The sequence below is a fragment of the Macrotis lagotis genome, chromosome 1 (assembly GCF_037893015.1).
Source record: "Macrotis lagotis isolate mMagLag1 chromosome 1, bilby.v1.9.chrom.fasta, whole genome shotgun sequence".
NCBI lineage: Eukaryota > Metazoa > Chordata > Mammalia > Peramelemorphia > Peramelidae > Macrotis > Macrotis lagotis.
In genome coordinates, this window is record NC_133658.1 from 839,452,022 (window position 1) to 839,524,110 (window position 72,089).

Consider the following 72,089-nt stretch of genomic DNA (forward strand, 5'->3'; position numbering starts at 1 on the left):
GATCATTTTCCCTTTTTGTCATCTTAGCTAATCTGAGGGGAGAAGGAAGTGAGAGCTGTAGGAAAAAAATGTGGAACTCAAAAGCTAGCAAAAATATGAATGGTAAAGCTATTTTTGTATGTATTTGGGAAAAAAATAAGTAAAAAGGAAAGGGGGAGAAGAAACCTATCTCCCTTTAGGATAAAACACTTCCCTAACCATTCTCTTTGAAACTAATTTATTTTTCTCATGCCTAACAAACTGGGCAGGGAGAAAGAGGAGACACCATCTTTTCTTTCTCTTTTGCCACTTTCAGACTTTGCCATTACTCAGTATCCTTCTCTTCTGATAAGACATGATCAATTTATAACATTTTGTCCAGATAGTTGTTATCATCTTCCAGCCTCAAGGCAAGATCATTCACCTATATTTCACAAAATCAGTACGTTAGTCATAATCCTCCTCTCTGTTCCAAACCTTTCAGTTCCTATGTTCTATATCACCATCTATAACAGCCATAAACTTCACCATTAATCATAGTTGTGCTACCTCCACAATTCTGAATTCTGGAATGTCTCTTATTTCTATTCTGTATCTTTACCTCTGTCTCATTTTTCTCATTTTTTTCATTACTACAATTTATTACTACAATTACTACGATTACTACAAATGCCCCTCCTATTCTTTCAATTTATCATTCCTGCTCAGATTTACCTTTTTTCTACTTTTGATATAATTAACCGCTTTTGTTATATTCTTATAGTCCAGCCTTCTTCCTTGTTCTCTCTTACTCTTTAAAACTATCAATATCATTACCTAGCTGTGTGGCCTTGGGCAAGCCATTTAACCCCATTTGCCTTGCAAAAACCTAAAAAAACCCTAAAAAAAAAAATCCTATCAACATCAGCCATCCCATTTTTCTCCCTTTCTACTCATTCAAAGAGTTGTCTTTCTTTTTTTTTTTCATTAAAATGTTTTAATAGATCATAATGGAAAATACATAGTATGGTCTCAAACATTTTATCATCTTAAATTTACATAACTGCTGAGCAAGAAAATAAAGCATGATTAACAATGGCTCATGGGAATGCCCAAACTCAAGGCATGATGTGTTATACTTGATTTTTAAGTTATTAAAATTCCTTTCCTAATAAACATTCATTATCAAAACTAAAAACAAAAACCTTAATTGTATATAAAGTAATAAACTTTTACAAAATGAGTCTTTGAGGATGTGCCGAAGTTAAGTTACATACATTACAGATGACAGATAAACAAACGCAAAGCAAAATGCAAACAGAAATGTTGATCATGTCCACCATCTTCTTCCTTGGATTTAGACACTCATCACATATTGTATGAAATCATCATATGGGAAATTCACAACACCTACTTGAGCTGTATCTCTTCTTGGAAAACTGTCAGTGAGAGCTCTTGAGTTTTACACAACAAGCAATGTAGTCATCAAAAGTTATCTTTCCATTGGTGCTGTATCTTTTTGCAATTGAAGTCACAGCTTGGAGGTTCAATCTAAATCCCATAGCCCCAAAAGCTTTCTGCAGCTCTTGAGGGTCCACTATCCCACTTCAGTCACTGTCAAAGCTAATGAAGTGTTGTCTCTAGCCATTCAACACGGCCCAAAGCTTCTTAAATTCACTAAAACCCATGGTGCCAGACATATCCCTCTCTAACACTGAGACCATAAGTCTGCAAGTCTTCTGGTTGAAAGGTTTGTAGCCTCCAGCAATGCCCGACTGGGTCAGACATCTCTGCAATTCATCAGCATCTATCTGCCCATCCTGGCCGGCGACGGCCGCGAAGTATCCGTACAGTGGGTCCTGGGTCTATCCGGGGAAGGCCGGGCCTCCGGGGGTGCCCCCATACCTGCCTTGGAAGTAGCCTCCTCCACCTGCGCCAGGGTGCCCCAGGTAGGCCATGACCGCGACCGTGACCGGAGCCTCGTCCCGGAACCACCGCCGCCAGAGTTGTCTTTCTAGTGCAAATCAATCCTCCTCTTACAATTTTGATCCAAATCTTTTTTATCCCTTCCAGTTGCTTATGCTATTTATCATTTTATCTTTTTTCTATTTATATCCTCTTGATGCCTGGGTCTCCCCCACAGTCAGATAATTTGTACTTCACCTTGCATTCTCTTTCTACAATCCTCAATTCTTCTGTCTGTCATAGTCAAACTACTAGGAAAAAGTCATTTATAGTCAACTTCTATGATAGCTCACCTTTTATTTACTTTTCCACTTCCCTTTTTCCATCTTCCAGATGTCAACAAAACACAAAATATACACTCCCCAAAGATTGTTAATAGCTTTTAAAGCTGCCAATCACCCTCTATTCCTAGATACCCTCTGCTTCCTTGAAGAAATTACCTTCTACGTTTTCATCCATTCTTAACATCTTTTGTTAGATCACCATCTATATCAGGGCTGTCCAACCTTACTTTTAATAATTTTAATTGAAACAATAGACAGTATATTTCGATATGCTATTTTTGTGAGAGTTCTGTGTTAGCTCGACTTCATTTACTAAAGTATTTAGCAGACTCACAGGTGGGCTGCATGCAGTCTCACTTCATGTTGCATGCTTTGGACAGCCTTGATTTTTATTATGCTAAGTATGGCTATTTCCCAAGACTCTGTCTTATATCATCTTTTCCTATTCCTTCATGATCTCATCAGATGCTATTATCATCTTTACATAGAGGACTCTAAAATCCATAAATTTTATTCTAACATCTCTTCTGAACTCTAGGACAGGAAATATACAACTGCCTGCTAAAAATATCCACAGGGATATTCCATTGACATCTTAAACTCACCAAGTCCAAGACAGAGTATATTATCTTGTTACCTAAAACTATCATTTCATTAAAAATGTTTTTTTAATATATTGAAGGTACCAATGATCTTTCTAATAGGCAAGGACCTCAATTAGAATCTTCCTTGGAATTTTCCTTTCTGAGGCATCAACTGTCAAAAAGTGACTCTTCTACCTCCATAATAAATCAAAAGATCAGACTTTTTCCTCTACTCACATTGCTACTACCATATGTAAAGCCTTTATTGCCTATGTAATGCTTTTCCCTTACTTTTGAAATGGCCTCCAAATTGGCCTTTTTGCTTCCAGTCATCTTTCTTTCATCCATTTTCTACACAATTGATAAAATAGTCTCCCTTCTCAAAATTCTACAGCAGTTCTCCATTACCTCTTACAAAGTCAGGCTAGAATATAAATTTGCCCACATTCTTTCTTCTACTTCTGCTATTTTCTTTATTGCATCTTTTTTCCCTTCACAAATTCTACTTTCCAGATAAACTAAACTATTTGCTATTTCTTGAACTTGAAACATCATTTCTGGCTTCTATACATTTTCAGAAGTCAGTTTCCATGCTATTTTCACTGATAATAACATGAGTCATCATAAAAAAAACAGAAATAACACTTTCAAAGTTTTCAAAGTGCTTTACATTTATTATTTCTTTTGATTCTCACAACAAATTTATAGTGTAAATACATCTATCATTCCCACTTTAAAATTGATTAAATTGAAACTCAAAGTAACTATAACTTACCTAGAGTCAAATAGATAATAAGCGACAGAAGTGAGATTCTAATCAATTCCCTTCTATATAAATATCATTTAGAATTATCATTTTTGTCTGGACCTGTACTTTTATTTGTGCAAAGAAAGCTTCTAACAAAGAAAATAACTCTGCCAAGGCAAATTGGTTTAAATGTTGACTTCCAATATCACGTAGCTACATAGAGCACTGAAAAGTTATGGGACTTGCCAGGCATCATAGAATCAATATATGTCAGAAGCAGGACCTGAATCTAAATCTATCACAATATGAGCCAATCTCTCTATTTATTATTCTATACTGTCTTTCTACCTAATAATTGTCCTCTTTCTCCTACTTTCCAAATCATTTAATTCTTTCATCCTTTCAGTTTAATTCAAATAGATATAGTCAAGGGAAAAATAATGAATCTACTATTATTATTTAATGTTCTTTAGGATATTGTGTAGGGGAATAAAACAGACATTTTTGTAGTTGAATAAAGATATTAGAATGCAAACTGACTGCAGTTTAAATGAAAACATACTTGATATAATGTCAGTATTCCCACATGACTTTGAACTCTTCTGCTGGGGCTGTTGTTTTTGTGGTTACTTTTGTCCTAATGTAATCATTATTATTGTTACCTCTCAGAATACTTAACTTTCTTCAAGTTTATTTCCACTGTTACCTATTTTGTAAAACCTTTCCTAATACTCAAATTTGTTTCTGTATTAAAATTCACATAAGAGTAAAATAGATCTTGAGATGGAATAGTGGCAAAAAGGAACACTTTCCAGAGAAAGTGGCAGAATTTTATGCCAGGGAGCCCATTTTCCTGGGGGAGGGAGAGAGATAAAGTGAATTAAATTCATTATGTTTTTCCACAGGGAATTTACACAAAGACTGGAGGGAATTTGCTCTGTAAAGTAAATCACAGGGGTCCAAAGCTTCTAAGAGCATTCACATGAATAACCATCTTCCCAAGGAACATTATCTCCTCTGAAAAAAATGATCCCCATTAGACTGGAAAATAGTACCTTATAAATGCTTCCTATCCTCTCCAGGAATTTTACAACATCTCCAGACACCAGGTCAGTGCATTTAGCTCTGAAAGTACAGGGACATCACATTAGAGATGATGTGGGGTCTTTTTTTGGTGGGTGGTTTACCATAGCTTTATTCTTCAAGCTTTGAATATAATATAGAATTGAGCATGGATGTTTTGCTATAAAATACTGGTTGACTTGGTAAGGGGAGCAATAATTAGAAAGGAGGAAACCCTTTAAACTAAGGTATGTGTGTGTCTGTTTCTTTGTGTATGTGTGTGTGTGTGTGTGTGTGTGTGTGTGTGTGTAAGATTGACAAGAGTATGGAGATATGTAGGGGCTCATTCTCTGAATAATAAGTTTAGATATGCAAAATAATATTCAAAGAAGATCAATTATTTTGAAATAAAGTTATCAATTTAGAGGTGGGTGAAAAGGTTGAAGAGTTCAAATTAAGAACCATTGCCTTATAATGCATTCAGAGTAAGGAAGACTCAGAAGCTACTGCAATGGTTTCAGGTTGCCTTCTAGGGTTTGATTCTTTTTTTATAAGTCTGAATATAGTTCATAGCTTTAAGAAAATTTATCAAATGTCATTGAAAAATTTCCAGATGAGTTATATGAGATCTTCAGAAGTCATCAAATTTAAAACAATACAAATTGTGTTTCCAAACATAGACATATATAACATTCTAAAGTTGATTTCATCTTGCAAAATGATGAGTTTCTGGGAACATAAAATGTTGGAGAACACCTGGAGGGAAAAAAGAGGAAATGAACACCCCCTACCCACCCACCCCGGATCCATTACAATGTGAAATAGGGTACTAGGATTTTTGATCAGTGATCATCCTCAAGGAGTCTACAAGGAGACAGCTGCATCAGGTTAGAATTGTTGGAGGTCCTTTTCTGCTCTATCATCCTGTGATTAGCATAGAACATCTGGAGAAATTTGTATGTAAAAATGGAGAGACATTTGATAGAATCAGTCACAAAGATTAGTACTGGCTTGAGAATTAACCTGTGTACCCACAGAAATTTAAGTAAGGAATTAAACAGATTAAGGGAATGACAAATCTGACCATTCCAGAACTGGGAATTGATCATTTTTGTTACATATTGTCAGATAATTAAATACTGTCAGACAAATTATACAGTAATTGTATCTATTAAAAGATATATAATTATGTTATAAAGGGATATGATTATGGTCCATCAAATTGGGAGGAACAAAAAAAATTCTTCATGGATCTGAGTTTTGGTAGGTGGATTAGGGAGAAAATGATGGGCATGCTGGAATACAAAGATCATTATTAAGTAAAAGTTTTATCTGAACAAAAAAATATCAAAATTATATGAATGACCCAGAATTTATTCCTTCCATCATGTTCACTGTGTTCAAAGAGTTAACATAAATTAATTAGAAGAACTAGGTGGCCTCATAGACTGAGTGCTGGATCTTCAGTCAGAATAATCTGAATTCCAATCTGGTCTCAGACACTCACTAGCTATATGACTTTGGTTGAGTCATTAAGTGAGTCTGTTTACCTTAGTTTTCTCAGATGCAAAATGGGGATGATGATAATAGCACCTACCTCTCAAAGAGACAATTGAGATGATCATTTGTGAATGTTAACATGATGTTTGAAACATATGAGGTGCTATGTAAAAATCAATTATCATTATCATTATCACCATCATCATCACCACCATTATTATCGTCACTATTTCCATTTAGTTTTGATTTGAGAAAGAATGATAAAATTTTAAAAATGAGGAATTTGATTGTACCTTCTATTCTACCCCCCTTTCTTTGAGATATTCTGCTTTTTAGACCTCTAAAAAATCACTATAGAGTGGTTAAAAAAAATGGGATTAGAATACATATTTACATAAAAGATGCATAGAATGATTCTACTTTTCTTTTTTTTATTTTTTATTTAAGGCAATGGGTTAAGTGACTTGCCCAAGGTCACACAGATAGGCAATTATTAAGTGTCTGAGGATAGATTTGAACTCAGGCACTCCTGACTTCAGGGTTGGTGCTTTATCCACCGCACCACCTAGCTGCCCCAAATGATTTTGCTTTTCAATAGCTATTGATTTCTGTCAGGGAACCTTAAGAGGGAGTTTGGGACTGGAGAATTTTGGATTCAAATCCTTGACAGAGCACTTACTCATTGTATGTCAAAGAGCACATAACCTCTCAACCTCTCTGAGTATTACTTTTCTTCATCTATAAAATGGGAATCATAATTCTTACACTGCCTACCTCAGAAGGTTTTAAGGAAAGTTCTTTGAAATCCTTTAGTACCCAATAGAAATGAAAGCTATAATTATTAGAATTATGACACTTTTAGATTAAAAGAAAATAATAATACTGCACATCTTCAGTATACAGAAAAAAGGGAAATGTGTAAGACCATTAAAAGGAGGAGGAATTCCTGATTTTGACAACTTTTAGGCTATGATATCAAGATAAATATAAAATCAAAATGAGGGACAATCTTGATTCATCCCCTTTATAGAATTACTTTATCTGCAGTCTTTTTCTGACACATATGACAATAGAAATGTATAGATTTTCTATTTCCTTAAATTAGTCATTTTTTCAAGAAGCAGTAAAGTAAGGTTACTTAGCTTCAACTTTATCTTCATGTTAATGCCACAATCAAGAGATTTTCAGGAGGAATTTTTCTCACCTCTTTTTTTGTATTTTGTTTCTAAATTTTTATCTCTTTCTTTGTTGAGGATGAATTTTTTTGGGGGGAGGGGTTCTATTACCTTGTATATTCCTAGCTCTTTTTTTTTAGGTTTTTGCAAGGCAAATGGGGTTAAGTGGCTTGCCCAAGGCCACATAGCTAGGCAATTATTAAGTATCTGAGGCTGGATTTGAACTCAGGTACTCCTGACTCCAGGGCCAGTGTTCTATCCACTGCACCAACTAGCTGCCCCATTCCTAGTTCTTCATATTAATTGCTATCACTGCTGCCACTATGACTACCATGAAAACGTAATAATCATAATAACAATAACAATAATAATAATAATAATAATAACAATAATGCTTCAACAGGAGACTGGAAATTATAGCTTTTATTATTACATCAACCATTATTGACAAGTTACTGAAGTGGATGGTGTTGGCTTCCTACTTGCATATAAGATGAACCTAATTGCTGTTCAGCAAGTAAAAAGCAACATGGAAATATAATTATAAAATATCGTAGCTGTAAGGGATGTTAGAGATCATCTAAGTGATGAAAACTTATCCTGACTGCTTAGTTACTAGAAGGATCTTCCCTGCATAAATTACTTTGTATCTACTTTGAAATGCATATTGTTTTTTCTCAAATAAAATGTAAACTCCTTGAAGTCAGACACAGTTTAATTTTTTTATATCCCTAATGTCTAGCACAATGCACACTTCATTGCTCTTAATGTTGTTTGTTTTTAATCAATCAATTCATCTGATCTCATGATTTCTTTTTGAAACTGAGAAAAACCACATCCAGGAAGAGGAAATGAGTTTTCCAAGATCACATAGGAAGTTAATGAAAGACTAGAATCTAGGTTCTCTTCATTCTTGCATTTTCTCCTTCACTACTCTTTGATAGAATCCTGCCTGCATTTGACAGAACCTGATTGGGTTCAATAATGCCCTGCAATGATCATAAGATCAAAGATGTACAACAGGTAGTGATATTTGAAATCTTTTAGCTCCAGGCTTTATTTTGCAGATGAGAAAACTGAGGCAAGGCTTATCTAAAGTGGTACTTCAAATGAGAAGACTTTCATAATTCCCCCCATGCAACTATATTAATATTTTGTGTTTTATTAGTGTACATGTTGATTTTTCCCAGTAGAACATTCTGTATACATAACGTTAGGGACTGTTTTGTCTTTATATTTTATCTCTAGTACCTAGACCAATGTCTGGCCCATAACAGGAAGTAATAAATGATTGCTTAATTAAAGTAAATTTAATTCAATTTGAATAAAGTCAAACAGATAGTGGCATTAACAGAATTTAATCCTAGGTCTTCCTCATTTAAAATCTAGACCTTTGTTCACTGTGCCTCCCCATTCCCCCAGTTGAATTAAATGACATATTAAAAGATGTATTGGAGAAATTACCTCAGTCTTATTTATGAACCTTTAAAAATATTGACATTATAGTAAGGATTCAATGACAAAATGTTAATCAAGAGATTCTTGGGGAGAGGGGAGAAGTATGAACAACAAATTTTTCAATTTAATTTGAATCATTAACACTTTCTTCATCACTTTCTCATATGTAAAGAGTCAAGTCCTGATTTGTAACTTAGTGATTTCAAATGCTGACTTTGAAAATATAAGTTCCAGCTCCTGTGAGATGGTTCAATCAGCCTCCAGTGACTTTGTGTTCATGGACAAATCACTTATTCTCTTTGAACTCTAAGTAATGCTCCAATACTCTAAATCACGGAGGAAGTTTTGGACTAAATTACTAGAAGGAGTTTCCCTACTTGGGAGTTCCATATAACAATGAAGTCATGTATCTGATATCTATCCTTAACTCCTACCAATAAAAAAATTCCATATAAGTAACATTTTCTTTTCTTATGAGTTTTATTAAAAAGTCTTTAACTGAGTTTTTGGGAGAAAGTTCAGTATTAACAAAATTAAAAAAAAATTTCTTGGGAAATTTTAATTGTAGACCCAAGAGGTTCTCTTTCCTATAATACCCACAACAGTGTTTGGCAAATATCATTTCCTTTTTGTAAGTTCTGGGTTTTCTTTAATTCAATGATATAAAATCTAGCATCAGTAAAACAAACTGTTAAAGCAAACTGAATCTTACTCCAGATATTTACTAAATTCCTTTTCATATTATCATAAAGAGGAGATCTGATATTTCACTATCAATCACTTGGAAAGAAAGACATAGCAATCATAATATATCCAATTTTTTAGCACTTCTGTCTTTCTTCATGATAATCCTCTGAAATAAGTTATTTAGTTATTATTTCCCAATTTTGCAGATAAAGAAACTCATCTGGATCATATGACTATGAACAATTGAAACTAGAATCTAAATTCAATTCTGACTTTATAATATACTCTATTGTATTGCATCTCAGAATCGAGAATGTCAGCAAACTTAAAAGAAAAGTTGCAGGGTAGTTGACCCAAAGGCAACTGGAAAAATATAAAATTGCTCTATGTGGGGTACAGGAAATTATCAATGAAGTAGAAAGAAAGCATTGTAAAGAATTTTTAAGCAGAACAAGAGTAATCCAGTATGAAATGAAATTGACAAGACAAAACAAATCCTAATCATCCAGGAGAAGAGCTGCCAAAGCTGAGAAGAAGGGAGGTTAGCATAGTCAAAGACTAGAATAACTGTCCTTTGTAGAGATACCTTATTACTGTTTCTCAAACAGCAATCTAGAAATATTGATCACCCATGGAAAGGCTCTTCATGAACTCTGTAAAAGACAAAAAGAAGCCTCCCTCAAAAAATGAAATGGGAATAGCAGATACACAGGGAAAAGTCACCAAATTTCTCTTTGCCTGGACTGTTCATTTTCTATTATCTTAATTTCATTGGAAGTCAGAATTTTTTGTTTCTGTTTCCTTTTCTTCATACTAACATGTAAACTTATTGAATGCAGGGAATTTGTTGTCTATCTTTCTATTTATTATCCAGGAGAGAGGCAGATATAGATGTTTTTAATGCTAGAAATTCTCTGAGAAGTGAGGTGTTTGAACATGCAAACATGAAATGACTTCCTGGCTAGATACTCCATTATTGGATCAAAAGAATTAAGGTCATTGAAAGGGTGACAGAGTAGTGAGATATGTTTGCATCATGGGATTTACTTATAATACCATAAAAATGTGAAAGCCTCAAGTCTTGAAAGTTATGATTCTTTATTTTTTAAGTAAAGTCTGGGTTTAGGAATGAAATTGAGAATCTGCAGAAGATGTAAGAAAGCATTTCTTGATCATCTGGCAAATTAGGAAGAGGAATTAGGAATGGCAGAGAATTATTTTAAGGTCATTGTAATATCTTCTCTGGCAATATTTTGGATTTACCTAGATATTAATAATATTACTTTATTTCTCTTTAAGATGATGCCCCATTTTAGTTGTATCATACATATTAATGCCCACCTAGGGCATTGGGAGCTTAGGCAATTTGGAGTTGCCTCTACAATCTAATACAGATAGCATATTAGTAATTGTACCTCAGACAGGAAACTGACATGCTTTCTTACATCTTATGCAGATCCTCAGATTTTACTTTTTAAAAAAAGAGTCATGACTTTCAAGACTTGAGGTCAGGGAAACTAGGTATAAATCCCCGAAACATTTATTATTCTGGTGACCCTGAATTGTTACCTAACTTCAATTTATTCAGTTATAAAATAGGAATAATAATAATAATACCTGTAGTATTTAAATTGATGTGAGCATTAAGAGAGATAACTTAGCATGTCCCAAAAGGATAAATGTAAGTTTAAACTATTAGCATCATGAAATAACAAAATGACATCTATAAAACATTTAAAAATATATGATGTTTTACATATATAAGGTATCCCCAAAGCCTTTGCATAGTAGTTTAAACCTGCACTAAGACTTTTGAAACATCTGTATACATAAAGCATATTATACATTTTTAAATTTTTTAAAATCCATACTATTATTAAAACTACTACTACTATTACAATTACAACTGTTGCTACCACCACCACCACTACTACTACTACTACTACTACTACTACTACTACTACTACTGCTACTACTACTGCTACTATTTCTGCTGCTGCTACTACTACTACTACTACTACTACTACTACTACTACTACTACTACTACTACTACTACTACAAATTTTATTCCCCTAGTCTGCAAATTTTTTAGGTGATTTTGACTTCAGTCATCTGCTTTTCCAGGATACTGCCCAATGTAATATATGAAGTTTCCATAGAAAGCTAATGCTCAGGTGTGAGGACTAGCGAAGATCTTTCTTAACTAGTTTCTGTCCTGACTGGGCCACACCAGGTCACAAAGCTGTCTTCTTGACAGTTAGACTACACTAAGAACTAATAATTCTAACTAAGTTCTCATAATGGGTTGTTCTCAGAGCATTTTTGTATCTTCACCTGCTTACAACTTGAAAGAATTTTCTTTTAGGGGGGATGGTATGGTTTCCAAACATTCCAGTTTTCTTTGTAGGCCAATATAACTAGTAGGTAGAAAAATTTCTCAACCCTTTACATCTATTTTATGAATTTTTGCCAACTTTTACCATTAGTTCATCATCCTAGGATGTATCAGTTTCTCAGTTCAATTTGCCTAAACTCATCCCAAATAGATATCATAGCTAAGAAAAACATAAAATCTTTATGGTCAAAACTCTATGTGCTATGGAGAATTTGCTTTAAAAACTTCACCTTGGTCCTAAAGAAGTAGACAGGACCAGTTAGTTAGGTATTCTCAATGGCACTGCCACAACCAATATGTAAAAGAATCATTTTTTTCCATTCCAGGATATGACTCTTTCACCAAGATAATTAATGTCACCTCCATTCAACATGGCAACCTTCAACAACACCATCTTCCATATTCAATCTTTCTTCCTCACGGGCATCCCTGGTTTGGAAAACTTTCATGTGTGGCTCTCTATCCCCTTCTGCTTCCTCTATGGCATTGCGCTCTCTGGAAACAGTATGATCCTCTTTGTCATCATCACAGAGACAAGCCTTCATGAGCCAATGTACTATTTCCTCTCCATGCTGTCTTTCACTGACCTGGGCCTCACTCTGTCCACCTTGACCACTATGTTGGGCCTCTTCTGGTTTGATGCCCGAGAGATCAGTTTTGATGCCTGTATTGGCCAAATGTTCTTCATTCATGGCTTTACCTTCATGGAGTCCTCAGTACTACTGGCTATGGCCTTTGACCGCTTCATTGCAATCTGTAATCCCCTAAGATATACTACTATTTTAACTAATTCCAGGATTGCTAAGGTAGGCATGGTGATAGTCATCAGAGGCACAGCAGCTTTGGTGCCCTTGCTCCTGCTCCTAAAGCGTCTGTCTTTCTGTCATAGCCATGTTCTCCATCATTCATATTGTTTCCACCCTGATGTGATGAAGCTATCATGTTCAGACACTAAAGTCAACAGTGTATTTGGATTGGCAATTGTCATCTCCACTGCTGGGATAGATTCAGTTTTCATCCTACTCTCCTATGTCCTCATCATCCACTCCATTCTCAGCATTGCATCACCTGAAGAGCGCAAGAAGGCCTTTAGCACCTGCATCTCCCACATCAGTGCTGTAGCCATTTTCTATATCCCAATGATCAGCCTGTCCCTTGTGCACAGATTTGGGAAACATGCCCCTGCTTATGTGCATACACTTATAGCCAATGTCTATCTACTCATTCCTCCAGTGATGAATCCCATCATCTATAGTGTAAAGACCAAACAAATCCGCAGAGCAATCATCAAAATATTCTGTCCCAAGAGAATTTAGGAAGGTTATTGGAAGTACAGCAGAAATTGTAGAGTGATTAGATGTCATCAGTGACCATCTATTTGCATGCCTATTGTCTCCCTGGGACTAAAGGATGGAAAATCCCTGATCAAACAATAAAAGATGCAATTAGAGATACCAGGGGTCATGGCATTACTCTAGATGAGTATTTCACAGAATCATGGATTCATGGCAAAGTTGGAATTTATTGTATGAAGGTATAATATTTTTTCTTGAAAAAAAGAGGATGCCAAGTTATTTGACTAATTTATGAATCAGGAAACTAGCAAAGCATGGAACAGAGAATTTTAAACAGTGATAATCTACAGAAAGGTCTTATACTCATTAGAAGATAACAATGGATATTTTTGCGGTGAATTCCTCACTTTTGAAAGATTAATAGAGTCGATTCAGACCTATAAGAAATATCTAGGAATTAAAGGCTTTTAGGGAAAAATTCAGAATTAAATTCTTTTAGAAAGTCAAGTGGGAAAAAAAAGAATTTAAGGGCTTGCATAGTTCACTTAACTCACAACTTCAAGGAAAACTGAAAGACTGTTCCTTGTAGTCATTATTCTCCATTCAAAGTTGCAAGTCTCAACTAAGAACTCTTACTCCAAATGTGCCTTTGGGGCTCTATACCCTCTGTTTCCAGTCATTCATAATCTCAATTCAGAAATTGTTTTATTACTGAACCTCCAGAATGCTTCTATTACCTGAGGCTGTGGCTATCCTCTGTCTCTCAAGAAAATCTCTCATTCAAATTTAGATGGTCAGAGACAACAGGGACCTGGACTATATGATACATTGTCAACCCATTCTATCAATCTCATTTTGGGTCATCTCTGGTATAATTAGCTGAAGTCCTACTTATATTAAACAGATCAATTATCCTGAAAGATTGTCACATAAAAGGATCTCTCAGGTAGCCATGAAGAAATTCAGGCTTTCCTCCTCTCAGCTAACACTTGCCTTCTCATTATTATATGTTATTGATTCAGTTTTATTCATTTTATTCTAAGTCAGATAGTTTGTCTACTCACCTGGTTTGTATCATCTGCTAGTTTCTTTGAGACTAGGAAAAGTCCTTTATTCTTTTTCAATTTGCTTTCAATTCTACTTAAAATTCTACTCCCCCAATTGCTCAGTTCCTTTTGTGCCAGACAAAGCAAAATACTAAGAAATTCAGGGGTAAATAACATAGCAGAAATCACCAAGAAAGACCGACACTTTCAAGAACAAAGTGATACTGAAGATTATCCTTGAAGGATGGTCTAGATGTGAAAATTTTGGGTGAAAGTCTTCTGTCTATGGCCTAGACTTGAAAATATTCCATAATGAGAACTGTAAGACCAGAAAATGCAAAGGAGAGAATATTTAGGGCATTTTGGAGAAGATGGTGAAGTAGATTAGTTGGAACAAAGGGCATATATTATTCAAGGATGGAATGTGAAACCAGAAAGGTAGATTAGGTTCAAATGATCATGAGTTATAGAAAAGTTAAGATTTCTATGGTTTGGAGTCAGAGGAATCAGAAAATTCAGAAGGATCAAAGACAAATTAAACTAAACATGAAAATATGGATAGCATTTGAGATTGGAAATTCTGAGTGAGGGAATAATATTTGAGCACAGGTACAGGAAAATAATAGAGCTCATAACACTGGGGATAATGAGCAGGTTTGACAAGCACAGGGTTCATGTAGGGAAAAGTGAGAAATAGCATCTTTTAACATTTTATCATTTCTATAGTATTTTAGAAGTGCAATCCCAATGTGCATTTTACAATGCACATAATAACCACAAGAGGTAGGGAGGACAAGTATTATCATAAGCAGCACATAGGGAGGCTGAGTAGTGCTAGACATTTGATTTGCATCAATCTTATAACTCAAAGTCCAACTATACTATGTTGCCATTTCAGAGATGTTTGGCAGAAATTGGGGATCCTCAAGACCCTTCAATGGAAAGATAATATATGTGAACTCTTGTAGCCAGTTAGGAACTATAGGAGATTATTGAACAGGATAATAAGAGGGCTAAAGAAAACCTTCCTTCTCCTCATATAAATGTCATGATCTATTTTATATTATGTTTTTGTGTATGCATTTTATCACCAGTAGCAAGGTGCCTCAGTGATTGAAACCAGGATTTAGAATCATGAAAAGTTCTAACTCAGAGGTAAGACATTTAGAATTGGCCAAGTATCCTTCATTCATGGTTTCCCCTTTAGACAGTATTCAGGGCTCCTGGCTATGGCCTTTGACCATTTTGTTATTCTCTATCTTAATAAATTCAAGGACTACCAAGGCAGAGATGGTAATTTCATCAGGGGCATAGTAGCTTGATACCCTTGATCCTACTCCTAAAAGACTATGCTTTATAACCATGGGAAAGTAGCCAATTTTCTCTTCCATAAAATAGGTGCAATTATGGTACCTTTTAGCAGAGTTCTTGTGAAGATCAAATGGAAAGAGCTTTGCAAAACTTAAAATGCTATAAATTCTCATATTGTTATTATTACTTACCACCTCTTTATATTTTTTGAGATCACAGATTGTATATTATTTTTTAATCTCCACAAATCTAACAGAGCCCAGTTATATATAGTTGATTATTTTATTGAACATTTTTTCAGTACTCCATAGAAACAAATTTCAACCCCTCAGTGACTCGTCATCCTATGAAATTTATAGCCATCTCTTTCTCATAAATAATGATAACTCCTCCTCCAAGGAACCACTCAATACAATGTTGTTGTTTTTGTCATTTCAGTCATGTCAGACTTTTCATGGCCCCACTTGGGATTTTCTTGGCAAAAATACTGAAGTGGTTTGCCATTTCTTTCTCCAATTCATATTACAGATGAGAAAACAAAGACAAACAAGCTTAAATGCTCTGCACAGTGTCACACAGCTTGTAAGTGTATGGTGTCAGATTTGAATTCATGAAGATGAGTCTTCCTAAGTACAAATTCAAAGATTTATTTACTGTGCCCCAAACTACCTTTATCTAATCCATTGGAACTTATTAAATTATTTTGATATCTTCAAAATCCGTTCAGATCCACACAGATTTTCCATAGTTTGTCTTTCACTCTTAGTACTTAATTGACCTTTTTATGTACTTGATCATCTTTTCTGTCACTTCTAGCAAAATTCTATAGGTACCATTGAGAAAATACTTGGTTTTGGTCACTGTAAGGTCCCTATTGGAGAAAGTCATAATGTAGACCTTCTGTAAGCAGTAAAAGCCATGAATAATGTGGATTTCCTAACAAAAGTTTTTATTGGTGTAAGACAGAATATTAATGATGACAATAATAATGTAGAGTCCCTCTCCAAGAAACAATGTAAATCAAGATTAATGCAAGATAAAAGAAAACACAGTGACCAGGACATGACTAGGATATGACCAGTATATGTTCAGTTCATAACCTTGTATGACCAGGTCTCCAGTCCAAACAGCACTGACAGGGCACTCAGGTATCTCAGATTCTGGTCCAATGTTGAACAGAGTAAACCCCAAAATATCAGCCAATTCACAGGAATAGACTCTGTAACTCCTCATCCCTTTGTGTATGTTCTGTACTTAACATGGGGGCTTTGGAGGAGTTTTGGTGGGAGATCTGATGTTTTTCTGTCACCCCAAACTGCCCTGACATGCATATCCCACTTTGATCATTAAATTACTTTTATAATCAATCTGGATCTCCCTGTATCTCCTTCTGCATCACAGTTTGTGTGAGCCATGGATATCTCACTGGAGGAGAATTTTTAGCCAAGACACTTGGCATAATCAGCAGGACTCTGGATAAATGCCAAGGAAAGATAGGGTGATACAGGGAGAAATTTTAGGATGGTCTAGGACTCCCATATCAGGTGGAGTGGTCTGTGTGTTGGACATGTGTTGGACCACCACCTGAGTACATACTCCCAAATATCTCCCAAATGCTTATAGGCCTGGAGACCCTATTTATAGAGATTTGTTCCATTACATCAGGTCTTGAAAAGTGAAGGTCAGTAGAAGCATGTAAAACTCTGGCTTTTTAGAAAGATTTTTTTCTTTTATTTGCATTTTAGAACTGGGTATGGTTCTTTCCACTACCCCTCACTGGTACCCCTTGAATGACTGAGATATTGTTTCATAGCTAGAGAAGGAGATCATGTCACTAACTATAGAGAGGCTTGGCTAATCTGCCAGTGAAAGTTTCAGTGCTTCAAAATTATTCTTTTACTGGCTCATGAAAAAAAGGCAAAGTTCTTTTTTGCTGTTTACAACTGAATCGTAATTGAGTTTGACTTGGTATCTAAGTTTGGCAGTTAGGGATCATACAGGATAAAAGTAAACTTCTATCAATGTAAATGCATCTTTTTGAATTGGAATGTATACTGCGGAATTGGTAATATTGCTATAAATAATATGAAACTCCTATTCATTTTATGATAGATTTCTGTCTTTAAATCTTAAGAAACAACCTGCTTCTTACCATTCAAGATGAGGTTAGTAGATGAAGTTTTATAAGCTGTTAAATCATCTTCAAAAGATTTTTTTATCCTTGTCTTTTTAAGAAATACCTGAACTTTGACAAATCAAAAGAAAAATTATGGTGTGATGAGTAAATTCTTGAGCAAAGAAAAGGTGACATTTCAAAAATTACTTTGCTGCTAGGAAAGTATGGTTTTAATAATTCAATGATTATATTTAACTTCAATATGCACTAAAATTATAAATGGAAATATTTAATGGAATGATTACAGTCTGAAATATCATTGAACAAGTAAAGGAGAGTTATTTAGTCTGAGTAATTGATTTGAAAGTTTGAAAAGAGAAACAACAAACAGAGGCAGGGAAAATATAAAAGGTGTAAGAAGGTTGAGATTTTGAACCATAAGAAAGGTTGGTTGGTTGGTTCTTGTTCTTCATTTAAATGGAATCTTTGTTTGAGACAAATTACAATGTGTCCAACTATGGTTGTGATCTACAAGGTAGGGATTTCATTGCTCATCCAAAAGCTGATCAAAATTTTCCAGGTTATATAACATAAAGAATTTATTCCCCCAAAATTCAAGGATGCCACCATTGTACATTTCTCTATAAAGGTAAAGGGATTAGAAATGTAAGTTCTTTGAAGTTATTGTCATAATTCTGGAATATGAAATTGATCATTGATTATTGTGTGTGGAAAGGAAGGAATAAAATGAAAGCCTTATTTGATTAGTTTTGTTCATTCAGAGCAGCTCACATTAAAGTATGAATGTTTACAGTGGGGTTAGTCAATTCCATCCAGCACAGGGGGAGGGAGGTTTCAAAGAACACAGGCAGCAGTAGGGTAGAGGGGTGGATAGGAAGGGGAACAAACCCAGTTCTTTCTCTGGGGATTATGTCAATTCTCCTTATTTTGTTAATTTGCCAGGTTTATGGAAATTATTTATCTGGATAAGAGGATTGATTTAGTTTGGGTTATAAAATTCTTAAAAAATGAACTTGACTTGATGAATATTTGTAACTTTATGTATAATATAGAAATTATTTCTAATGATTGGCTTTTACACTGGGACAAATTTAATCTTAAAAAGAAAAGGAAGAAAACTGAAGAATGCTACATGAAATCCCTTATATATGTTTCAGTCCCAGTAAATTTTTATTCCTCATTGGAACTCCATGAGAGGACAAATAACATAAGTTATGATTGGTGAAACTTTACATTTATGGTTTAAGGTCTTGGAACTGTAACTGTTTTTACCTTGAGATTTGAATTCAAGTATAGTTTTCCAGTGCATCATTAAGTTAGTAATCTACCATTTAAGAGAACTGACACAAATATTTGGAGGGAATTTGATCATGAATTGCTACATATGGCGATCTCTATCTGGGAAAAAAACTGAGAATATGCCTTTTTGACCTAATTCTAAGATAGAATCCTGTCTGTTTCCCCATTGTGTTCCTTTTTGAACAGAAATGACCTGACCTTTCCTGAATCTGACTGTGAGGTGAAATTGTTGCTTGTCAACAAATTGTTGGTTGTCAACATGACTCTTACCTGAAGTCAAAAAGACATGTTTGACATTTTATCCTGCTGTATTTATGTTGAGTCATCAAGGACCAATATGATGCTATATAATTTCCTAGCTTTTTCTTTTTTTTAGCAAATTTCTACAAAATGACTAAGTGATCAATAGGATATATGGGTGCAAACATACCCTGGTACTAATAGTGTTCCTCAAAGAATGGTATTACCTTCTTTGGAGGTCTGCCATGAGATGTATGAGATGGACTCATCCAATCATTAACTAGCTTTGGACTTTGCTGGGGTCCTGAGCATGATTTTATTATCTATACTTCTTTGTCTTCTTGCTCTCCTTTTTTACTATTGTTTTTTGTAGTTATACTTACAAATGGGACCTGGCTTTCTAGTTATGTCAAAAAGAACTTAAAACCTCAATAGAGAGTCATGCATTTGAACATGCAGAAGATCTTTGGAAAGAATGTATGGGTAGCTTTCAGGGGAGGAATGTCCAGTCCTTGTTGGTATAATCCATAATTAAGTAGTAAAAGCCATGAATAATGTGGGTTTCCTAACAAAAGTTTCTATTGGTGAAATTCATAATGATTATTAAAGAGACAAAGATTTAGAGTATGGAGTCCTTATCAATGGAATCCATAATCAAGATTTAGGTAAGGCAAAAGAAAGCACAGTGATTAGGGCATGATTGAGATATGACTGGTATATATGTTCAATCCCTAGCCTTACATGCCAGGAACTCCAGCTCAAGCAGCACTGACAGAGCACCCAATTGTATGAAACCCCATCCAGTGTTGAGCAGACCCAAAATGTTAGCCAATCTTTACTAATATACTCTATAATTCCTCTTCTCTTTGTCTTATTCATATAATTATCATGGGGATCTTTGATGGGAAATTCAATATGTTGTTATCTGGCAGTGGACAGACACCCCCAAGTGAATATCACACTTTGATTATTAAACTGCTGATACAATAATTCTAGAGTTCCCTGACCTCTTTCTTCTGTATCAAGTTGTATCCTTGTTTGGGGGCATCTTGAATAACCCAGTGAAGAGGATATTTGCAAGCAATGATCTTTTGATCTTTTCTTTATGAGACTGACAGCTTCACACCAAAAATTATATAGTAAGTACTCAGTAAAATTGATTGATTGATATGAAATTAATAAATGTATAGTATGGACAATGGCAGTGGTTAGAATATTATGTGATAAGTCTGGAAGCCTGATCCTCCTGAGTTCAAAATCTGGTCTCAGATATTTACTGGCTGTGTAAACTTAAATAAATCATTTAACTCTATTTTCCCCAGTTCGGTCATGTGTAAAATGAGCTAGAGAATGATAGGGCAAACCACTCCAATCTCTTTGCCAAGAAACCTCCAAATTGAGTCAGGAAGAGTTGACCATGATTGATTAATGACTGAACAACAAATGACATTTTCTCCCCTCAAAGAGCTCATAATCTAGTTAAGGAGCCAAATTATTCTCAAGATCATGTTTGGATATGGGTCTCTGATGTAGTCAGAATGCTCCCTTCCTTGACCCTAAAGATAGGGTCAGAAACAATTATTCTGAGAGAGAGGGTACTATCCAACCTGTCCACCAGGTGGTGGTCTTTTTTCACAAGTAGGTTTATCAATTTCTATTGCATGTGCCTTCCTAAAGGTTGCAATATTCCAAATGACCTACAGATTGTTCTCATTCAGCATATACCTAGAACTGCTCATACCACATTCTTCAGTATAGTGCTAAACAGATTGAACAAATTTTGGATTTGGTGCCAGAAAACCAAGTTCACACACCAGCTATATCATGGATGCACACTGATTTCACTACATTATCCTATTTTCTTTGGACCATTGTTTATTCATTTATAAAATTAGTGGACTATTGGAAATATATTATATGATCTCTTCTGATTTTAATGTGTCTAAGTATAGAATGTACAAAATAGAAATTATGACTGAAATGATCAAAGAGATAAATACAAACACAATGTGGAGAAAAATTCTCTAATGACTAATTCTATTTATAAGTTGTGTAAACTCCTTTAGGAAGTAGTACTCTCTTATCTCCCTTCATTGGAGCTTCTTCAAGCAAAGTCTGAATGATTTAAGTCAAGAATTTCAGTGTGACAGCTCTTATTCAAGTATGGAGTTGAACTGAATGATCACTGAGGTTTCTGCAATTTTGTGAGGATTTCTGCTCTCTGTTGTAAACATTGCCAAGAAGAATCTCCTTGGAATGGGTTTGCTGCCATATGGAAATACTAAAGCAAAGAAGTCTCAGACTCCGCAGCAGTTGTGACCATTTCACCTTTGATGGAAGTTCAGTAATGAATATTCTAGAAGAAGCACCATAATTATCGTCTTTGGAGAAATTAGTAAATATCTTGTAGATACCCTAAATATCCTGTTTCCTTGGAATCTCTGCTTTCCTTTAATACTTGCTTTTGGAAGAAACAAAAATGTCTCAATTCAATTAAAAAATACAAATGAACACAATGTGTTCCTAGGTAAATTTAAGGAAGGAGAAATGAGTAAAATAAGCTAAAGGATAATTAAGTACAGATACTTAAAATCTTTAAAATAACCTGGGTCTATGCTGAACTCCATTCACAATTCTCAAAATCATTCTTACTACAAGAAAATTACAAGTTGTGCTTATCATAAACCATCAGTATAGTGCTATTTTTAAAAAATTATTTGAAAGTAACAACAAAAATTTTAAGAAAATAATAATTTTCTAAAGAAAATAGTAAAATTGAAATTTTAATGAAATAGTTTATTTTAATAGAGTTTGCTTGGGTTTAAGTATTAAAATGTGAGCTCCTTAAAGAGAGGGATTTTCTTGTGTGTTTCTTCATATATCCAGTGATTAGCACAGTGACAAGCATATAGTAAGTACTCAAAAAATTGTTGAAAACCTGGTTAACTGATGATGCTTGTCCTTTATTCTCAAAGAGGATCATGACATCAAGGAGATGATGCCATGACAGACACATGAATTGGATTTGAGTATAGAGGTGATATGCTAAGTCACAAGCCTCACTTCTCCAGAGCCAACCGGATCAAATGGCTAGCTATAGATCAAGACAACAGAAGATGGCCCTGAATGTGAGGTAAGCAGGGTTAAGTGACTTTCCCAGGGTCACATAGTGTCAGGTATCTGAGACTTGATTCAAACTCCCATTCTCCTGATTGCAAGGCAGTGCTCTATCCACTGCACCATACCACCACCTTGATTAACTAGGAATACAATGAAAAGAAGGACCTAAAATACCACCACTCTCACAACAAATGGAGATGTTTAAAAATGGAATGAGTCAACTCAATGAGTTATACAATTTCCCTCAGTTGAGAATTTTCAAAAAATAATCAAAACAAGCTCAGATTTGGAAGAGATCTTATCTGCTATCCTAATCCAACGCATGGATACAACAAGAATTTCCCCTACTGCATAGGTGACAAATGGTTGACCAGTCTCTATTCAAAGACATCCAAGGATAAGGAGAAAGGCCTCTCTCAAGAAGGGTCATTTTACTTTCAGACATCTCTTTTATAAATGTTCTACCTTCATCCCTAATGTCCCAGTTTAAATTTTGTGCTTTGTTACTTGAATCCATTGTCTTGTTGTCTGCACTCTGGATCAAATGCCATTAAGTCTAATCTTCTCTTTACAATATGTCCTAAAAAGTAAGAAGACAGCTACTATGCTGCCCTAAGGTTCCTTCAAGTATAAAAAATATCAAATTACTTCAACAGATCTCCATATATCATTGCATCCAGGAAATTCCTCTTTTAAACTCATTTTAATTTACTGATAGCCTTCTTAAATTTTGGAAAACACCATTAAAACTTTTTTTTTTTGTCAAAGGAGAATCTAGTTGTGTGATGATGTGAACTTCATACCTTGTAGATTGGCAATATCTTCCTATGCTAAGTGTATTTTAAGTTATCTTTCCCTACTCCTTATCTCCTTGGGGAAAAGTTTTGGGGGCAGATTTTAAAGGGTTTAAAAGCTACTTCCTTTTCTGAATAATAGGAATTCCCCAGATTCTGTCTTAGCAAGAATACAGACATTTAAGAGGAATTGAGTTAAATAATGACTGTTTTAGGAGTAATAAAATATAATATTCTCAAATGCTCCAGGATATCATTGGCTTTGTACTTGGAATTCCAAAATATCACCTTTAAACTTTATTTCTCTGGATGCCTGATTCATTTTACTGAAATCCTTTTTCCTCTGGTCTTTCTATCTCATCAGGATTTCAGATGCATTTGGACTAAATGACCACTGAGGTTTCTCTCAAATATTAATTTTTATTTGATTCTACAAGGATTTCTCTTCTGTCTTCAATATAACAGTAGAGGCTGACCTCTGCTCCCTTAGTTGAACTCTCAAAGTTCAACAAAGCAACATGTCTCTCCTTATTCCAGATTCTTTTAAAACTATTGTTTCTCATAGAGTGGTAAATCAGTGGAAGTGACTAAGTGCAAAAGAAACAGAACTAAAAGACTATAGTAATCTGCTGTTTGAAATACCCAAAGATTCCAGCTTTTAGGATAAGAATTCACTCTTTGATAAAAAAAATACTGTTGGGAAAACTAGAAAACAGTATGGCAGAAACTAGACTTAGAGAAACATGTCACACCTTATACCAAAATGAGGTAAAAAATGGGTAAGGATTCAGTCATAAGCTAATTTGAACTAAATGACCAATGATCTGTGGAAAGAGGAGCAATTTATATTCCGATCTATGAAAAAGGAAGCAATTTATGTTGCAAAATAGAGAATTATAAAAGACAAAATGTAATTTTGATCATGGCGGTTAGGTGGTGCAGTGGATAAAGCACTGGCCCTGCAGTCAGGAGTATCTGGGTTCAAATCCGGTCTCAGACACTTAATAATAACCTAGCTACGTGGCCTTGGGCAAGCCACTTAACCCCATTTGCCTTGCAAAAAACCCTAAAAAAATGTAGTTTTGATTATATTAAACTGAAAACTTCTGCACAAATAAAACCAATGCAACCAAGATAAAAAGGAATGTAAAACAATTAGAAAATTTTTTATAACTACTGTTTCTGACAATGTATTTATTTCTAAAATATATAGAGAACTGAGTCAAATTTATGAGAACAAGCCATTGTTCAATTGATAAATGATCAAAGGATATGGAAAGGCAAGTTTCAATTGAAGAAATTAAAGCTGTCTATAATCTTATGAAAAATTGCTCTATATCATTATTGATTAGAGAAATGCAAATTAAACAGTTCTGAGATGGCACCTCACATCTCTCAAATTAGCCAAATATGACTTAAAAGGAAAATGATCAATGTTGGAGGGGATGTGGGAAAACTAGGACACTAACGCATTGCTGGTGGAGTTGTGAACTGATCCAGGCTTTCTGGAGAGCAAATTCGAATTATGTCCAAAGGGTAATAAAGCTGTGCATACCCTTTGATCTAGCAACACCACTACTAGGTCTGTATCCTCAAGAAATCACAAAACAGGATAAAAAAACACATATAAAATATTCATAGCAGCTCTTTTCTAGTTTAATAATTAGAAATTGAGGGGATGTCCATCAATATGGGAATCACTGAACAAATTTTGGAAAATAAATGTGATGAAATACTTTTGTCTAATAAAAGATCATGAGGGATGGAAATTCCCAAAAGATTGGGAAAAACTTATATGAACTAAAACTGAATGATATGAGCAGAAAAATTATTCACATTAACAAAAAAATTGAATGATTATCAACCATGTTGGAATGAACTTGTTCACTTCAGAAGTTCAATAGTCACAGAAAATTCTAAAAGACTTTTGATGGAAAATACCATCTATATCCAGAGAGGAAGCTATGGAATTTAATGCAAACCAAAACTTACTATCTTCAATCTTTAAAGGTTGTTTTTTGTATTATGCCATTTTCCTCTCATGTTTTTCTTCAATTTAGATTAGATTCTTCTTTCACAACATGATTAATGAGTCTATGCTAACATAATTACCCATGTAGAAACAATATTAGATTACTTTTTGTAATGGGGAAGAGGGATGGAAAAGGGGGGGAAGGTAAAACTCAAAGCCTTGCGAAAAAATGAGTGGTGAAAACTACCATTGCATGTTGTTGTTGGAAAAACAAATAAATTATTTTTAAAAGCAACAAAAAAGCCCTAATGTTTCTCCTCTGTCCTTCTTCCCTCTTTTATGTCTAAATGTTTGTCTTCTTATGGCCACTTATCTTTCTAATATTGATTGTATCTTTAGTTATTACAGCAACATTCAATTTACTTAGAGATTAGATTCTAATAGCCTTTAACTCTTCAGAATGTCCAGAAATCAGAAATGAGGAAATAAAGATTTCTGCACTGTTAAAGGATATATCCAAAACTCCTCATATTAAGACTTTCACATTTCAATCATAGGAAACACTCTTGTTCAGATTATGGTTTTTGTTATGTTACACAACTTAAAGATCTTGTATATTTGGCAAAAGTCTTATTTGGCTTTATCATGTTAATTTGACATTTAGAAAGTTCTATTGGTCTTATTGTATTCCTTTGTCAATTGGGAATCACCACCACTTGGTTGCTCAATGGTACATCTTAAATGTTTCTTCCCTAGTGAATATTGCTGAGAACATTCCATCTCAAGAGATATGTTGTCAAGGGTAAGCTACAGATAACAGGGGAGATTGTTCTGTATAAAATTCCATTTAGAAAATAAATTCAGATTTTCTCCATGCCTACTCAGTGATCTGAATACCTCAACTTCTCTTCCCAGAAATTCCTTCAACAAAGACTATAGTGAATAGAAGTGGGAGTCTCACTTCCTTCAGGATAGTTTCTCCCATTGGGAGTCACTTTCAATTATTCTCTGCTATAGGACTTTGTGAATGCAAGCAAGATTTTTCTTCATGAAGAAACCAGGTAAGTATTAGGCTGAGATCTTTAGGGGGGTCAGAGAGAGAGAGAGAGAGAGAGAGAGAGAGAGGCCTAACTTCATTGGAAGGATGCAGAGGGGCCATAGATGCCTTCCTTGTATTCTGTGGCTGTTTACTAGAAAAACAGGGAGGTATTTAAGAAATATCTGATGCATGGAATATGAGCTTAATACCAGAACATTTTCCACTCTTTATTAGCAACATAGATGAGTCACCCTTAGTAACCCATGTTCACTTTTTTTTTTGCAAGGCAATGGGGTTAAGTAGCTTGCCCAAGGCCACACAGCTAAGTAATTATTAAGTGTCTGAGGCTGGATTTGAACTCAGGTTCTCCTGACTCCAAGTCTATCCACTGTGCCACCTAGCTGCCCCCAATGTTCACTTTCCATTAGTGACACAGGGCTCGGAACATCATATTGGCTTAGCAAATACTCTTTTATTTATCCCAATTTCTTAGTTGGGTCAGGAGAGTTTTTCTTATTGACAATACATTTTTCTTCCAATAATCCTTTGAGGTAGGTAATTTAATTATGATTTGCCTATTTCATATAGAGGAGAATTTAAGCTTTAATATTTAAAATTACTGCTCCAAATCTTGCAATACTAAAATGGTAATTGAATGATTTAAATAAATCCTTACTGTCTGTATCTAAAGTTAGTACTGACTACTATGACCCTACTATGCTTGTTTTCTTTTCTTTCTTATTTATAAGGGTGAGGATACTTTCTTGTATTATTTTTTCAGTGTCTACCACAGTACTTGTTATATATTTAATAAATGCTTGTAAATTAATGGAGTGGTCATAGAAAATGAATTAAGATTCATCCCCATTGTTTGATCTGTGAGAGAAATTGCTATCTTTAATTAGAATGGTGTTAAAATCACTTCTGATGGATTCCTGAATTTTCAGGATTGGTGAAGTCATTAGTGGAGACATAGGACAATTTGGGGATCAAGTGTTTTGACTTCATTTACTCCTGGTATCTTTAAAAGGGGAATGCTGCAAATCCCTTTACTTGGCTCAATTTAATCTCAGACTTTGACTTCCAGTGGGTTTTCAATAACTTCAATTTTTATTCAATTAAATTCAAATTTTTATTTTCCTTTCATGTGGTAAAAATCACCTTGGAGAAAGTACTTGACCTCTGTAAAATTGAACTTTTTAGCATAATGAAGAATTCTACTCCATCTAATGATATATTAAGCTGCTTCTAGATCTGTCAATATCTGCTTCTAAAAAATATTGTGCTTTTTCTTTCCTCCTTCCTTCTTTCCTTTCTTTGTTTTCTTCTTTCTTTGATTATCTCTATCTTTCTCTCTCTTTCTCCCCCTTCCCTTTGTCCTTTTAAAGGTAATATTTAACAAAAATATTTGGGTTTTTTTTAAATCATTCTAAGGTTTTATCATTGTTCCATGTTGTCATATACACTTATTGGCATTACTTCTTTTACATTAATTCATCTCCTAAATACTATTTTTTTTTAAAATTCTAGTTTTTTTATCTAAATATTTTTGCATTCTCATTATTGGAGTTTCAATCATTTATCATGATTACCAAGGAAATTTTCTTTATCAGAATCCCTCTCTTCTTTCTCCCATTTTATTTTCTGTTTTGAATTGTTATGAAATTTGAAGCAAGATAACAAGCAAAATTTTCTGTCCTGTGTAGGGGGTCTTTATTGATCTCTAATACTGAAGTTTAAGAGTGATAATGCAACCAATTTATTTTGACATTTACTTTTAGGATCCATACTTTTTCCTTCCTATTTTCTTCTTTTATCTATTCTCTAGAAATTTGAAATTTTAGGATGTGAATCTGAATAATATAAATGTTGCTGCAATAAAAACATAGACTATAAATAATGATGATTTTTAATCAAACTTTCTATCCAGGATAAAATATTTTATTTTAATTATTATTGTTATTATTTTTTCCCTGTATTATCAGCTGCTGTCTTTCCAGAAGTTCCTACTGGACACATCGTTTTTAGGTTCTTCCTTTTCTTTGGATGAAAATAAATGCATAATTTTGTCCTTTTTCTGTCCTAATTATCTTTTTTAAAGTCACACAACATATTTTTTTGTTTCATATAATACATTTTCAGATATCTGAAGATTAATTTCTTTGATTCTTCAGTTTTCTCTTCTTCAGACCACATGACCCTTAGTTGAACAACTATTCACTGTATAGCATTATTTCTGAACTTCATTTCATCCTTGCTAAACCTCTGAAAATTATCTAGCTTGACAATGTCCCTCTTCAAAGTATGTTCCCAGAATCAGACACAATAGTGGATAAAATAGTATTAAGAACAACAATAAAACAATAGTGTGGTAGAGTGGATAGAAGAATATCCTTTGAATCAGAAAGACAAGGATTCTAGTCCTTCCTTGAATACAAATTGACCTATTAGTGTCTCAAACAACACATGAAAATGAAAATATTTATAAACTTACTAATTTGTAATATCAGAATAAGTGTCCACATTTATTGTAGTAGCCTATAATGAAATCAAAGTTTAGATAATGTTAACCAAGTATTACATAGTAGTCTCTAACCTGGGTCTGACAAAGCAGGCCAGAGACACAGTGCCAGGAATCAGATAGTGGTTTATTAATTACTTATTTCTCAAGGAATGAACTTATAAATTATGAGATTACTCCATTCCTTGGAGCTCTCCCTTGGTGGAGTTCAAGCAAAGAGTATATATATTTTATATAATGAAATATATTTATATAATATGTAATGTATATATTATATATGACATAATATAATATATTTTATATAAAATGTATTATATCATTATTTAATATATAATATATACATATAATGAATGTATAAAATATAGAATAATATAACAACTAAATTTGGGGATTGAGTATATATATGTATGTTATATATATATATGTGAGGCTTGAGTAATCTGCCCAAGAAAGACCCACAGTGTCTTCATGTTCTGTGTGAATGGCTAGGTAGTCTTCATTATTCTGCTTCAGTAAAATATAGTACAATTTATATTGATATACTTAATTCAGGCAAGTGCAGGTCAGGGAAAAAATGCAGGATCTTTCATGACTGAGAGATGACATCTGCTATTTTGGTTTCATGGTTTTCTCAGGCTCAGAACCAAACTTTGAAAGAGTTTCTAGAAACTAAATTGTTATTATTATCACATTCATTATATATAGGTATATAATATATATATCCAAATGAAAACATAACTTTTAACAATAAAAAAGAAAGAAATTCTTTCACAACAACAAATTTCAGTGAGCTGTTATATTAAGGAGTATAAAATGTAATGATAGAATAAAAGTTCTCCCTGATTCTTTCTCCAACTGCTTCTGATGCTTCCATTTGGAAGCAAACAGGATGAATCTTTTTCTTTGTTGAAATGACAGTTTTTAAATATTTGAAGAAAGCTAGATTAGTTCACCTACATTTTACTTCCCACCTTAAAATTCCTTTAGTTGTCTTAACTCTCTTGCATATGACCTAATCTCCAGACTGTTACATCCTCATTTTCATTGTCTAGCTCTTTCTTCATGATCAGCAATACTATCAACCATAGCCCTGTATCTAATGTGGATGAATAATATTCATTGATTTGTCTTTTACTCCTTTTAACTGTCAAAGGTATTGAGTAAAAAAACTACTCATTTGCAATGTAAAAAGAAAGCGCTATCTTAGTATTATCCTTTGTGCAATCATCAGGATTTTGGCAGCCTTATCCCTATATTACTATCATCCTCTTTACTATTACAGGTTGAAAGCTTTTCCATTGTTTGATGCCTCCACAACTCATCATGTCAATTTTGCCAAATACGACAATCATATCTCTGACATTTCTGCTAACAGGCATCCCGGGTCTGGAAGCTTATCACACCTGGTTCTCTATTCCCTTTTGTTTCCTCTATGCCATTGCCATCTCTGGAAATAGCATGATCCTATACATCATCATCACCAATCAAAACCTTCATGAGCCCATGTACTATTTGCTGTCTATGCTATCAGCCACTGACATGTGTCTGTCTCTCTCTACTATACCAACTACTCTGGGTGTCCTTTGTCTTAATATTCAAAAGATTGGTTGGAATATTTGCATTAGCCAAATGTTCTTCATTCATTTCCTTACTGTCATGGAGTCTTCAGTGCTCTTGGCCATGGCCTTTGACCGCTACATTGCCATCTGTAACCCACTCAGGTATGCAACCATTCTCACTCCAAGCAGGATCATCCAGATTGGACTGATGATAGTGGGAAGAGGGACTCTGATCATGATTCCACTCCTCCTGCTTCTTAAACGTCTGTCATTCTGTAGGGATAATATTCTTTCTCACTCTTACTGCTACCACCCTGATATAATCAAATGTTCTTGTTCTAATATCAGGGTCAACAGCATCTATGGACTTTTTGCACTCCTCTCTACATCTGGTTTGGATGCTCCTTTGATTGGTCTCTCCTATATGTTTATCATTCATGCTGTGTTCAACATTGCCTCCCCAGAGGAGCGGTACAAAGCTTTTAACACCTGCATTTCCCATATTGGTGCAGTGGCTATCTTCTACATCCCCCTCATTGGACTGTCTGCTGTTCATAGATGGGGAAAGAAGGCACCCCCATTTGTTCACACCTTGATGTCCAATGCTTTCCTCCTTCTTCCTCCAGTACTAAATCCAGTCATTTATAGTGTGAAAACCAAGCAGATCCGTAAGGCCATCATCAAGGTTTTCCTGAGAAAAGATTACTGAAGGTGAAATAGAACAACCATAAGTGAGGTCATATCAGAAAAAAGGACAAATGTCAGTTATCTAGGGTGGAAACTAATAACTTTCTGCAACTGAATCACTTCAAAAAATTCTTGGGGGCAGGTAGGTGGCACAATGAGTCAGGAGGATCTGTGTTCAAATCTGGTCTCAGACATTTAATGATTTCCTAGCTGTGTGATCTTGGGCAAGTCCCTTAACCCCATTACCTTGCAAAAATCTAAAAAAAAAGTCTCTCCTTCCAAAACCCCCATCTGCCTTGGATCCCAGTCTGATGGGTAGTGATATAGAATTATGTAATCTATCTAAGATAACTTCTGCTATCAAGAAGTATGTGTTTAAAAGAGACCAAGATTAGCAGAAAAACAAGAGAAAATTAAACATGAATGTAATGAGAAGCTTAAGTCTTTCAACTATTTGATCAATCAGGTTCCAAAAAAAAGGAAGTGAGTGAATTTAGTGATGAGTGATTCATTCAGAAGGCAGAAATTTAATAAGCATTAGTTCAAAACTTATTTTGTGCATCAACAAAAATTAAATGCCTGGCATTCCCAAAGGAGCAATTATCCTTAAAGACTACTAGAGAGTTTTCAAGTTGCCATTGTTATTAAGGTTGTTAAATAATTCAAAGTGTCACTTACCTTGAAGAATTGTACTAAAAATAAAGGTGAGTGCTATGTTATACTGTAAGGTTATTTGGAAAATGAAGTGAGAAAAAACAGGAGAACAATATACACAGTAATCATGATATTACACAGATAATCAACTTTGAAAGGCAATAATTCTGATCAATAGAATTATGCAAAACATTTTCAAAAGATTATGGTGAAAAATGAATCACCTCCAGAAAGAAGATTGATAGACTGGAGTTCATATTGAAATATTTTTTCTCTTTATTTTTCATGACTTTTTTGGCACATGGATAATGGGGGGGAAGTGATATGTGATATCATATGTGTAATGATATCATATTTCTTGCCTTTTCATTGGGTGGGTGATAAGAAAGGAGATAATTTAAAACTAAATATAAAAGTTTTAAAAATTAAAAAAAATATTAAGACAATTAGCTTTTAAGAGAGCCATGCAACAGGAATTGAAGAAAATGAGGATAAGATCATTTAGAAAAGAAGATGTCTATCAAAATTTTGAATAGGTTTCACAATAACAGTAGGGAGAAAGAATTATGATTGCATATTAATAATAATGCATGTGTAATGAATTTAATAATAATTTACTTTCTAGATATTATTTTCACAGGCAAAGACTGTGACCCTGAGAAATAATGAAAACTTAGTAGCCAGAGTAATGTGTTTTAATCTTGACAAGTCCTACATTCTTTTGCCTGTGGAAAGTGAAGTGAATCAGCATGACCTGTACTATGCCCAGGCAAAAATAATAATGCACTCCTAAGACTTTACAATCAACTTGACCATTCCCATGGACTTGAAGATGTCCTACTTGGATGATCAAAAGCTATTGTAATTGTTATATTCTCTGGCATGGTGGGCATGACTTAGAAAGATCATTCAAGCCCCTAAACTGATTGTTCTATTATTTACCTCCCCTCTCCCTTCCCATGAATGATCATGTAAATATACTCTGTTTTAATTACAGCAAGGCAGGAGCACCTATTATGAGAAATTCTATGATTTGCAAATCAGTTGTTTACTATGAAAGTAATTCCTGGCACTATCTCTGTCCTGCTCTCTTTTGTCCAGATCATAGACTAGCTCTTTAAAAATTATGTTAATAGACAACTTCCAAACAAGATGGTAGAGGGAAGCCATGAGCTTTTCTTAATCTCTCCTGTCTTTCCCTCAGAACCAACATTAATCAAACCTCTTAACAGATTTTGGAGTGATGGAATACATCTTCAGCAAGGACAATCAAAGGGGAAGTATGGAGGTACCCAGGGCAGAGAACAGAAATCCAGCACACCAGTGACAGAAATAGGAAGGTATTAACCTGACAACCACAGCTGTGGGAGCAGAAGCTATAGTTGTTTGAGCTGTGTGGCAGGGGCTGGTAGATTTCTAGTGTGCTGGGAAAGTTTGGGGGTATACAGGGCCCCCATTCAACCAGAACTACTGGTTTGGTTGGCCTGACCTGGATGGTAAGTCCCTGGCATTCCTAGCCCAGAGTCCCTGACCTTCCCAGCAGGGAAGACCTGAAGTTCCTGCACAAACAGCCCAGACAGATCCTCAGGTATTCCAACCTCCCAGGGAGTGGGCTAAAGCCCCCTGTGCTGATGGTACAGAGATAGAGTTCCAGACATTCCAACAGAGTAAACAAGCCTCTAGGGCTTTTAACACCTAAATACTGTGAACCAGCCCTCTTCCAACACAAGAACCTTGGTATAGGTATCAAATCCCAGAATAAATAAGGATATCCAGAGAAAAGCAGGATCTACTGAGAGTTACTTTGAAGATAAAGATGGACAAAACACTAACTTCAAAAAGAAATGCAGAAGAGGTTCATCATGTTAAACTTTGGAAGAGAGCATGAATATCTCTTGTATAGAAATACTTCTTAGAAGAGCTCAGAATTTTTTTTTAAATCAAATAGAAAAACAGGGACAATAAATGTAAAAAAATTAGCATCTTGTAACAAAAAGTGATAGAAGCAGATTGTTTAAAAAATATGATTAGACATGCAAAAGGAAAATAAATCCTTCAAAAATACAATTAAGCAAATGGAAAAAGATAACTCCTTTAAAGATAGAGTTAACCAAATGGAAAAGGAGATGCAAAAGCTAACTGAAGAAAATATCTCCTTTAAAATTAGATTGGGACAAATGGAAGCTAATGTCTCCATAACACACCAGGACTCTATTGAACAAAATTAAAAACAAAAAACAAAAAAAATAAAATGCCTCATTCTTAAAACAACTGATTTGAGAAATAGATTCAAGAGAGATAACTTAAGAATCCTTGGATTACATGAAAGTCATGATCATAAAAAGAACCTGATTAACATTCTTCAGGAAATAATCAAGGAAAACTGTCCTGATATTCTAGAACTAGAAGGCAAAATAGTCATTGAAAGAATCCATCTGAAAGGCATCCAAGAGTGAAAATACCAAGGAATATTGTGGACAATCTCCAGAATTATCAGATTAAGTGAAAAATTCTGCAAGTGGCCAGAAAGGGGCAATTCAAGTATCACAGAGTCATAATCTGGATTACATAGGACCTGGATTATATAAAATCAGCATGAAAGGATAAAAGGGTCTGGAATATGATATTCCAGAGGGCAAAGGAACTTGAATTACAATAAAATAATCAGCCAACCAGCAAAATTGAGCATTTAAAATGATAGGTGATTTTCACACTTTTCTGATGAAAAGACCAGAGATGAAGAGAAAATTTGATCTTCTAACAAGATACTCAAGATATACATGAAAAGGTAAAGAGGAAAAAAAGAAAAAGACTGCTATTGGTTACATTACTACCTTGTAGGAAGATACTCATAACTCTTGATAATGAAACTGTATTAGAGTAACTGAAATAGAGACTGAAGGAATGGACTAATTTTTAAATATATAATTAAAACTACAAAAGGTGGGGTGGGGGTGATTATAAAGAGATGGGAGGAAGAGGGAGTTAGAATGGGATAAATTACATCACATGAAGAGGTGCAAAGGACCTGTTGCAATAGAAGGAAAAAACAGGCAGGGATTAGACAGGACTGGATTGGGAACAAATCACTGCATACACAGAGCCTGGACACAGAGGTGGAAACAAATTTCTGCACAGACAACATCTCAAAAGTAAGAAGCCAGGGATCAGACCCGCGCTTTAGCACAAAAATCTCCAGAATATATTCTTCTATATCCCGGGAATAGAGCTCAAAAGTTAAAATGAGCAAAAGGTCCCCAAAATATTGCTAATCATAGAAAGCTACTAGGCAGATAGAGATCTTAGAAGAAGAAAACAGTGACAAATCACCTACATGAGAAGTCTCAAAGGAGTTTTAAAAATGGGACTCAAATATAAAATATAATGAAATATATAAAATTTCATAAAACCAAAGGAGGGAGGAAGAAGAAAAATGGAAAAAAAGAAATGAGAACCATCCAGGAAAATTATGAAAACTGACCAAATAAATCAACTTATTTAAAATTAAAAATAGCCCAAAGAAAAAAAGAATAAAACTCAGCAAAAATAAAATCAACCAACTGAAAAAGGAATGCAAGCCATCTAAAAGTTAAATCCACCAACTGAAAAGGAAATGCAACTCAAAAAAGTAAAATTAGGTAACTGCAAAAGGAAACAAAAGCTAAATGAAGAAAGTAACATCCTAAAAATTAAAACTGTACAAATAAAAACTTATGAATCTCTGAGACATTATAAATCCATCAAACAAAATCAAAAGGCTTAAAAAATTGAAGAAAACATAGATTACCTTTTAGGAAAAACAAACAATCTGGAAAATAGATCCAGGAGAGATATTTTACGAATTATTGGGCTACTCAAAAACCTGGAGCACAAAAAAAGACCTGAAAAATATCTTTCAAGAAATTATCATGGAAAACTAGTTCAGTATAGTAGATCAAGAAGACAAAAATCTCTAAAAATGCATAATATACCTTCAGAAAGAGACCCTAGGATAAAAACCTCCAAGGACTATCATACCTAAATTCCAGAATTTTAAAATAAAGGATAAAATACTGCAAGTAGTCAAAAAGAAGCAGTTTAAATACAAAGGAAAGAGAATCCAAATAACACAGGACTTATCAACCTCAATAATAAAAGATCAAAGTTCCTGGAATATGATATTTTGGAGGGCAAAGGACCATAGATTACAACTAAGAATTTATACCCTGCAAAATTTATCAAATTCTATCAGGGTAAAAGATGGATTTTCTCAATGAAATTCAGGACTTCAAAAATTTTCTAATGAAAAGACCAGAATTGAACTAAAAAAAATCAATCATTAAATACAATTCAAGAGATGCATAAAAAGGTAAATTGGAAGGGGAAAAAATGCTAGTCAAAAACATTAAACTTGCATGCATCTCTACAAGGGAAGGTAACTGAAACTCTTGAGAATGTTATTTTTCTTAGGATAGTTAAATTGTGAATATACTTGAAGAAAATGTACTTAGTTTATATGTATAAGAGTGAGATATGAATACAATGTTGATTATGAGGGTGGTATTTCCTAAAGAGACAGAAGGAGGGAGAGTACTTAGAGAGTCTATTTGTAATTAAATCACAAAGTGGATTTACTAGATAAGTTAGTTAAAGAGGGTAGCAGTACAATTGGGACAGAGGGTGGCAGTATACTTGGAAGGGTTGGACATAAATAGATTAGGAAGAGATAATGTCTTAAGACATACTTTAGTAAACAAGGGTTACAGTGCTATGGTTGGAAAGCTAAAGTGACAGAGCCAGGGAATGAACTCAATATTTTGGTTAATGATTGTCCTTAATTCTTGAAGACCATAACTTCAAGGAGGTAGTGCCATGACAAGCATATGAATTGGATTTGAGTGAGGGAGTACTGTCACCAGTCTCACTTTTTCCTCCAGGGTCATCTAATCCAGTGGTCAGATATGAATCAGGATGATTGGAGATGGCTTGGATGTGTGGCAATTTGAATTAAATGACTTGCCCAGAGTCATTAGTTAGTTTGTGTCAAGCATCTGAGGTTTGATTCAAACTCCTATCCTCCTGACCCCAAGGCCAATATTCTATCCAGTGTACCACCTAGCTCCCCAACTTTGGTTGGGAAAGTTTGAAGGTCTATTGTTGGAGTACTATAGAGATGGAAGGAGAGAGTATACTTAGAGTGACTAGACATGAAAATATCATAAAGAGGTTTTGCTTTGCTTGCTGCTTTGGCTAAAATTGAAGCCAGTGTATTGGGGGGAAGGAGGTATAAAAGGTTCATGAAAAGATTTGATTTTGCATAATGCTTTGGTTCATGAGGAATGTACATCCATGTAAGGTACATCAAAAGATGGGAGGTGGTATAAATCAATTATAATTTGATGTGTTTTGTGATTCTTGAGAATTTCTAATGACACAGAAGAGGGGAGTATATTTAGTGAATATGAGGTGATATTGCTTATCAATCAATTAAACAATCAATCAACTTTTGAGAATGACATTTCTCTCAGGACAGATAAAAGGAGTATATTTTGACAAAGGGGATGTAAGTACAAGGCAGAGTTAAAAATTATAAAAAGAACTATAGAAGAAAAGGCAAGGCATTAGTGGTTAAATAGCACTAGTTGAAGAGGTACAAAGACCTATTATAGTTAAGGGAATATAAGAAGGGTGTGAACACAGAGTAGATCTTACTCTCAATAGCTTTGGCACTAATTGGGTTTAAAAAGCTATCCTATCCTATAGGGAAGTTGAGGGGGGAGAAAGGGAAAGAAGGGACTGATAAAAGAAAAGACAAAAATAAAAGTGAAAATAAAGTTAAAGTTAAAATTTAAAAGAAGTTTAAGGGAAAAGGGTGTAATACATTGATGAGAAGGAACAAGAAGAAAGCAAAGTATAAATGGGAGCAATAGCAAGAATTAGTAATTAGTAATTAATAATACAGAAAGAGCAATACTAAATGAAAATGTGAATGGAATTAACTCTCTCCAAAATGGTAACGGATAGTAGAATCCTACAATATGTTGTTACAAGGAACACATTTGAAGAAGAGAGATAAATATAGGGTAAACATAAAAGACTGGAGCAAATCATGCCCCAAAGAAGTAAAAAAAAAAATCAGGTGTGGCAATCCTGATATCAAACAAAGCAAAAGTCAACATAGAATTCATTAAAATGGATAAGAAACTATCTTCTTAAAAGGGACTACAGACAACGAAAGCATATCATTATTAAACAGTGTACATAATAATATATTAAACATTATACATAAACAAATTATTAAACTAATGAACATATTAAACAAGTGGTATAACATTCAAATTCTTAGAGGATAAGCTAAAGGAATTACAAGGAGACATAGAGAGAAAAACTTTAATCATGGGGAATCTCATATTCCCTCTCTCAGAGCTAGATAACTTGAACCGCAAAATAAACAAGAGGTTAAGAAAGTGAATAAAATCTTAGAGAACTTAGATATACTAGACCTCTGAAAAAAACTGAATTGGAATAGAAAAGAATATATATTATACATTATTTTCTGTAATATATGGAACCTATACCAAAATTGACCTTGTACTAGGGCATAAAACCCTTCCAGTCAAACACAGGTAAAAATAATAAGAGCATGCTTTCCAGTTTATGATGCAATAAAAATTACATTTAATAAAGAGCCATGGTAAGATAAATCAAAAATCAATTGGAAACTAAATAACCTAAATTTAAAGAATGAGTGGATCAAACAATAAATAATAAAAATAATCAACCATTTCATCCAAGAAAATGACCAAAAGAAGACAACCAGAGGACAAGGCAGCTTGAATTACAACCAAGGATCAGTTAACCAATGAAATTAAGCATATTCTTTCAGGGGAAAATATGGACATTTAACAAAATAGGTGATTTTCAGACTTTCCTGATGAAAAGATCAGAGCTGAACAGAAAATTTGAACTTCAAACAGCAGACTTATGAGATACATGAAAACATAAACAGAAGAAAAGAAAATGCTATTCAATAAGTTTAAACTGGTTATATCATTACCTGGGATAGAAATTCTCAAAATTCTCAAGAATCATAATTCAATTAGAAGGAGAATATTTAGGCTGAAGGTATGGACATAAGTCGATTTTGTTGGAATTATTTTAAAATAATTAAGACATTAAAATGGGGCATTGAATTGAGATAGGAGGAAGGGGGAGGCAAAATGGGGTAAATTATATCACAGGAAGAGGCACAAAGGACCCATTGTGGCAGAGGGAAAGGGTAGTGGTGGTGAGAACTGCTTGAATCTTACTCTCATCAGATTTGGTTTAAAGAGAAAAAACATACATTCATTTTGGGTTTAGAAATTTATCTTATCCTTCACATATTAGGAGGGTAAAAGTGAGGAAAAAGGAAGAAGGGATTAATAAAAGGCAGGGAAGGAAGTAGAGGAAAAAGGAAAGAGGGAAGAAAAGGAAGGGTGGCTGATAAAAGAGGGGGGACAGATTGAGGGAAGCATTATTCAAAAGCAAAATACTGATGAGGAGGTATAGGGTGAAGGAAGTGGATAAAATGTACAAATGGAGGGGAGATAACATGGAGGGCAAATAAAGAGGTAGTTATAACTTTGAATGTGAAGAGTTTGGACTCTCCTATGTAACAGAAGTGGATAACAGAGTGGATTAAAAAACAAAATCCTATAAAATCCTGCTTACAAGAAACACATTTTTCTTTAGGTTTTTTTGCAAGGCAAATGGGGTTAAGTGGCTTGCCCAAGGCCACACAGCTAGGTAATTATTAAGTGTCTGAGACCGGATTTGAACCCAGGTACTCCTGACTCCAAGGCTGGTGCTTTATCCACTATGCCACCTAGCCGCCCTGAAGAAACACATTTGATGCAGAGTTGTGCTCAGAGTAAAGGTAAAAGACTGGAGCAGAATATATTATTCTTCAAGTGAAGTGAAAAAAAAAGAAGCAGGGGTAGCAATCCTTATTTCAGGCAAAGTAAATGCAAAAATAAATCTCGTTAAAAAAGATAAGGAAGGAAACTGCATCCTCCTAAAAGTTACCATAGACAGTGGTATGCATCAAGTGGTATAGCATCTACATTCTTAGAGGAGAAGATACATAAGTTACAGGAAGACATAGGCTGCAAAACTATACTGGTGGGGGACCTCAATCTCCCTCTCTCAGAATTAGAAAAATCTTTACCATAAATTAAACAAGAAGGAAAATAAGGAAGTGAAAAGAATATTAGAAATGTTAGCTATGATAGACCTCTGGGGAGTGTTATATGAGCATAGAAATAATATACCTTTTTTCCCCTATGTACATGATACTTTTACAAAAACTGACCATATAATAGGGCATGGAAACATCATAATCAAATGCAGAAAGGTAGAAATATTAAATGAATTATTTTCTGATCATGATACAATAAAGGTCCTTGGAGAGAGAGTTAAAATCAATTGGAAACTAAAAATTCTAATTGTCAAGAATGAGTAGGTCAAACATGTCATAGAAATAATTTCATCCAAGACAATAACAATAAGAAGACAACATACTAAAATTTGTGGGATAGAGTCAAAGCACTGATTAGGGGAAATAGTATGTCTCTAAATGCATAATTGGCAATGGGTCAGTTGGAATTATAAATGAATTCTATCAAATAAAGAAAAGTTAGTTCCAATTCTATATAAACTATTCGGAAAAATAAGTGAAGTTCTGCCAAATTCCTTCTATGACACCAATATGCTGCTGATACCTAAACCAAGAAGAGTCAAAACAGAAAAAGAAAATTATAGAACAATTTCTCTAATGAATGTGGATGTAAAAATTTTGAATAAAATATTAGCAAAACAATTACAGCAAGTAATTGTTAGGACAAAACACTAAGATCAAGTAGAATTTATACCAGGAATGCAGGGTTGGTTCAATTTTGGGAAATCAATGAACCTAATCAGCTATATCAATAAGAAAGCTAACAGAAATCATTATATTATCTTAATAGATGCTGAAAAATCTTTTGACAAAATACAACACCCATTCATATTAAAAACTTTAGAGAGGATAGGAATAAATGGAATTTTCCTGAAAACAATAAACAAAATCTATCTAAAACCACCAACAAGCACTCTATGTAATGTGGGGAAGCTAGAAGCATTCCCAATAAGATCAGGCATGAAATACGGATGTTCATTATCACCACTATTATTCAATATTGTATTAAAACTATTATCTTTAGCATTAAGAGAAAAAAAATTGAAAGAATTAGAGTAGTTAATAAAGAAACAAAACTTTTACCCTTTGTAGATGATATAATGGTGTTTATCAACAAAACCACTTGAAAAAATTAGCTACTTTAGCCAAGTTGCAATTTATAACATAAACCCACAAAAAATCATAATTTCAATATATCACAAACAAGGCAGAACAGTAAGAGGTACAAAGAGAAACTACATTCAAAGTAACAGTATACAACATAAAACACTTGGGAGTCTACCTGCCAAGACAGACTCAGGAACTATATAAAAATAACTATAAATCTCTATTCATACAAAATAAGATCTAAAAAATTGGGCAAATTTCAATTGCTCATGAGAAGGCTCAGCTAATATAATAAAAGTGACAATTATACATAAATTACTTATTCAATGACATACCAATCAAACTTCCAAAATATTAATTTATTGTGTTAGTAAAATAGTAACTAAATTCATATGTAGGAACAAAAGATCAGGAATGTAAAGGGAATTAATGAGAAAAATTGCAAAGGAAGGAGGCTTAGTCATACTAGATCTAAGATTATATTACAAATCATTGAAACTGTTTGATACTGCCTAATAAATAGAATGGTGGATCAATAGAATATACTAGAGGCAAAACAAGTAGTAAATAAATACAGTAATCTCCTGCTTGATAAAACAAATGAAACCAACTTCTGGGATAATAGTTCACTCTGATTAAAAACCTGTGGGGACTTCTGGCCAAGATGGTGGGGAGAAGCCAAGCACTGTTTTAAACCCTTCTTGGTTTTCCCTCAGAGCCAACATGAACCGAGTCTCTTAAGGGGATTAAGATTTTGGGTCTCTAGAACACACGAAAGAGCAAAGGGGAACATCTTCCAGCGAGGTCTGTCATGGGAGGAGCATGGACGAGTTCAAGGCAGAGAGCAGAGATCCAGAACAACACCAGCGGCAGGGTGAGGCAAGGAACTTACTAAGCAGCAGAAGGAATGGAAGTCTAGGTGGTGAGCATGATGAGTAGTCTGGGAGACAAAAATTAGTTTTGATTACATTAAATTGAACAGTTTTTGCAAAAACAAAACTAAGGAAACCAAGATTAAAAGGAATGCAGTAAAGTGGGAAACAATTTTTACAACTAGTATTTCTGACAAAGGACTAAAATAGAGAATTTATAAGAAAAAAATCATCGCTAAATTGATAAAGGCCATGGAAAGACAAGTCTCAAATGAAGCAATTGAAACTATCTCTAGTCATATGAAAAATTACCCTAAATTATTTTTAGTGAAATGTGACTTTAAAACAAACTCTGAGATAGCACCTCAGATTGGCCAAAAGAAATGATCCATGTTCATGGATGTGAAAAAACTGGGACACTGATGCTTTGTTGGTGGAATTGTAAACTGATCCAACCTTTCTGGAGAGCAATTTGGAACTATGACTAAGAGGCAATTACACTTGCATACCCTTCGATCCAGCAGCACCACTCCCAGTTCTTATCCTAAAGAGTTCACAGGAAAGGGTAAAAAATACAGATTTTCAAAAATTAAATGAGTCTAAGGAAGAGATCTTGCTTTTACACATTTAATCCCTTTTCCTTATCCTACTTAAAAACCTCACAAACAATAATAATTATGATAATAGTAATAAACAAACCATAAATCCATATTTAAACTTGATTAATTTTTGTTACCCCTAAAAGTTTCAGTTTCTTCATGTGTAAAGTGGGGTTAACATTGATGTGTGCCTCTCAGATTTGTTGTAAGGATCTATTAAGTTAACATGTGTGAAATGCTTTGTAAAACTTAAAGAACTACAAAGATTCTTGGTATAATTATTTTCTTCAATATCAGAAGGGAATTTTAATTGCTGGGTAGCTATCCTGATCGAAACACTGCTGGAATGCTGAATTCATCTCTGAATGTCATATTTTAAGAAGGGCTTTGATAAGTGAAACAGGAAAAAAAATGTAGTAAGTATTCTGAGTATATAGGAATGGACTGAAAAATTTGAGAATATTTAAAGATCAGTGTGACAGGTGACACAAGAGATATCTTTAGTATTTGAAGGTCCTTTATAAAGAAGATGATTCAGTAGGGCAAGTGTGCTATAGTAGATGAAACTCTGGATTTGGTACTAGAGTTATCTGTACCCAAATAACTTGTATGATCTTAGGAGAATTGCCTATTCTCTTTGGATCTGTCTTTCCTGATATGTAAAATTAGTGGTTATATTTTGTGGTCTCTTCTGATTTTAAGGTATATCTTAGAGATGCTCACTTAACCACAGAATGTATAAAACAAATTTTGCTGAAATAGACAGAGATAAATTGGTGAAATGGACTTCTTTTGGAGGTGGTATTCTCTGTACCTTCATTGGAGTCTTCAAGCAAAGAATGAATTACTCAGTCAAGAATGTAGAAGTTGGAAAGGATCATCACTGAAGTTTATTTTCCAATTATGAAATTCTGGGCTTCTTTCAGACTTTCTGGACTCTGTTCTATGCATTTCCAAAAGATATCTCCTCTGAGTGGAGGTGCTTCCATATTCAAAGCCACAGGAGTGAAGAAATACTAAAGTAAGTCTCAGACTCTGCAACAAGATTTCTCTCTGTTTCACCAAATTCAGTAATAAATATTCTAAAGGAAGCTCCATACTCATCTTCTTTGGAGTAGCTGTTTATCTCAATATACTGGCAATACCAGAAGCACCTTGGAATGGTCTCTCATGTGGCAACTATCACTAACCTCTTCCTATTTTTTTTGGAATCTTGCTTTTGAAAGAAATAATTTTTTTCAATCCAACAAAGAAGAAAGATAAAGAGCACAATATTTTCTTAAGGAAATTAAAGAAAAAAAAGAAATGAGTAAAATAAGCTAATGGATCATTGTTAAGTTCAGAAATTTAGAGCCTTGAAAATAATGACTCTGCCCTGAACTCTTTTCACAATCATTCTTACTCCAGGAATTCAGAAATACTATTATAAGTTCTGCTTATCAGTAAGTCATCAGCATGGTGCTATTTTAAAAAGTGTTTGAAAGTAATACTATCAAAAACTTAAGAAGAAAATAGTAGTTACAATTTATTATGCTTTTAAATATGCTCTTTTAAAATACATTTTATTTGGGATTAGGCATTAGAATATGAGCTCCTTAAAAATATTATTTTTTTTGCATTTTTTTTTTTTTGCATCTCCAAGGATAAGCACAGTGATAGGCACGGTACATAATACATAAGTACATAATGAATTCTTGTGGAATGTCTGGTCAACTAGAAATACAATAAAAGAATCTCCTGAAACCCCCTCCCCAAAAAATGAAATCACCTAAAAATGGAGTCAACTCAATGAATTGTATGCTTTCTTTCAGTCTGTAACCTTCGAAAGATAATCCAACAAGTTTAGAATTGGAAGAGACCTTATCTGCTATCCCATGAACTTAAAAAGGAATTCTCTCTAGCACATAGGTGGCAAATGATTGTCCAGTCTCTACTTAAAGACTTCCAAGAACAAGATGAAAGTCCTTTCAAACAACTCTATTATAAAGGTTTGCCCAATGTCACCCTCATCCCTAACTTCCCAGTTTAAAGTTGACTATTTGCTACTTTTTTCTATTGCCTCAGTTACTGAGGCCAAAACCCATAAAAACTAATCTTCTCATAGTATGTCCTTAAAATATGAAAAGATAGCTATCATGACACCCTATACATCTTTCTGTGATAAACATGTCAAAATCAGTCCAATACATGTTCATAGATCATTGTCTCCAGAAAAATTCTTCATCATACTGATTGATGTCCTCTCAGCACACTTTAGCTTACTGATACTTTTCTTAATTGTTGGAGCCCATCACTGAGCAGAATTGGTTTATTTGTTTTGTTTTGTTTTTTATCAAAGGGGATTGGATTTTAGGTGTGAGTTGAAATGGTTTACCCTTTTCCATTCTGGGATTGAGCAACTGTGTGAAATTCACTTCTTAAAGACTGGGGATATCTTCCTAAACTTAATGTATCTTCTCCCCTTCCTTATCCCCATGAGAGAAACATGGGTATCGGGCAGACATTTAAAAAGTATAAAAGCTACTTCCTCTTTAGGATAATAATGGCTCATGAATTCTGTCTTAACAGTAGTGCAGACATTTAAGAGATATTAAGTTTAAATCATGTTGTTTTTAGGAGTAAGAAGATATTCACAAAGCCCTTAGGGATAGATTTATTGGCTTCAGTATCTCCAATTTCAAAGGATATCACCTTTATAGCTTATTTGTCTTGATGCTTGAGCCATTTTACTGAATTCCTTTTTCCTCTGATCTTTCCTACCCTATCATAATTTTAGGTGAGATTTGGATTAAATGATCACTGAGGTCTCTCTCAACTATTAATTTGTTTTGATTCAGCAAGGATTTCTTTTCTCTCTTCAATTTGAGTCTATGCTGAGCTCTGTCCTAGTCGTTGAATTCTCCAAATTCAATAAGAACTGTGTCTCTCTTGGTTTTAGATTCCTTAAACTAATGTTTCTCCTTTGTTGTTCTTCTCTTTTTTGTCTAAATGTTCAACTTAAAATGATCACTATTCCATATTGATTCTGCATTTCAGTTATCTTAACAACATTTGACTTACTCAGAGATTAAATCCTAAAAGTTTCAACTCTCTAGAACATATCCAAGAAATCAGAGATGAGGAAATCTTCAACTTCTACACTGTTAAAGGAATTATCCAAAAGTCCCCACTTTAAGGTTTTCACATTTCACAGTCATAGGAAAGCAGTCCTTTCAGATCATATATTTTGCTATTTTGCACAATTCAATGAGCTTGGTTATTTGGAAGAAGTATTATGTAACTTGATAAAGGTTTTTTGAACATTTGAAAAGCCTTGTAATTGCTTTATCATATTCCTTGATCAATTAGGAAACACTTGATTTAATCATTAGGAAAGTACTTTGCACACTGATACATATTTAATATTTTTCCCCCTAAGACACATTACTGAAAACATCCTATCTCAAGGGACATCCTGTCAAGAGAAAGTGGAAGATAATAGGGAAGATTGTTCTCCAGGAAGTATTGTCTAGGAAACTTAGATTTTTCTCCCTCCTACCTAATGATCTGATACAGAGGTTCCTTTGACAAGGAATTTTGTAAGCAGTGGTGGGGAATCTCACTTGCTTCAGGATAAAGTTTCTCATATTGGGAATCCTTTTCAATTCTTTTCTACTATGATACTTATGAATTCAAGCAAGCACTTACTCCAGGAAGGAGTCAGGTAAGTTTTAGGTTTAACTCTTTAAACAAGAAAGATTGAGAGAAAGTCAAAACTCCTTAGGCAAATTGCAGAGAAGGAACAGAAATGCCTTGTCCATATTCTGTGTCTGAAATAGAAAAAGTGAGAGTTATTTGAGAAATTTCTGATGCATGGAATATGAATCGTAAAACCAGAACACTTTCCACTCTCTTTGAGTAACTTAGCTGAGTCATCAAAGTAACCAGAATTTACTTTTCATTGTTTTCATAATGCCTATAAGATAGTATAGGCTTAGTAAATACTCTTTCTTTACTCAATTTCTTGGTGTCTTCCTCTAAAAATAGACCAGGAGAATTTTTCCCACTGTCAACCTTTCCTTTTAAATAGGCAATATAATTGTTTTATCAAGAGATAATTTGAGGCTTTGAAGGTTAAAGTTACCCCTCCAAAATCCTTCAGTAATTAAGTAGTGGATGAAGGATTTAAATAAATTCTGACCTATATATCTAAATCTAATGCCTTCTACCATGAAATAATGTCTGGTTTTTTTCCTTTATTTTTTTATGAGGAGATAGGAGCTTTCTTATATGCTCTTTCGGCATTTACGGTAGGAACTGAAACATAGTAAGCCTTTAATAAATGCTTATTGATGGGTTGATCATAAGAAATGCAACAAGATCCATCTTCATTGTCTTTTTTTAAGGGAGAGTTTGCTGTCTTCAGGTAGAGTAGTGTTAGAATGACCCCTGATAGATTACTGAATCTCCAAAATTGCTGTGGTCAGCCCTGGAGGAACCACCATTGAGGGATCAAGCAGTGAGTATTTTGACTTAATTTATTTAGTTTAACAAAAAGCGAGGGGAGCAGAACCCATTATCTGGTTCAGTTTTATCTGTGCATATTCAATAAACCAAGAATTTTATACAACTCAATTTAATTGAACTTTTTTTGTTGTTGTTGTTCATGTGCCACAAATCAAACTTGATGTTTGATTTAAAGTACTTAAACTCTGGAAGTTGGATTTTTCAGCAGGATGAAGGGATTGATAATACCTAGATGTACCAATATCTGCTCCTAAAATAGGCTGCTTTTTCCTTCTCCTTTTATCCATCCTTCCTTTCTATCTTTGTCCTTCCTATATTCCCTCCCTCCCTCCCTCCCTTTCTTCCTTCCTTCCCTCCCTCCCTCCCTCCCTCCCTCCTTCCTTCCTTCCTTCCTTCCTTCCTTCCTTCCGTCCTTCCTTCCTTCCTTCCTTCCTTCCTTCCTTCCTTCCTTCCTTCCTTCCTTCCTTCCTCCCCTCTCCCCATTTCTCCTTTTTATAGGTAAACTACTGAACAGAATATTTAATTTGGGGGAGGATAATTCCAAAGCGTTATTCCTGTCCTGGTTTGTCATATATGCATGTGTATGTACTTATTTCCTCTGCATTAGCTCATTTCCTAAATGTCTTCTTTTTAAAATGTTAGTCTGATTTTGGAATTTTTTTTTTGCATCTCATTATTGAATTGTCCTTTGTCATTTCTCATCATTATAAAGAAGCATTCTTTTAACAGAAAACCCACCTGCTTTCTGTCTTTTCTGCTTTTGAACTACTGTGAATTTTAAAGCAAGATAACAAGACACATTTAATATTCAATAAGTGTAAATTAGTTCTTTTTTCAATATGTAATATTTATTTATTTATTCTCATTTTGTACAAATAATATTTTTATACATGAATGAAATATTCTTGTTTAAGAGTAAACAAAATACCCCCTCCCCCAAAAACTATAGACTCACTTGAGTGATAAAGTAAATGGAGAGAAAAAATTAAAATTAATAAAAAACAATAGTAATAATTGTAGGTATGGCTGGGTGGCACAATGGACAGAGCACCAGCCCTGGAGCCAGAAGCACCTGAGCCCATATCCAGCCCCATATACCCAACAATCATCCAGCCGTGTGACATGCAAGCCACCCCAACCCCACAGCCTTGCACAAACCAAAAAAATAAAAATAAAAAAAAACCAAAATAAAATAAAATAGTAATAGTAGGGGTGGCTGGGTGGCGGACAGAGCATTGGCCCTTGAGCCAGGAGCACCTGGGTCCAAATCTGGCCTCAGACACCCAACGATCACCTTGCTATGCGGCCCCAGGCAGGCCACCCAGCCCCATTTGCCCTGCACCCCCCCCCAAATAATAATAATAAAAAAATGTGCTTCAGTCTTTGTTCCAACACCAAAAACTCTGTCATGGGTGGATCACATTCTTTATGATAAGTCCATAGCAAAAGTTACTTCCATTTTTTTCCCCCACCATTGCCATTGCTGATTGCAACTCCCTCCTTTCATATTTCTTCACTACCATGTACTATATTTTCTCTCTCCTTTCATTCTGACTCTGCTGTAGGGTAGCTGAGTGGTGCAGCAGACAGATCCCTGGCCCTGGGGCCAAGAGGCCCTGAGCCCCCCACCACCGCTTAGGCCCAGAATCCACCTGGCCCTATGGTCATAGACAGGCCATCCAATCCCAGCCCCTTGCAAGAAGTAAAAAAGAAAATGTGTTATATCTGACCACTCTCCCCCCATGGTCCATCCTCTCCTCCATCACTCACATCCCCCCCTTCACCCTGTCCCCCACTCCTTCTTACTCTAGATGCCTATACTCCATTGCGTATATATGCTATTTTGTCTCCCAGCCAGCTCTGATGAGAGCAAAGATTCCCTCAGTACCCCTTGCCTTCCCCCCTTCCATATCATTGCAATAGCTCATTGTAATAAAGAAAAATCTTATTATATGAAATATCTTGGCCTATTCCCCCTCTCCTTTTTCTTTCTTCCATTACATTTCCCTTTTTTTCTATTGACTCCATTTTTACACCATATTTTATCTTCAAATTCAGCTTTCTCCTGTGCTTCAACTATAAAAGCTCCTTCTACTTGCTCTATTAACTGGGAAGGTTCATATGAGTATTATCAGTATCATTTTTCTAGGCAGGAATACATGCAGTTCATCATCATTAAGTCCCTCACATTTTCCCCTTCTCTTCCAATGTCTATGCTTCACCTGAGTCCTGTATTTGAAGATCAAACCTTCTGTTCTGCTCTGGCCATTCCAACAGGAACATTTGAAATTCCCCTGGTTCATTGAAAGTCCATCTTTTTCCTTTGAAGAGGACATTCATATTTGCTGGGGAGTTGATTCTCGGTTGCATTCCAAGCTCTTTTGCCTTCAGGTATATTATGTTCCAAGCCCTACAAGCTTTTAATGTAGTTGCTGCTAAGTCCTGTGTGATCCTGACAGCAGCTCCATGATATTTGAATTGTGTCCTTCTGGCTGCTTGTAATATTTTCTCTTCAACTTGGGGTTCTGGAACTTGGCAATAATATTCCTAGGGGTTGGTTTTTTGGGGTCTCTTTCTCAGGGGGATGGGTGGATTCTCTCCATTTCTATTTTGCCCTCTGCTTCTAGGATATCAGGACAATTTTCTGGTAGTAATTCTTTGAAAATGATGTCAAGGCTCTTTTCCTGATCATGACTTTCAGGTATTCCAATAATTTTTAAATTATCTTTCCTAAATCTGTTTTCCATATCAGTTGTTTTTTTCAATGAGATGTTTCACATTTTCTTCTAATTTTTCATTTTTTTGGTTTTGAAGTAATGGGTTCTGATTTCTCATAAATTCAGCAATCTCCCTGAGTTCTATTCTTTGTCTGAAGGATTTGTTTTCCTAAGAGAGTTTTCTTATCTCTTTTTCCATCTGGCCAATTTTGCTTTTTAAAGCATTCTTCTCCTAAATAACTTTTTTTGAACTGTTTTATCCATTTGACCTAAGGTAGTTTTTAACATGCTATTTTCTTCAGCATTTTTTTGGATTTCCTTGACTAGGCTGCTGATTTAATTTTCATGTTTTTCCTGCATCTCTCTCATTTCTTTTCCAGTTTTTCTTTTAACTCCTTTGTTTGATTTTCAAAGTCTTTTTTGAGCTCTGTCATAGCCTGAGCCCAATTTCTGTTTTTCTTGGAGTCTTTAGATGCAGGAGCTTGTGTTTCCTGATCTTCAGACTGAGCATATTAATCCTTCTTGGGATCATAGATAATCTATTTCTCAATGGTGTTCCTCTTTTTTCTCTGCTTGCTCATTTTCCCAGTCTAAGCCTGTTTTGGGGGTGCTTCCTGAGCTTTTGGGACACTCCCACAAGGGTCTCAGTGTGTGAGGCTCTGTCCTCCCTCCTGGTCTGTGAATGACCATATGTACCCCTCCCCCCTGTATGGGGCTTAGGTGAAGGGGGCCCCTGCTGTTCTATGGGGGGGCCTAGACTGCGATCAGGATCTGAATGTGTTCAGAGCCCCAGAGTCCTGTTCCAGGGCCAGAGGACAGAGCTCCGAAGTGTCTCTTCACTCCCCTCCCTCAGCTCAATGGGCTCATGCCCTGGTGGCTCCTGCTTACCAGCTCTGCCTGCTTATGTTTCCCGGATCTGGAATGCAGCGGCTAAGCTGCTCCCTGTGTGCTCTGAGGGCAGGACTTCAAGTGCTCGCTCTGGCAGAGGTCCCCCGCTTGTCCCCCAATTTGTGCCCAGTGCTCCCTGGGATGTAGCTCAGGAAACTCCCCCACTGCTGTGAGCAGCGGTCCCAGAGCCCTGGGGCTGCCTCCGGGAGGCTAAAGTTCTTTCACTCTGGCAGGCTGCCCCTCTGGCAGGCCACCCCTCCATCTCCGGGAGCAGAACCTCTCTGCTTTTTTTCAGGTTACCTTGAGTAGGAGAACTGCCTCCCTGGGTCCCTCTGTGGGTTCTGTCTCTTGAAAATTTAGTCCTTACTTTAGAGGATTTATGAGAGAGTGCCTAAGACAAGATCTGCTCTTGGCTCCACCCCCTGTAAATTAGTTCTAGGAAAGGATCTGCATTGTTTTCAATTAGGGTTAGGGTTTAAGAATATCATACATCAGGTTTGGGATTTTTTGACATTCAGTTTTATGATCCTAAGGCTTTTGTTTCCACTTTTCTTTATTTTGTCTGTGTCCTGATACTAGAAATTTGGGGATGTGAACATCTAAATAAGATGAATGCTGCTGTAATAAAACATGAATTAAATCTAAATACTGAAATAAACTGTTAGGTATTTTATTAAGCTTCCCATATTATAAAATATATTATGATTATTATTTCCCCAAAATGTTGACTACTCATCTATGATTGTTTTAGTAACTGAGAGTCCAGAATTTCCTGCTGAACCTATCATTGTATCTTTGGTTGAAAATTCTTCAGTTATTTTATCTTTATTCAGACATAATTACCTTTTCTAGAATCAATGTACTTTTTGCTTCTTTAATTTGATAAACTTTCATATCTGAATTTTATAACTCCAAAATTTTCTTTTCCCCAGACTACATGACCCCAAGTTGCACAAAGCATTTATTATACATCATGATTTCTTATCTTCATGCCATTCTATGCACCCTCCTTTGGAAACTGTCTAATTTGATAATGTCCTATTTAATGTTTCCCAAAGTCATACACAATATTCAATGAAATAATAATAATAATTAAAAGCAACACCAGAAAAGTGATGTGACAATGAATAGAGTAATGTCCTTTGAATTAAGAAGACATGGGTTCTAGTCCTGCCTTGGAAAGAAATTGGCTGAAAGGTTGTCATAATATCAGTGTCCCAGACGAGTTAAGAATTGAATATTCTAGCAAATAAGTTACTGATCTACTCTGGGTGAATGAGTTTCAACATATGGACTAGACTATAATGATATCATAAGTTTAAATAGAAAGATCAGAAATGCATGTTTTGCATTCTATAAAAACAATAAATATATTTAGGGAGTCATCATACTAAGGAAATAAAATGAAATGATAGAAGTCCTCCTTGGTAATTTCTTCTGCTGTTTCTGATACTTTAACCTGGTCTAGCAGAATAAATCTTTCTTTGCAAAAATAAAACTTTTAAATTATGTAAAAGTGAGAGTTCAGCTTACCTCCTCTGACATTTTACTTCCCAGCTTAAAATTACCTCACCTTCCTCTCTTGCATAAGACCTAATCTCCAGAATGTTCATCCTTCATTTCTCTTTTATGAATCTTACTACATGATCATTATCACTATCACTAACACAGCTGTATCTAATATGGGTGAATATTATACATTGACTTACCTTCTATTTCTTTTCACTGTACTTTAATCTAGAGTATAATGTGAACTCATTTATAAAGAAAAGGTAGAAAGTCATAGCCTAGAATTATCATTCACGTGACCATCAGGATTTTTGCAGTATTACCCCTATGTTACTATTATCCTCTTTTCCTATTCCAGGTTGAGAACATTTCCATTGGAATGATGCCTCCAGAACTCATCATGTCAGTTTTGCCAAATACTGTAATAATATCCCTGTCATTTCTGCTACCAGGCATCCCTGGCCTGGAAACTTACCACACATGGTTCTCTAGTCCCTTTTGTTTCCTCTATGCCATTGCCATCTCTGGAAATAGCATGATCCTATACATCATCATCACCAATCAAAGCCTATGTACTATTTGCTGTCCATGCTATCAGTCACTGACTTGTGTCTGCCCTCTCCATGATGCCCACTTCTCTGGGTATCCTTTGTCTTAATATTCAAGAGATTGGTTGGAATTCTTGATTTAGCCAAATGTTCTTCATTCATTTCCTCTTATGGAGTCTTCAGTGCTCTTGGCCATGGCCTTTGACCTCTACATTGCCATCTGTAACCCACTCAGGTATTCCACCATCCTCACTCCAAACAGGATCATTCAAATTGTGTTGATGATAGTAGGAAGAGGTACTACATTCATGATTTCCCTCCTCCTACTTCTTAAATGCCTGTCATTCTGTAGGGATAATATTCTTTCTCACTCCTACTGCTACCATCCTGATGTAATCAAATGTTCCTGCTCCAATATCAGAGTCAACAGCATCTATGGACTTTTTGTACTCCTTTCTAGATTTGGTTTGGATGCTCCTTTGATTGGCCTCTCCTATGTGTTAATCATTCATTCTATGCTCAACATTGCATCCCCAGAGGAGCGGTACAAAGCCTTTAGCACTTGTATTTCTCATATTGATGCTGTGGCTATTTTCTACATTCTCCTCCTTGGTCTGTCTGCTGTTCATAGGTGGGGGAGGAAAAGGCACAGCCATTTGTTCACACCTTGATATCTGATGCTTTCCTCATTCTACCCCCCCCCCCCCCCAGTCATCTATAGTGTGCAAACCAAGCAGATCCGTAGGGCTATCATCAAGGTTCTTCTAAAAAAAGATTACTGAAGTTGAAAATGAACATTTCAAAGTGAGCTCATGTCAGAAAACAACCAAATGTCAGATAACTTGGCTGGAGACTACTGACTTTCTGCAACCGAATCACTTTTTTTTTTATTTTTTAGGTTTTTGCAAGGCAAACAGGGTTAAGTGGCTTGCCCAAGGCCACACAGCTAGGTACTTATTAAGTGTCTGAGGTCAAATTTGAACTCAAGTACTCCTGACACTCCAGGGCTTGTGCTCTATCTACTGTACCACCTAGCCGCCCCCAACAGAATCACTTAAAAAAAACCTTTCCTTTCAAAACCCACTACCTGACTTGGATACCAGCTTGATGAGATTCCGTGATATGAATCTATCCAAGATCATGTCTGTTCTCAAGAGACCTAAGTTAGCAAAAAAGGGAGAGAAATTAAGTCTTTCAAATAATTGGTCAATCTGGTTTCAGAAAAAAAGAGTACATAGAAATTAATTCAGAGTTTTTTGTGTTCAACAACAAAAATCAAATACCCAGCATCCCCTGGATCTTAAGAAATCTATCTGCCATAGTGTTCAAAAAGTATTCAACATTTAAATGTAACTAAAACTATTATGTAATTCAAAGTGTCTCATACTACTCCAAGGAGTTTTGCTAAAAATGAAGTTGAGCATTTTGCTATATTTAAAGTTTATTTGGAAAGTAAAGTGAGCAGAAAAAGGAGAACAATGTGCATAGTAACAGCAATATTATAAAGATAATCAATTTTGAAAGACAGTAATCCTGATCATTGCAATGATCCAAAATATTTCTGGAAAAATCCAAATGAAAAATGAGTCTCCAGAGAGAGAGGACTGATAATGTTAAAATGCAGACTTTAAGCACATTTTTTCTCCTATTTTTTTTTGCCTTTGGTGAGGAAGGTGTAGGGAACAAAATTAATGTGGAAAATGCTTGACAGCAAATCATATGTACAATGGGTATCAATTCTTTGCCTTTTCAGTGGGTGAGGGTGGAGTAAATAGATAATTTGAAACTTAAAGTAATAGTAAAGGAAAATATATTAATGTAATTAGCTTTTTGAAGAACTGGATTTGTTGGAACTGGGGAAAATGGGGATAAATTGATTTAGAAGAAGAAACATCTATCAAGATTTTAAGTGAAGTGCCCAAGGTCACACACCTAGTAAGTGGCAATTGTCTGAGGCTGGATTCTAATTCCCATCCTCTTGAATCCAAGGTCAGTACTCTGTCCATTGAACTACCTAGCTGCCCAAAAACCAAATACATATAAGCAATGATAGCCTTTAATATTCTACTGACTTGGTTCATTCTGACACTGTTAAACATTTAATCATGATGTTTTATTGGATGAGGATCCTGGCTGATTGACCATTTCTGAGACAGCCAATTATAGATTAAGACTCTCATCCAGTTTCTGCTTCTAATTCGGAAGCTCACCAATTTGAATCTGATAATGAAAAGCTGCTCAGGAAATTTTCCTACCATATCTGGATCAGATGAGGAATGCCCTTTCTCATATTTGGCACTAAATTCCTGTTCTAAATTAAGTCCACCTTTAAGATCTATAGTTTACCTTTTAGTGTGTACTCCAAATAGAAATTTTGCCACTATGTTTGGCTTCCTATTGTAAATGACTCTTTTGTATTTTTTCTCATTGAATTTGTGGAAATTCTTGACTTTTTATTTCTCCATATGAATTTACTTATAATTTTTTCTAACTCATTGAAGCAGAGGTTTTTTTTTTTTTGGATTTTGATTGATTGGGTACTAAATAAGTAGTTTAATTTAGGTAGAACTGTCATTTTTATTATATTAGCTTGGCTTATCCATGAGCAGCTGATATTTGCCCAGTTTTTTAAAATCTGATTTTATTTGTGAGAGAGGTGTTTTGTAGTTGTTTTCATAGAGTTTCATAGAGTTTCTAAGTCTGCCATGGCAGGTAGACTAACAAGTATTTTATATTGTGTGAAGTTATTTTGAATGGAATTTCTCTTTCTAGTACTTGCCAGTCTAATTTGCTATTAATATATAGAAATGCTAAGGATTTATGAGGGCTTATTTTATGTCCTGTGACTTTGCTAGAGTTGTTAATTGTTTCTTGTAGTTTTTTTAGATGATTTTTTAGGATTCTCTAGGTATACCATGATATCATCTGCAAAGAGTGAGAGTTTTGTTTCTTTCTTCCCATTTCTATTTCTTTCAATTTCTTTCTCTTCTCTTATTGCTTAAGTTAACATTTCTAACACAATATTGAATAGTAGTGATGATAATGGGCATTCTTGTTTTACCCCTGTAACCATTGCGAATGCCTCTAGCTTATCCTCATTGCATATTTATTGATTGTTTCAGATCGGTACTGCTTATCATTCTAAGGAATGATCCATTTACTTCTGTGCTCCCTAGTGTTTTAGTAGAATGGGTGTTGTATTTTTTCAAAGGCTTTTTCAGCATCTATTGATAAAATCATAGGATTTCTGATAGATTTGTTACTGATATACTTAATCTAACAGTATTCCTAATATTGAACCAACCTTGCATTCTTGGCATAAATCATGCTTGGGCATAATATATTATCCTAGTGATAACTTGCCATAATCACTTTGCAAAGATTTTATTTAAGATTTTTGCATCTATATTCATCAGGGACATAGGTCTATAATTTTCTTGCTCTGTTTTAATTCTTCTTGGTTTAGGTATCAGCACCACATTAGTTTCATAGAAAGAGTTAGGCAGAGTTCCATCTTTCCCCATTTTTTCAAACAGTTTATATAGAATTGGAACCAATTGTTCCTTAAATGTTTGATAAAATCCACTTGTAAATCTGTCTGGTGCTGGAGATTTTTTCTTAGGGAGTTCAATAATGATTTGTTGAATTTCTTTTTCTGAAATAGGTAATTTAAATATTTGATTTCCTCTTCATTTAACCTGGGCAACTTTTGTTTTTTTAAAAAATATTCTTCCATTTCACTGAGGTTATCAGTTTTATTAGCATACAATTTGGGAAAAATGATTCCACATTGCTACTTTAATTTCCTCCTTATTGGTCGTGAGTTCACCTTATTCATTTATGATACTAGCAATTTGTTTTTTTCTTCCTTTTTTAAATCAAATTAACCAGAGATTTATCAATTTTATTTGTTTTTTCTTAAAACCAACACTTTAGTTTTAGTTATTAATTTTATAGTTTTCTTGCTCTTGATTTTATCAATTTCTCCTTTAATTTTTAGCATTTATAATTTGGTATTTAATTGGGGGTTTTAATTTGTTCTTTCTCTAATTTTTTTAGTTTCATGTTTAATTCATTGGTTTCCTCTTTCTCCAATTTATTCAAGTAAGCAATTAAAGATATAATATATCCCCTGGCAACTGTCTTGACTATGTCCCATAAGTTTTGGTATGTTGTGTTGTTATTACCATTATCCAGGATGAAATAGTTGATTCTTTCTATAATTTGTTTTTGATCCATTCATTCTTTAAAATGAGGCTATTTAGTTTCCAATTAATTTTAGGTTTATCTCTCTCCCTGTGCTTTTTTTGCATTATGATCTGAGAAATGTGTATTCACTATTTCTACCTTTCTGTATTTGATTCTTATGTTTTTATGTCTTAATACATGGTCAATTTTTGTGTGCCATTTACTGTGGAAAAAAATATTCTTTTCAATCCCCATTCAATTTTCTCTAAAGATCTATCATGTCTAGGTTTTCTAACATTCTATTTACCCCCTTAATTTCCTTCTTGTTTAATTTTGTGGTTATATTTATCTAAATCTGCGAGCAGAAGGTTGAGGTCTCCCACCAGTAGAATTTTGCTGCTATGTCATCCTGTAATTCATTCAGCTTCTCCTCTCAAAATCTAGATGCTATACCACTTGGTACATTCATATTTAATATTTAAATTGCTTCATTATCTATGGTACCTTTTAGGAGGATATTTCCTTCCTTATTGCTTTTTTAATGAGATCTATTTTTTCAGTTGCTTTTTCTGAGATAAGGATTGCTACTCCTGCTTTTTTTTACTTCTGCTGAAGCTAAATATATTTTGTTCCAACCTTTTACCTTTATTCTGCTCCAATTGAGTTTCTTGTAAGCAGCATATAGAAGGATTCTGGTTTTTAATCCAGTCTGCTATTGGCTTACATTTTGTGGGAGAGTTCATCCCATTCACATTCAAAGTTAAAATTACTAACTCTTTATTTCCCCCACCCCAATGCTATCTTCCCTATGTTTATATTTTTCCCCTTTTTTCACTTTATCCATATTCCCCAGCATTTTGTTTCTGAATACCACCACCTTCAGCATATTTGCCCCCTTATATCTAATTCCCTTCCCTTTTTTCCCTTTTTTTTTGCCCCTTCTCATTCCATTAGTTCCTCTTTTCCTTCTTCTCATCTTAATTCAGTGTTTTTATGTTAACTTTAGGCCTAATCTGATGAGAGTAAGATTCAAGTGTTTCTAACCTCCTCCTTTCTTCCCCTCTATTTCAATAGGTTCTTTGTACTTCTTTATGTATACTTCTTTATGCAATGTGATTCAATCTCCTCTATACTCCCATCTTTTTTTACTCTCCCCTTTTTTAAGGACATATTGTTTTTAAATCATTCTATCTGAGTCACAGAAAAGTCATGTGTGTCCATCACTTCTGGATAAGTATAATCTCTCTAAAAGAGTTACAATTCCCTAGAGTTATGAGAGTCTTTCTTCCAGGTGGACATATAACCAGATAAAGATGATTAAAAAAACTAAAGGAGTGCTTACTATAGAAAGTTACCTTACAGATAAAGATGATAACAATAAAATGTCGGAAGAAATAAGTGAAAAATTACATGGGAAGTTTCTAAAGAATCTGTGAATTGGACTCAAATCCAAAAGTTCATAAAAGAGCTTTGAAAAGAATTTAAAACCCAAAAAAGAGAAGAATAAGAAAAATGGAAAAAAGGAATGAGAGTCATATATATGAAGTCATAAGTATGAAAAATTGACCAAAGAAATTCCTTTCAAATAAAAATAACCAACTGGAATAAGAATAACTCTTCAAAAATAAAATTGATCAATTGGAAAGGGAAATAGAAAAGTTAATTGAATAAAATAAAGCCCTAAAAATTAGAATTGAATAAAAAGAAGTCAATGAATCTGTGAGAATACAAGATTCCATCAAACAAATTAAAAAGGCTGAAAAATGGAAGAAAATGTAAAGTACCTATTAGGAAAAACAAACAAACTGGAAAATAGATCCAGGAAAGATAATTTATGAATCATCAGACTACTTGAAAGCCTAGGTCAAAAAAAATAACCTGGAAAATATCTTGTAGGAAATTATCTGCAGAAACTCTCCAAATCTGCTAGAACAAGAAGACAATACAACCATTGAAAGAATTCCCAGAACTCCTGCAGAAAGGAATCCCAGGATAAAAATTTCAAGGGTCATTATGACCAAATTTCAGAATTCTAAAATAAAGGAGAAAATACTACAAGCAATAAAATGGAAAAAAATAAATACAAAAGAAATGCAATCAAACTTACACAGCACTTAAAATCCTCAACATTGAAGGACCTGAGGATGTGAAATACCATATATCAGAGGGCAAATGGCCTGGAATTCAATCAAGAATTTATTACCCTGCAAAATTCAGCATATACTGTCAGGGGGAAAGGGTAGATATTCAACCAAACAGAGGACTTCCAAAATATTCTGAGAAAAAGACCAAAACTGAACAGAGAATTCAGTTATGAAATATAAGACTCAAGATGCATAAAATGGCAAATGAAAAGTGGAAGGAAAAGCAAAATAAAACAAAATAAATGTTAGTCAAGACCATCAAATTGTACACAACCCTATAAGGGAAGTTATAACACTTGTAATTCTTGAGAATTGTATTTCTCTTAGGATACTTAAAGGGTTGAATATAATTAAAGAGATTGGGCATAGAGAATGTGGATGAGGTTGTATCTTGTCTTTCCATTGAAGAGGACCAAGATGACATCATTATGTTTGAGAAAAAGACTCTGATGAAAAACAGGGGTGTTTAGGCTTAAGTGTTTCAGTTTTCTTTGACCTGCTTTAACTATGCTTTACTCACAAAGCTTAGCACTTTCTTTGATGAGGTTGTCATAAGCTTGGGGGTCTGGAGACAATATCTTCTATAACTTACAGTCAACTGTAAAGTTCTTAAGGGAGACCTACAGAGTACTTAGAACACTTTGAGACTCCACAGTTAATTAAATTAGGGTTGTGCTTAATCCATACTTTATTTAACAATGGGTTAAGTATCCTAGGTGGGGAACTAAAGGGTGGAGTGTGGGAGAAAGTATGCTTGGGAGGAGGGGTATAAATGGTTCATGAAATGATTTGACTTTGGATGATACTATGGCTCATGAGGATTGTGTCCTTGGATAGTACTTGAAAATCGAGTAAGGTAAAAAATGATTATAATTTGATATAATTCAAGATTCTTGTGAAGTGTACTTATGAGACAGAAGAGAGGAGGATAATTAGTGACTGGAGGCAATTCTGCTTATCAAATAATCAAGCGATCAATCAATTAATCTGTGGTTGTACTTTGAGAGTACTTTGAGCTTGTCAAGTAATCAATTAATCAAACTGTGACTGTTGGTCCCTGTTTAATAGAATTTGATTGATAAATAACACCAGTGAAGAGGCACAAAGAATTATAATTTTATAGGGAAAGGAGAGAGGGTGCAAATTCTATTCAGTAGATTTGGCCCAGAGAGGGAAAAAGATAAACTTCCACTTAGGTTTTAAAAGTTATCCTACCCTATGGGGAAGGGGGTGGGGTAGAGGAAGGAAAAGGGAAAGGAAGAAGGGACTGATAAAAAAGGAAGGGGAAGGTATAAATGAAAATAAAGTGAAAGTTAAATTTTTAAAGAAAAGTTAAAGGGGAAAGAGAGTAAAACTTTGGTCAGGTGAATAAGAGGGAAATAAAGAGAAAAGTAGAAATGGGGAAAGGTAGCATGGAGGGAAATACAGAATTAGTAATCTTAACTGTGAATGTGAATGAGATGAACTGTCCCATAAAGTGGAAGGGTACAGCAGAATGGATAAAAACCAGAATACTACAATATATTGTTTACAAGAAGCTCATTTGAAGCAGGGAGATACACACAAGATAAAGTAAAAGGATGGAGCAAAATATATTATGTTTCAGCTGAAGTAAAAAAAAAATATCTGGGGCACTGATCCTGATCTTAGATAAAACAAAAGCAAAAAGCTATCTCATTAAAAAGGATAAGGAAGGAAATGCCATCTTCTTCAAAGGCACCATAGGTCATGAAGCTATATCATTATTAAACATGTATGCACCTAGTGGTATAGCATCCATATTCCTAGAGGAAAATCAGTGAATTACAAGATGACATAGACAGCAAAACTTTAAAAATGGGGGAGCTCAACCTTCCTCTCTTAGAACTAGATAAATTCACTTACAAAATAAACGAGAAATAAATTGAGAAAGTGAATAAAATCTTAGAAACTTCTGGATAAAACAATGCAGATAGAAAAGAATATATCTTTTTCTCCACAGTACATGGCACCTATATCAAAATTGCATGAACTAGAGCATAAAAATTATAATCTAATACAGAAAGGCAGAAATAATAAATGCATGCTTCTCAGATCATGATGTAATAAAAATTACATGTAATAACGAGTCTTGGAAAGATAAATAAAACATCATTGGAAATTAAAGTATTTAGCTTTGGAGAATGAATGAATCAAATAGCAAATCATAGAAATAATAATTATATCCAAGAAAATAATAGCAACAAGACATCATACCAACTTTTTTGGAATACAGGTAAGGTAGTTTTGAGGAAAATTTTTTATCTCTAATGTGAATAAAATAGAGTAGATCAATGAATTGGGTAGAAAAAGAACAAATTAAAGATCCCTAATTAAATATAAAATTAGAAATTCTGAGAATCAAGGGAGAGATTAATAGAATTGGAAAAAGAACACCATTGATCTAAAAAATAAAAATATGAGTTGGTTTTATGAAAAAGTCAATAAAATGGATAAACATTTCATTAAACCTGATTTTAAAAATAAGAAAAAAGATAATCAAGTAACTTGTATTAAAAATGAAAAGGGTGAACTAACTACCAATGAGAAAGAAATTAAAGAGATAATTTGGAAGTACTTTGCTGAAATATATGCCAATAAATTTGATACTTGAGTGAAATAGATCAATATTTAGAAAAATACAAACTGCCCAGATTAACAAGAAAGGAAATAACCCCACTTAAATAACCCCACTTCAGAAAAAGAAATTGAAGAAATCACCAATAAATTCCATAAGATAAAGTCTCCAGGTCCAGCTGGATGTTCTAGTGAATTCTATCAAACATTTAAGGAGCAATTAATTCCTATTTTTGTATTTTTTTTATTTAAGGCAATGGAGTTAAGTGACTTACCCAAGGTCACACAGCTAGGTAACTATTAAATATCTGAGGCCGGCTTTGAACTTAGTACTCCTTGACTCCAGGGCCTGTGCTATATCCACTGTGCCACTTAGCTGTCCCATTTAATTCCTATTCTAATAAACTATTTTAAAAAATAAGAGAAGAAGTTCTGCCAAATTTCTTTTATGATACCAATATGGTGCTGATCCCTGAACCAGCAAGAATCAAAAACAGAGAAAGAAACTTATAGACCAATCTTCCTAATTGAACATTGATGCAAATATCTTAAATAAAATTTTAGTGAAAAGAATACAGCAAGGTATTACTAGTATAAGAAACTATGATCAGGTAGGATTTATACCAGGTAGTCAGGGATGGTTCCGTATTAGGAAAACAATATGATTGAATATATAATTTTCAAAAGTAACAGAAATAATATGATTATCTCAATAGATGCTGAAAAAGTCTTAAAAACTCTAGGAAAGTATTAGAATAAATGGAGTTTTCCTTAAAATAATAAGTAGTATCTATCTAAAACCATCAATAAAAATTATATGTAATGGGGTTGAATTACCATCATTTCCACTAAGATAAGGGGTGAATGTCCATTATCACCATTACTATTCAATATAGTACTAGAAATGTTAGCTTTAGCAATAAAAGAAAAATAAATTGAAGGAATCAGAATTGGCAATGAGAAATCAAAGCTTTCATTCTTTTGCAGATGATATGATGGCTACTTTACGAAAACCCAAGAAAATCATCTTAAAACCTACTTGAAACAATTAAGAAATTCAACATAGTACCAGGACATAAAAAACTCATATATATCATCATCATTTCTACATATGAATAACAAAGCCCAAGACCAAGAGATTCAAAGAGAAATTCCATTTAAAGTAACAGCATTAAATACTTGGGAATCAATCTCCCAAGGCAAACTCAGAAACTTTATGAGCACAATTACAAAGCATTTCTCACCCAAATAAAGTCAGACCTAACAATTGGAAAAATGTCAATTACTCATGGTTTGGTTGAGTGAATATAATAAAAATGACAGTAAAAATAATGACAAATAAAATTGTTTATTCAGTGCCATACTCATCAAACTACCAAATAATTATTTTACTAAGTTAGAAAAAATAGTAACAAAATTCATTGGGATCAACAACAGTTCAAAAATATAAAGGGACCTAATGAAAAAAAAATGTAAAGGGAGCTGACCTAGTTCTACCAGATCAGAAACTTTACTATAAAATGGCAGTGATTAAAACTTCCTGGTACTGGTTAAGAAATAGAATAACAGATCAATGGATTAGGATAGGTTCAAAAGAAACAGTAGTAAATGACTACAGTAATCTACTGTTTGACAAACCCAAAGATATTAGCTTTGGGGATAAGAACTCACTATTTGACAAGAATTGTTGGGAAAACTGGAAAATAGTATGGCAAAAAACTTGAAATAGACCTACACCTCACCCTATACAAAATAAGATCAAAAAGGGACCAGATTTAGACATAGTGTGAGACCAAGAAATTATCTATGAGTTCTATGGAAAAAAAACAAATTTATGACCAAGCAAGAAACAGAGTACATTATAAATCGTGAAATGAATAATTTTGACTGTAGTAAATTAAAAAATTTTTACACTAACAAAATCAATTCTCCCAAAATTAGTAGGAAAGCTGAAAGGTGGGAAACAGTCTTCACAACTAGTAGTTCTGACAAAGGTTTCATTTCTATAATATATAATTGCATGAAATTTATAAGGTTACAGATCATTCCCCCAACTGATAAATTGCCAAAGAATGTAGTAATAGACAGTTTTCAAGTGAAGAAATTGAAGCTATATATAATAATGTGAAAACAATTTCCAAATCATTATTGTTTAGAGAAATTCAAATTAAAATAACTATGAGGTGTCACCTCACACCTATCAGATTGGCTAAGATGAGATAAAGGAAAATGATCAATGCTGGAGAGGTTATGGAAGGGTTGGAGCATTAATGGATTGCTGGTGGAGTTGTGAACTGATCCAACCATTTTGGAGGGTAATATAAAACTATGACCAAAGAGCAATGAAATTGATCCTATCCTTTGACCCAGCAATGCCAATTCTAGGCCTATATCCAGAAGAAATTATAAAAAATGGGGAAAATCCCACACATTCCAAAATATTCATAGCAGCTCTTTTTGTAGTGACAAAGAATTAGAAACTGAGGGGATGCCCATCAATTGGGGAATGGTTGAACAAGTTATGGTATATGAATATTATGAATAGTATTGTTCTATAAGAAATCATAAATGATTGACCTCTAGAGATGCATGGAATGAATAACAGGAACTGATGCTGAGTGAAAAGAGCTGAACCAAGAGAACATTTTATACAATAACAACAACATTGTGTGTTGACCAACCTTGATAGATGCAGCTCCTCTCAGCAGTTTATGGAGCTAGGATAACCCGATTAGATCTGCTATGAATAATGCTATCCCCATCCAGAGGAAGAAAAATAAAACAAAATAAAACAAAAGAAGCTTCAGAATCTGATGAACCCTACATTCACTTTTTAAAAAACTTTTCATTTCTTTCCCTTAATCCTAATTTCTCATACCAAAAATGACTAATCTCTAAACATGTTTAACACAAATGGGTATTTACAATAATAACATCTGGGGCACCTGGGTGGTGCAGTGGATAGAGTACCAACCCTAGAGTCTGTAGAACCTGAGTTCAAATGTGACCACACACAATAATTGCCTAGTTGTGTGATCTTGGGCAAGTCAGTTAACCCCGTTGCCTTATAAATAAATGAATGAATGAATGAATAAAACTTCACTGTTTGCTTCTGAGGGGAGGTGGGTAGCAAGGGAGGGTGAAAAGAAATTTTGTAACTTAACAATATATATATGCATAAGGATAAATGTTGAAGAACTTTCATAACATGTATTTGGAAAAATAAAATATCAATAAAAAAGTCTGGCCTATAAAAGGGGAGAGGCTGAGGTGGATGCATTCATTCTGCAGAGCATGGTAGACTGTTTGAAAGGGACCTGGGACTGCTAGCACAGCTAGTATAGAGTATAATGCTTGGGTCAATTAGATCTCATTGTTCCCCTGTATGAAGTTAAAGGGACTCTTGCTACTATCCACTGATGAAAGGTAAGTTTGCTTTGAGGCATCTGGGATGGCCAAGACAACTTAATAGTTTGGCTGTCCAGAAGACCCACTGGGAAAAGACATATTGCTAGGCAACAAGCCTCAGATGCCTGAGGACAAGAAGGCCTGAGGTGGAATAGGTACTTTCAAGGCAGGTGACTACTCCGGACATAGCATGCATTTCAGTTCCCTTTTCAGTTAATCTGTCCTTCCCAACCAACCATGCCAATCCCATGCTCCAGCACACTGGCACCACTTTCTCTGGGGACCTGAAAGTCATCCTCTATTCCTTCTGGCTCCAGTTTCACAGGCAGAAGAATGAAATGATGCTCAACAAGCAAGGCCTGGCCATGTTCCCCATCCTAATTTGCAAAGTCCAAGGCATGGATTCCATGGCCTACTTTTAGGTGTTTGTAGAAATCCTACCCATTGATCACCACCTCTGGCATTAACAGAAGGACAAATGGCCACAGTACCAACAGGAAAACAACCCTCTTCCAGGGAGCTGGTTCTATATCCACCCAACTCACCCAACGCAAGGGCCCAGTGGATGCAGAAAGAGATATCATTTAAGAAATTCAAACTAACTAACAAAAAGATACCTTTCAGGAATGCTACCAAGGTCATCTTACTAAAGTCTTTCCATAAATACCAGCCCAGGCTTGACATTGAAGAATTTACAGACAGAGAACATGGGACACTGCCTGCCTCCTCCTCCCTTCACCACATCTTCACCTTCCCAGAAACAGTTTATTACAGTGACTACATATCACAATGCTGAAATTGTACACCTAAAAATGAACTACAATCCCTTTGCTAGTCTTTAGAAAAAAAGTATCCCATTCCAGAGAGACCTATCTGAAAAATTCAGAATCTGATGATTCAATACTTCAAAGAGGAGATGTTTGTCTCCCAAGGATTCCAGTGGTCATGACTCCCCTGTAACTTTCACAGAATCCCTCAGGGAATTCCTTTTCTAAGAAGGAGCCATGGGGTGGCTAGGTGGTGTAGTAGATAAAGCACTGGCCCTGGAGTCAGGAGTACCTGGGTTCAAATCCCATCTCAGACACTTAATAATTACCTAGCTGTGTGGCCTTGGGCAAGCCACTTAACCCCGTTTGCCTTGCAAAAATCTAAAAAAAAAAGAAGCCAGGCACTTGAACATCTGATACACTCACAAAGACATACAATAATCCAAATAGAAACACACAAAGACATTCATAATTTTTACATGAGAAAATGTGCTTTCAGACTATCAGTGGATGATATGAGGCATATTGAGTAGTGCAGACCAAAAAAGATGGACTTGAGAATTGATGGGCAAATCCAAGCTCAATCCATCTTGTTTCAATGCTTTCTGACCCCAAGAAGATGATTTATCATATGGAAAATTCCTAAACAGGGGTTTAGAAATCCAATTTTTTTCTTGATTTTCATGTCTCTCTGTTGAGGAAATGAGCTCCACAATGCCTTTAGGCTTCGTCACATATGATAGACTTTTTCTTCATTGCAAAACATCTGCACAAAGAAGTTCCATATCAACCAATCAAGTCAAAGGATATCTGAGGCTCAGAACTGCTTCAAATATAAGTAAACTCTAGTCCAATTTGGAGGTGCTGTGGTGACCAAAAAACACAGAAGTGGTCTGCATCAGTTCAGGGAAAATCTCCAGCAGAAGCTGCAACTCAGAATCTTTCTCAGGACATTCTAAACATCCTCATCCTGTGGTCCATACTCACATCTTGGACAATGGGCAAGTGATCTGGACTATTAGGAAAAAACTGCCTGGAACATTTTAGGACACAAGATCATTGCAATAGGATTCAGGCAACCAAGCAGCTACAGGAAACACTTGATCTCCTTTGTGCTCTCATTTTGAATCAGGTTTTCAACTTAAAGGTGGCTGGTCCTGAGCTTCCTGCCCAAGTCACAAATATATCATTCTGACTCTCTGACTCTATCTCTCACTTTTTGTCTCTGTCTCTCTCTTTCTCTGCCTCTCTCTGCTTCTCTCTCTCTCTCTCTCTCTCTCTCTCTCTCTCTCTCCATCCCTCTCTATCCCTCATATTCTGCTTCATTATTTCCTTCTGCTCCTGCTCCTCCTCCTATTTCTCCTTCTTCATCTTCTATTAGGACAACAATTGATGACTATTATTGTTTTATCTTTTTATTCCTCCTCCTCCTCCTTTTATTCTACTTCTCTGCCTTCCACTCCCAGTCTAAGCCTAAGAAATTCACTTCAACTGCAGTCTAAATGTATGATACAAACACTAATACTCACCCTAACAGCTACAAAAATACTGATCATAAACCTTCCAATGTAACCCTAATCTTCTGACTCTTAAGTCTAGAAAGTTTCACCACCCAATTAAAATTTGCCCTCAGCATGTTGACTGAACTTTATACCTACATAACTTCAAGCCTATCTCTAGAGGGAAAAGACTGAGGGCACAGGTCTAAGACTAGTAATAGGAGTGTCCTCATTTGATTAGCCACAATGACCATTTTCCATGTGATCCCAGAACCAGTTGTTTCCTAGGCAGCCACTGACAACATGGCAGCAATCCCATTCAAGGCTAGCTGAGGACAAAAAGATCTCACTTAAGTCTTAACAGACTTGTGAGGTACCTGGCTCTCATGAATCCCCATTCTTAGGATTAGACACTGAGGCTCACCCACAGCCATGAAGGACCTCATGCTGGATGGCCAATCATGACTTGCTTACACCAAGACCACTTCTCTGGCCATTTGGCCACCTAGTTGATATTAGTGACATACAAATCAATGGTTAGCATTCCACCTAGTTGGATCCATTTTTTCTTTTTTTCATTATTTAGAAATAAAGTTCTTTATGGAGAAATGTGAAGAAATGGCAGTTTTTCATCAGTATCAACAGAACTTCATCGAACTGTGATACAAATGCATAATGGGAAGGGGGAAGGGGGAGGGGGAGGGGTGGAATGGAATACTGTTCGAATTGCAGTGGGATGGGTTAATTGCCAAGACTGGAGGTACATCCCAGGTGGACACCAGGCACCAAAGAAAATGATCTTGATCTTCTTCCAGTATCTGAAGATATCAGCTTCTGTGTTTCTTCCAAGGTTGAATCAAGTCTGCACCCTAAAGAGTCAAGGGTTTGACTAAAGAACCATCTCTTGAGGCAACTGACTGTCACCAAGAAGCCAAAAGGATCAGGTGAGGACAACAAAGAGAATGGAGAACTGATTTGGGTAAAGTGGGGACCTAGGCAGGAGGTTGTAGTGGGGAAAGCAGGGAAGGCAAGAATGTGGGAATCTGGGATGGGCCAGGTTAAATATGAACTCAGACCCAGAGGTAGTGCACTTGGAGCCAATCCCTGGGGCCATGCCCACTTCAGGGCTCCATATGTCACCCTCTCTTCTGAAGGTCACATTCATTCTGAGTCCTGAATCTAAGCACAGAGGAGCCAAGCTGTGCTGAGTCCAGTCGAACTGAACCGAACAGTTGAGTAGTCTGGCAGAGCCTAGCCAAGCAGAGCACAGCAGAGCAGAGATGTGTAGTAAGGATCAGATCAACTCCAAGAACAAGAAGCAAGAGCAGCAGGAGCTGCAGCTACAGGGGAAGAAAAGCAGGAAGGGGAGGACAAGGAAGAAACCTCTTAACCTCCATTGCCTTACAAAAGAAAACAAAAAAATAGTATTTTAAAAAGAATGCAGTCAAGAACATTTCACCATACCTTATGACCTGTGTTCAAATTTTCTTGAATAATCATGTATATTGTGCTTTTAAATTCCATGATTATAACATATGATGTAAACTGATTGAAAAGGGAGTTTTATGGATCAATCAAAATGCATTATTAAACACGTATTATGTGTCAGTTTACTGTGCTAAGCATGGGATCACTGAGCAGCTCCTAAGCATTTGTACTTGACAATGGAAGCATTTCCTTTCTTTTATCCATTACTTCTTCCTTAACACATAGCATGGACAAACAGTCAAAATTTGCTTGTATTTAAATCATTGGACTAGATGACCTCTAAAATTAATTCCAAATCAAAGATTCCCTGAAATCTGAGATATAGCCAATAAGTCAACAAATATTTATGATATGTCTATCATATGATAGAAAGGGGAAGTTCAAAAGTGGAACAGTTCTTGCAATGAGTTTCCAATCTATTTGAGGAGACAAATATACAAAGATGCATATATATATATATATATATATATATCTATATATACATATAATTTAAATATAAGTCTATATTTTGGAGATGGCACTAGTAGTTGTAGGAATCAGTGAGGACCTTAAGCAGAAAACTGTACCTGAACTGAACTAACAAAATAACATTGGGAATTTATAGTGCTAAAGAAGGAGGGTATTATAAGCATAAGAAGACAACTTTTTCAAAATATTAGAAATAGAGCATGGGACATCATGTGTGAGAAGCAGCAAAAGGATCAGTTTCATTTGAATGAAAAGTGCATTAAGAGGAATAATGTATAAAAAGGAAAAGGTAAATTAGCAGTTGATTGTAAAGGGCTTTAAATATTAGGATTTATATATGATCCTAGATTTAAGCAGGTATCACTAATGATTTTTTTTAGTAGAAATAAAATAGTATTGTACTTTATCAAAATCTCTAACCATGTGAAGGATGATTTGGGAGGGGGGAGAACTTCAGGCAGAGAGAATATATATGACACCAGAGAGGGTATGAGAGCCTGAAGTGGGGTGATGAGTGTGTGAGTAGTGAAAAGGGTGGATCTGTGAAAGATGGAAGTAAATTCATGGAAGTAAAATTAGCAAAAATAGGTAACCTATTGTATATATTTTGTAAGTGAGAGGATTGCTCAGGATTTGTATATGTTTCACTATAATTTGATGATATTTTCCACAAAAATGAGGAGGTTCAAACAAGGACTGCATTTAGTTTGAGAAGTTTTATGTTGGAGTTTGTGATGCCTTTCTGACATCCAGTTAGAATGTTTTGATGTGAGCCTGGAGCTTAGGGGAGAGAATATGGCTCAGTTTGGATACTTTGGAGTCATCTATGCAGAGATGATATGAAGAGATATGGAAACTGATGAGGTCACCAAGAGACATTATGAGTGAGCTTAGTCTAGAGTCTTGATCAAGAGAGAGGACAACTAATTATTTTACAGTTCAAATTGGCCATCTTGAAGTTAACCATTTTACTTGTAATTAAATGCATATTCATAGGAAAATATGATTTGAAATAAAATTCTGAGTCCAAGAAAGATGTTTTGCTTTTACATATTTAGGCCATATTACATATGTTGCTTCATAATCTCACTAATAATAACAATGAAAACACTAATATAAACAAGTCATAAGTCTATATTTAAAAACTGACCACATTTTGGGAAGGCCACCTGTGGCACAATAGATAGTTATGAACTTGGAGTTTAGAAGAGCTAAATTCAAATTCTGTTTTAGATAGTTAATTTTGTGATTTGGGGAAATTCACTTAACTTTTCTAATGTTCAGTTACTTCACATATAGCAGTGAACGAATAATGACATGTGCCTCTCAGGCTTGTTGTAAGAATCAAATGAGTTAAAATATGTGAAATATTTTTCAAACGTTAAAGAACTATAAAGATGCTTGATATTATTTTATTCTGTTTCAGATAGTATTTTAAATATTGGGTAGCTATTCCTGATCAGAATATTTCTGTAATACTATGTCCAGCTCTGAATGTATTTTAGGAAAGGTTTAATAGTCAAAAAATGTTCAGAAAATGGCTACATAGTTTATTAAGTACCTTAAGTCAAAGATATATAGGGATGGATTGAAGGACTTGAGAATATTAGTGGAGAAAAGACCAATGAAACATGACATGGTCTTTGTATTTGAAAACACAGAAGATAATTAAGTAAGAAAATGTGGTATAATAGATATAATTCTGGATTTGGTGCTAGAAGACTAGCTTCAGACTTTGGCTGTACACTGGATAAACTCTGTGAACTTAGGAGATTTCACCTTTCATCTTTACATTAGTTGGCAATAGGAAATATATTATGCGGTCTCTTCTAACTTCAAGGAATGATTAAACATGCCTGCTTAGCCACAGAAAGTATAAAATAGAAATTATAACTGGAATAGACAAGTGATGAATTTAAATACAATATGAAGAAAAATAAATCTCTAACGACTGTGTTTGAAAAGTGAAATGGGAGCTAGTGCTCTCTTCTCTTCCTTCAATGGAGCTTCTTCAAGCAAAGACTGAATGATATTAGTTAAGAATTTAGGAGTGACAGTCCTTATTTTGATGTGGCGTTGAACTGGAAGGTTAGTGAGATTTCATCCAATTTTGGGATTCTAGGATTCTGCCAGAATTTCTGCTCTCTATTCTCTGTACTACCAAAATACATCTCACAGTGGGGATGCTTTCATATTCATAGATACAGGAGTGAAGAAGTACTAAAGCAAATTGTTCTCAAATTATGCAACCGATCTTCCAGGATGTGTGTGTTTCACCTTTAATAGAAGCTCATCTTCTTTGAAGTTGTTCATTTCAATATTCTGGCAATGCCAGAAGTAGTTTCAAATTGTCATCTCTCATGTAGTAACTGCCCCAAACCTCCTAATTTCTTGGCATCTCTGCTTTCCATAATTACTTGATTTTGTTAGAAATAAACTTTTTTTCAACCCAATAAAAACAAGAGAAAATGAACACAATGTTTTCCTCGATAAATTGAAGAAATGAGCAAAAAAGTCTAAACACTCATGTATTTATGTAAAGAAGTTAGTCTTTAAATAACATAGTTTGTCCCTGAAGTTCCTTCACAATTCTCAACAATCATACTTATACCAGGATTTCAGAAACTAAGTTCCGCTTATCCATTAGCACCATTAGCAAGATTTCATTTTTAAAAACTTTTGGAAAGTAATACTATTTTATGAAATAATTTGTTCCCACTTAACATTCATTTTTGAAAAATTGTCTCCATTGAAAACAAGGCAGTAAGCAATCTATACTTGTTATATATGCACAATCATGTTATTCATATTTCCATCTTAGTTTTGCTGTGTAATAGGCAAAAGAAAAGGGTAAAACTAGGACAAAGAAAAAAACAAAAACAAAAATGTGAAAATAGTTTGCTTTAATTTGTTTTCTGACTCCATAGTTTTTTAAATGGTTGTGGATGGTATTTTCAATCAGAAGTGAAAACACTATTAAAAGCATTTTAAAAAGAAATTAGTAGATTTATTACTTTATTTTTATTACTATTCATTTGAGGTTAAGCATTAGAAAGTGAACTGCTCAAAAAAGGCACTTTTTTGTTGCTTTGTATCTC

General features: G+C 34.7%; 3 protein-coding genes and 2 pseudogenes across 3 annotated transcripts in view; 4 read left to right on the forward strand and 1 right to left on the reverse strand.

Moving 5' to 3' along the window:
* Positions 1–1,205: 1,205 nt before the first annotated feature.
* LOC141489160 (sorcin pseudogene) lies at positions 1,206–1,925 on the reverse strand (annotated as a pseudogene).
* Positions 1,926–12,188: 10,263 nt separating this feature from the next.
* On the forward strand, positions 12,189–13,133 carry LOC141489165 (olfactory receptor OR51C1-like). Its single transcript, XM_074189942.1, has one exon. It carries the CDS (start codon positions 12,189–12,191, stop codon positions 13,131–13,133), a length of 945 nt encoding a protein of 314 aa, XP_074046043.1.
* Positions 13,134–29,899: 16,766 nt separating this feature from the next.
* Positions 29,900–30,859, forward strand: LOC141489172 (olfactory receptor OR51C1-like). The gene has a single exon (XM_074189955.1). The coding sequence runs from the start codon at positions 29,915–29,917 to the stop codon at positions 30,857–30,859; it is 945 nt and encodes a 314-aa protein (XP_074046056.1). The 5' UTR covers positions 29,900–29,914.
* Positions 30,860–52,265: 21,406 nt separating this feature from the next.
* LOC141489184 (olfactory receptor 51F1-like) lies at positions 52,266–53,216 on the forward strand (annotated as a pseudogene).
* Positions 53,217–67,801: 14,585 nt separating this feature from the next.
* Positions 67,802–72,089, forward strand: part of LOC141489191 (olfactory receptor OR51C1-like) — a 10,675-nt gene continuing 6,387 nt past the window's right edge. Inside the window, exon 1 of the mRNA XM_074189975.1 lies at positions 67,802–67,979. The gene's annotated coding sequence lies outside the window, so the exon portion shown is untranslated. The remainder of the gene's footprint in view (positions 67,980–72,089) is intronic.

Bases quoted from the DNA above. Each gene is read 5' to 3' on its own strand.
- LOC141489172 (XM_074189955.1), top strand. From the start codon at position 29,915: ATGTCAATTTTGCCAAATACGACAATCATATCTCTGACATTTCTGCTA.
- LOC141489165 (XM_074189942.1), top strand. From the start codon at position 12,189: ATGGCAACCTTCAACAACACCATCTTCCATATTCAATCTTTCTTCCTC.